Source organism: Mus musculus, chromosome 1 (assembly GCF_000001635.26).
Source record: "Mus musculus strain C57BL/6J chromosome 1, GRCm38.p6 C57BL/6J".
NCBI classification, from domain to species: domain Eukaryota; kingdom Metazoa; phylum Chordata; class Mammalia; order Rodentia; family Muridae; genus Mus; species Mus musculus.
This window is the reverse complement of record NC_000067.6, coordinates 121,293,422-121,365,046: the sequence shown is the minus strand read 5'-3', so window position 1 is coordinate 121,365,046 and position 71,625 is coordinate 121,293,422. Positions and strand designations below refer to the sequence as shown.

Here is a 71,625-nt window from a genome sequence, read left to right as displayed (position 1 = left end):
AGAGAACCTAGGTCAGACCCACACAGGCTCCCTGATCCCTAAGAGTCCACTTGACAGTTGTGATCTGTTGATTCTGGGGGTCATGTTCTTGTGGTAATCCTGATCCCTCTGGGTCCTCCAATCCTTCCTCCCCTCCCCCAAAGGACTCTGGGAGCTCTGTCTAATGTCTGGCTGTGTGTGGGGCTCAGCATTTGCTCATATCCGTTGCTGGATGAAGTCTCTGGTCTCTCTGATGACCATTATGCTTGGCTCCAGTGCCAGCAAATTCTGCAGGCATAACAAACTATAGGTTGGAGGTCTTGTGGCTATCTTGGTGTCCCACTTCTTGCACTTGAGGACTTGCCTGATTACAGAGGATGGCCAGTTCAGGCTTCATGTCCCCCATTACCAGGAAACTTTGCTAGTGTCACGCTCATAGATTTCATGGAGTTTCTGGTGCATTGGGTTTCTATGTCAGTTCAGAAATGCTCAACATCCACTTATCTTTGCCAGTATTCTCTCCCTCCATCCCGCTCCCACATGACCCCTTCTGTTCTCATCATCCACACCTGCCCTTAGTTCACCTGCAAAAACTATTTCTTCTTCCCAGTAAGGTCCTTGCGTCCATGCCCCACCCCCAAGCTGTTGTCATTTCGCTTCTCTGGGTCTGTGGATTGTAGTGTGATTATCCTTTACTCTATGGCTAATATCTACTTATAAATCAGTTTATCCCATGTTTTATTTCTGGGTCTGGAGTACCTCACTCAGGATGATTTTTTTCCCCTAGTTCCATCCATTTTGTCTGCAAATTTCCTGATGTCATTTTTTTTCAAGCAGCTGAATAATACTCTATGGTTTAAATGTACCACTTATTTTTTTCTTTATCTATTCTTTGGTTGAGAGACATCTTGGTTGTTTCCAGTTTTTGGTTATTATGAATAAAGCTACTACAAACATAGTTGAGCATGTGTCCTTGTGGTAGGATGGAGCATCCTTTGGGTATGTGCCCAGGAGTGGTATGGCTGGTTCTTGAGGTAGATTGATTCTTAATTTTCTGAGAAACCTCCTTATTGATTTCCAGAGTGGCTGCCCAAGTTTGCACTCCAATGAGCCATGGAGGTGCTTTCTCTTTGCTCCAGTCCTTGCCAGCATGAGCTGTCACGTGTGTTACTGATCTTTCTGACAGGTGGAAGGTGGAGTCTTGATTTGAACTTCCCTGATGGCTAAAGATGCTGAATGTTTCTTTGTTTCTCAACCATTTTGGGTTCCTCTGTTGAGGATTCTCTGTTTAGATCTGTACCCCACTTTTTCATTGGATTATTTAGTTTGTCATTGTCTAGTTTCTTGAGTTCTTTTTTTTTTTTTTAAAGATTTATGGCTGTCTTCAGACACTCCAGAAGAGGGCATCAGATCTCATTACAGATGGTTGTGAGCCATCATGTGGTTGCTGGGATTTGAACTCAGGACCTTTGGAAGAGCAGTCAATGCTCTTAACCACTCAACCATCTCTCTAGCCCCTCTTGAGTTCTTTATACATCTTGGATATTAGCCCTCTGTTAGATATGGAGTGAAAACCTTTTCCCATTCTGTAGGCTGCTATCTAACCAATTAAAAAAAAAGACTCTTGGTTATAAATATAAACAAATTTCTTCCATAAAACTTCAGGCACTAACAAAGGGCTGTTTATACTAGATTATTTTGGCTGTATTGAATATTACACACATAGCCTTGTGCATGCTTAGTAGAGAATCAGCTTAGTAGAGTTCCATCCCCAGTGCTCTGATCCCTCTTCCCTGCCACATTCTTCCTCCCTCCCTCCTTCCTTCCCTCCCCTCTCTCTTCCTTCCTTCCTTCCTTCCTTCCTTCCTTCCTTCCTTCCTTCCTTCCTTCCTTCCTTTCTTTGTTTCCCTTTAATTTTGAAATCATGAAGTTGGCCAGGCTGTTGAACTTCCCTTTGTAGATCAGGAAAATCTGAGCAAGTTTTCATTTTAGTTTTCTGAATGCAAATCATTTTAAATAAGAATAAATATTCCTTTAAATCTTTTACACACAAAACCTCACCTTCCCAGCAACCATGTGGCTCAGGAGAAAGACTGGCAGGACTTCTCCACCTTCCCCTACTGTGATAACTAGCTCAAAAAAAAAAAAAAAAAAAAAAAAAAAAAGAGAGAGAAAACCAATGTCAGCTAAGAAGGCAGGCAGTTGGGAGGCCAATTTCTCTCTATATGCCATTTAAAAATAAATGCTTTCAGGACTAAAGACATGGACTACTGGTTAAGAGTGCTTGCTGCTATTGTTGGGGACTAGAGCCCAGTTCCAGCACCCAGATCAGGAGCTCATAACCACTTGAAACTCCAGCTCCAGGGGTTCTGAGCCCTAGTTCTGGCCTCTGTTGGCATGTGTGCACACACCCACACCCACACTCACACACCCTTAAAGTAAATGTTTGCTTCCCACAATTACATGTTTTATGCAAAGATTTCTTTCTCTTATATATGTTTTTCCTTTTATTGAAAATAAATTTTTCTTACATAATATATTCTAATTACAGGCTCCCCTCCCCTCTCACCCTAGTTCCTACTGACCTCCCCTCCCATCTGGATCTACCACCTTTTCTGACTCTCATTAGAAACCAGCAGGCTTCCAAGGGATAATAATAAAATAAAGTAGAATAAGATAAAACAAAAACTAGCACACAGAATAGGGCAAAACAAACAAGCAAAAGGGAGAGAGCTCAAGAAATGGCACAAAAAGATTTATATAAAGGCAGAGACCCACTCATTCACACATTCAGAAATCCCATGAAAAGACTAAACTGGAAGCCATGATATTCTTTAAAAAAGTTTAGGGTATCAAGGGAAAATAAAAATTAAAAAAAATTAAGATTAAAATAAAAAAGCCTTGACATGAGATTATGACATAAGGAACCTCCAAAGATGCCACAAAATTTATTTTCTGTTGGCCATTTACTTCTGGGCATGTAGCCTACCTTAAAAGTAGTTTGTTTTCTGAGGGAGACTCCCTTGGGGAAACTAAATTTTTACTTGCAAGTGGTTATCAGTTGGAGGAGATCGATTCTAGGTTAGATATGGGGACATGTGTTTACTTCTATCAGATCTATGGACTCATCTGGTGTAGACCGGTGCAGGCCCTGTGCACGTGAGTTCATAGCCAGATATGGGGTGACTTAGAGGGCTTTGGTTTTTCTTCCTCCTCCTCCTCCTCCTCCTCCTCCTCCTCCTCCTCCTCCTCCTCCTCCTCCTCCTCCTCCTCCTCCTCCTCCTCCTCCTCCTCTTCTTCTTCTTCTTCTTCTTCTTCTTCTTCTTCTTCTTCTTCTTTTGGTTTTTCGAGACAGGGTTTCTCTGCATAGCCCTGGCTGTCCTGGAACTCATTCTGTAGACCAGACTGGCCTCAAACTCAGAAATCTGCCTCCTCTGCCTCCCGAGTGCTGGGATTAAAGGTGTGTCCCACCACGCCCAGCTTTTACTTTGGTTCCTCTAATTCTCCATCCCCTGTGGCTGTTACAGACTTTCTACCACCTCTTCTGAGGGGCTCCCTGAATACTGAGGGGAGGGATTTGATGGAGACATCCCATTTAGGGCTGAGCATTCAAAGGTCTCTTCCTCTCTGCACATTGTCTGGCTGTGACAATGTTCCCATTTGTTATATTTGTTATATTCCTTATATTTGTTATATTGACATTGTTATGTTTGTTCCCATCTGCTGCAGAAGAAAGCTTCTCTGGTGATGACTGAGTGCAATTGTGCTTTTAATCTGAGGCAAATCTGCTGGTGTTCTCAACAGAGCAGCCGTAGGCATGTTCCTGCTGGCGATTTAGATGGGATCTTTTCCCTACTTGTTGTTTTTGGACTTTGTGTTCTATCCCCAAGGGATATTTACACTACATTTGGCATAAAATTCATACTACAGCTTTATGTTTTATAGTATGAAAAAGAAAGCTTTGGAGATTATTATGATGTAGTTATTTCTTTTGAGCATCACATGGTTATAGTCCTCATAGAGACAAGATTGCTATAGGAACTACAGGGGACCTTGCTCTGCTTCCAGTCTAGACAGGGGAATAAGAAAGACAATAAACATGCAGATAGCTAGAGCATAGTCATGTGCTGAGACTAGCAACATTCACTCATGGTTCATAGGTGGAGGAGAGAGGGTTCCTAGACTTTCATCCAAGATCCTACCCACCACCCTCACCTGTCACCTGGTCTGGGAGAAGCAATAGAGTATATAGGAAGTAAAAGGGAGATGGGGAGAGGAACTCCAGAGATGCTATTGCCATGCGTCATCCCTCCTGCTCCTGTCAGCAGCCTCTGACTCACGGATTCACCAGGAGTGAGCTCATTGGCTCATCAGGCTGGGCTGATACGAAATTGTGTCTGTGGTCTGTTATTCCCCTGCCAGGGGTGAATGTCCCTCACGGAGATTCTTAGCATTAAGAACATCACTAAGAGTACAGACAGCTTTGCACACAAGTCAATAGTGTGTGCGTATGACTGTGTGTGTGTGTGAGTGTGTGAGTGTGTGCATGTGTGTGTGTGTGAGTGTGTGTGAGAGTGAGTGTGTGTGTGTGTGTATGAGTGTGTGTGTGTGCATGTGTGTGAGTCTGAGTCTTAAGGTGGAAGTTTATAAGCCAAGCCTTCCTGATGGTTTTCTCTGCCTGGGTCTTGCATGTGGATGGATACACACTCCCTCAGCTTCATTCTCTGGCTATTTACTGCCTCTACCTCCATTATGGACTCTCCCAATGGGACTGTAAGCCAAAATACGCACTTTTTTACTCCTATAAAGTTACTCTGATCATGGAATTTTATTGCAGTGACAAAAAAAAAAAAAAAAAAAAAGACTGCAGAGCCCTTTCCTGCTATGGCGCCATGCCTTGCCCTGTTGCACTTACTAGACCAGCTTGCTTATATGGTTTCCGAGATAAAGAAAGTTCACCCCAGCTGGTTTTGCAGAACTCCCAACACTCCTGTATCATGGAGGCCGAACCATGACAATGCCTGGCAGAGTCCAAAGACGATGAGTGTTGGTAGCTTCCTCGCATCTGATTTCTAAGTCTGTAAATTCACATCTGAGATAAAAGAAATGCAAGGGCCTAACTCCCGAGCTCTGGGTTTGCTTTCCTCTAGGGTGTGGCTCCAATGCCAGAAGCTGAAGGGCTGAGGAGACTGCTCATCCAGTAGAGGTGCTGGCTGCCGGGCCGGTGGACCGAGCTTGATCCTTGGGACCTAGATGGTAAGTGAGAGCACTGACTCTGACATAATGTCGTTGGACGGTCACACACAGTATGGAACCTCTGCATTCCCCTACAATGAAATCAGTAAATGTTAACTGTTCTTCAGACGTAAGAAGACGAGCCTTAGACGTGATATTTTCATCAGCACGATCTAACGCGAACGATTGAAGGCTGAGACTTGTGCTGGTCATTCTGCTCGCCTCTGCAGCCACACCCAACCAGAAGCAACTCCGAGGAGCAGTGGCAGCAGAAGGGGTGGCAGGGGCAGCAGGGGCAGCAGGGGCAGGAGGGGAAGATGGAGGGGCAGCAAGGGCGGGAGGGGCAGGAGTAGCAGGAGTGGCAGCAGGGGCAGGAGGGGCAGCAAGGGCAGGAGGATCAGGAGGTGCAGGAGGGGCAGGAGGGGCATCAGGGGCTGGAGGGGCAGCAAGGGCAGGAGGGGCAGAAGGGGCAGCAGGGGTGGGAGGGGCATCAGGGGCATCAGGGGCAACAGGGGCAGCAGGAGGGGCAACAAGGGCGGGAGGGGCAGCAGGGGCAGGAGGGGCAGGAGGGGCAGGAGGGGCAGCAGGTGCGGGAGGGACGGGAGGGACAGCAAGGGCAGCAAGGGCGGGAGGGGCAGGAGGGGCAGCAGGGGCAGCAGTTGCGGGAGGGGCAGCAGGGGCAGGAGGGGCAGGAGGGGCAGCAAGGGCAGCAAGGGCGGGAGGGGCAGGAGGGGCAGCAGGGGCAGGAGGGACAGGAGGGGCAGCTGGGGCAGGAGGGACAGGAGGGGCAGCAGGGGCAGGAGGGACAGGAGGGGCAGCTGGGGCAGCAGGGGCAGGAGGGGCAGCAAGGGCAGCAAGGGCGGGAGGGGCAGGAGGGGCAGGAGGGACAGCAGGGGCGGGAGGGGCAGCAGGGGGGCAGCAGGGGCAGGAGGGGCAACAAGGGCGGGAGGGGCAGCAGGGGCAGGAGGGGCAGGAGGGGCAGGAGGGGCAGCAGGTGCGGGAGGGACGGGAGGGACAGCAAGGGCAGCAAGGGCGGGAGGGGCAGGAGGGGCAGCAGGGGCAGCAGTTGCGGGAGGGGCAGCAGGGGCAGGAGGGGCAGGAGGGGCAGCAAGGGCAGCAAGGGCGGGAGGGGCAGGAGGGGCAGCAGGGGCAGGAGGGACAGGAGGGGCAGCTGGGGCAGCAGGGGCAGGAGGGGCAGCAAGGGCAGCAAAGGCGGGAGGGGCAGGAGGGGAAGGAGGGACAGCAGGGGCGGAAGGGGCAGCAGGAGGGGCAGCAGGAGGGGCAGCAGGGGCGGGAGGGAAAGCAAGGGCGGGAGGGGCAGGAGGGGAAGCAGGGGCAGGAGGGGCAGCAGGGGCAGGAGGTGCAACAGGGGCAGGAGGGACAGCAAGGGCGGGAGGGGCAGGAGGGGCAGCAGGGGCGGGAGGGGCAGGAGGGGCAGGATGGGCAGGATGGGCAAGAGTGTCAGCAAGGGCAGGAGGGACAGAAGGAGGGGCAGCAGGGGCAGCAGGAGGAGCTGGCCACACTGCATCTTTACTGGGTTTCTAGGAAGTGGTCCTTGGCTATAAAACCTTCAAGCCTGTGCTGGAGAGATTGCTTCATTGATACAGAACTTTTCTAGTAAGTATGAAGACCTGAATTCAAAGTTCAGATACTCAGCATTCACAGATATACACACAGACATCTGTCTCTGTCTCTGTCTCTGTCTCTCTCTCTCTCTCTCTCTCTCTCTCTCTCTCTGTGTGTGTGTGTGTGTGTGTGCCCCTGCAGAGGCATGCATCAGTAACCTCACTATGTTTCCAGGGAAAAGGTCAAGCAGAGACTGATGGATCCCTGGAGATCACTGGCCAACCACACATGCAAACAGGGTATCTTTGGTTCTAGTAAAGAACATCGTCTCAAAAACAAAATTAAAACACACGAACCTAGAAAATCACTGGGCAATAGATAATGATAGTGGAAGACACCTAGCATCTCTGCTCTCCAGAAAATGAATGCACCTGAAAGCCTGCCCTTACCGACCAACTCACTCCAGTTAACTCTAGCTTCTAAAGAGCCCAAGGCCTTTCCAAACAGGGACTCCATCAGGGGATCACATTCCAAACACAAGAGCTTACCACCAACACTTTATATTTAAACCACAAAAGACATTGATACCACAGTCATCAACCAGGCAAAGTGTACAGTCCCTTTGTCTCTGCATCTCTGCTCCCTATTATATGCGTGCTTCAAGTAATCCCTATGTGTGGTCCCTGGGAACTGAAGACCTACTACATGAAACCCAGAGCACGTCTGAGAATGTCGACCCATCTCTGGGAGAGTGATGTGACTGGATGCAGTGTGTGTGATCTGGAGAGTGTGTGGTGAGAGTGTGTGTGAGCCTGAGCCACACAGACTTGGTGTTTACTCAAATAGTGGGTCCCCTTTCTTCTTCAGCTAGGGGTCGGGGGAGGGTAGGCAGTGCAACAGAAAGTTTAGTTCACATTACACTGCCAGCTGTAGCCTCAGGACTGATGAAAAATTCTTCAGTAGAGATCCCAAGGCCTTGTGTCAAGTACAAGTACAGGGAGCACATTGCATTTCTGTCCCAGGCTACAGTAAGGATCAGGAGTGTCAGAGCCTGTAAGGTGTCATGGTGCTATCATTGGTGTGACTGACCTCTTATTTGTGACTTGGTCTTGATTGCCAACTTGGGTCTCAAGTTACTTGAGGTGGGTCTGGGGAACATTTTCAGGAAGGACTGACTGATGGGTGAAGACCTCCGACAGAGTATACAACTCCTTCTAATGGTGGCCCACTATAAATGGTTCTAAGTGGGCTGGAATATGAGTTAGCAGGGAGGAGCAGATGACCTGGTGTTGGTTCCCAGCACTGATTCCTGGCATTGCACAACCTGTAACCAGCTCCAGGGTATCCAATGCTCCCCTTTTTGGCATCTGAAGACACTACATACATGTAGATCGTATACAGACACACACATGCACACACACATGCACGCACACATGCACATGGGCATGAGCATACTATGGAAGACTCAGGGTTGCTTTTGCCTGCCTGCTTTCTTGCAGATAAATGTATCTATTCTGCTGCTGTTGCTGCTGCTAGTCTTTGCTGACATCAGACTTCGGCTTCATTGGTTTCCAATGTAGATGGAAGACCAGCAACACTACCAACATCTTCTAGACCTCCAGCTCCAGTCTGAGGCTGCTGGGGTATCCATCTCATGGGCTGAACATCCTCTCAGTTCACAGTCTCTCCAGCATGCAGACAGCCAATGCTGGACTACTCAGGCCTGTCTGGTGCAAGCCAATCTATGAACTCTCCTTTGTAGTATATATTTATTCTGTTTTCTTCCTCTGGAGAACCTCACTACAGAGTAGTGTTGGCAACATCTCCCAGAGAACAATATGTTAACATGGAGCATACAGTGCTGGGTTGCTCCTAGCAGAGAAGCCTTCAGGACAACCTCAGAAGTAGAAGACACTTTTGTGGGAGAAGAATACAGAGGAAAAGAAGGCAGCTGAATCGATTAGACTGCTCGATACCCGCACGACACTGTGCATAATTACTCAACCAGGAACGATGTGATTAACTAATTTGTAGTATTTCTTCCTTGTAAAGAAGAGAAGATATATTTTTTAAAAAAGCAATAAAGACACACATTTAAAAAACTGTTCCAAGACTCTCAGAGGATGCTGATAAACTCCTGTTAAAAATATGACTAATCTATTTCCCAAAAAGGGGGAAAAAGTCTCTCTATACAAATAGCTAGCAAAATTGCCAAGGAGATTTAGCCTTGGACTTGTGAGAAATATCAATCTGAAAAGTCTATCATCCGAAGACCTTGGACATCAATAGTGGATTTGAATTATGGAGCTGGGCTGCACCTTAATTTACCCGGTCCTTCCCCAAGTAGGCAGAGAATATCAATATCTTGCATTTATATGATGACTGTCTTCCCAGATGGCTTCATCAAATTGTATGTTTTATGAGACCCTCTTTCTTAACCGTGGTCATCTCCGAATGAGAACGACGCTCCTGGGTGACTCAAGCGAAGGAAAAATCCCCATCTTTCTACCCGTGATCGTAAAAACGTTCAGTTAGCAAGCATTTCCTGAGCATCTGCGTGGGCAGAGCCAGAGACAAGTCTGTAGATGGTGACATACGGAAGATTAAAAGGACGTGGTCCCAGAGCAACGGAGATACCTCAGTCCGTAATGTGCTTGTCTTGCTGTGCGAGTGTGAAGACCTGAGCTTGGATTCCCAGCACTCGCATAAAAAGCCAGGGGCAGGAGGCCATGTGGGCTGGACTGAGGCCCACAATTCCCAGAAGCTTTGGGAAGAACTGGGACCTGAAGGGAAGTTCCTGGGAGGACAGGCCTAAGCAGCAGGAGCCCGGGTTTAATCAGGTGACATAGGCAGGCCTAGGCAGGAGAAGCTGAGCTCCTAACTTGGTACAGGAGCTAGGTGGGGGCTAGGCTTCTGGCCCCAAATTCCTAGGAGCTGTGGGCAGGCCTGGTGCAGGCTGTGGGGCTGCTGCTGGTGTTAGTGGAATATAGGTGAAATAAAAGTAGAGAACAGGAAGACAGGGGACAGGTAGTTGGAGCAGGCAGTGGAGGGATGGGGGTTGGAGAATGCAGGGTCAGAGGAAGGCTTAACCAACATGAAGAACCTACATGATTTTTCTATCTGAATAAAAACAATTTAATGAAGGAACTGTACAACATACTCAATATGAACGAACAGGGGGAAAATACTGTGAATAAAGCTTTAGGTAGATTTGGGGACAGGATGGGTAAGAGACCATTTAACCAAAACCTAGGATATATGACAAAGCTTTATGAAGCCCCCTGCCTTGTAATCTAATTTAAAATTTAACTTTTAGAGGGAGTTTGAACTCGAGTACTCCATATTAGTGACAGTCCTGCTCCCAGGAGATACGTGTTAGTAAATGAAAATCTCAGTGTTGGGCATGGATTGCTTCCCTGTGATTTATTGGTCAAAGAGGCCCCAGAGGCATCAAACCCCGTACAGGCTATTGCCATTGCTCTTGATGCCCACTGTCACAGGATGACAGGACCCTATTGCTGAAGGCAGCACATGATTTTGTTGCAGGTCACAGAGAAATCGATCCTAAACTGATCAGTAAACTCACCCTACTGGATGCCATTCATAGTGCTAGACAACCTTATGCAAGCTGCTGCTGGGGAGAAGAGACTGCAGTGGGCTTACCCGGGGCTGAGTCTTATATCCAACAATAGCGACCTGCCAGGCAAGATGTGCCTGCGGCTGCAATCGTGGCACAACTGCTTACGGACACCCCCTTGCATGTGAGACCTGCTCCGCAGGATGAAATTCATGGCTGGTATTGTAAACACAGCTACAAACATGGCTAGGGAAGTCATGGCCCCCAGGGAAGAACCTTATGACATTGTTTTTCTAAATAGTTACGTTGTCAAACCACCTTATAAATATTTAGGTTTATAACTGTAGGTGTATTTGTGCTGCTCCCAACCTTCTTATTGCAGTGCATTGTGGGTACTGCAGAGATGCATTACTGCTTAAAATGCCGACAATAAGGAACAGTGAATGCTTAGCCATAGATAGGGCATCTGGGTCAAGCCCCCTTCCAAGGCTCAGGTAACATCTTGGAAGAGGGGATAAAAAGAATGTATGAGCTGGATAATGAGGGAGAATGCTGTGAAGTGCTGTGCCCTGTGTAGGCCTGGCTGTTCTGCTTATGGACACACAGCAGCTGTGGTTACCATGGTTACTTGCACAAGGTCTGTGCAAGATCAAGCCAATTAACAGTACCAGCATGGAAGACAGAGAGGGTCCTGATGTGACACCTGCTGCTGCAGCTGAAGAGCCCAGGGGTTGATGCCATGCCCATGCCTGTGTGATGGCACTCACTGGACTCAGTGGGCTAAAAAAAAATTTTTTTTTAAATTTAGTAACAAAGTTTGAAATAAATGTTTTAAAGGGGGTAAATAAACTTGGGAAAGAGATATAATGGGAAGTTGAGGGGAGTTGGAGGAGAGAGATCCAGATAAGTTGTATAAATGTATATCATTTTCAAAAGAATACATACAAATTATAAAAACTCCAGGTGTGTTTACGTGTGCCTGCAATCCCAGTACTGGTTGACGGAAACAGGTGGATTTCTGGGACTCTTGGGTCAGCAAGCTGGCCTGAATGGGGAGTTCTAGGCCAGCAAGAATCCTGTCTTAAGGGCATGATGGCACACACCTTTAATCCCAGCATTCTAGAGGCAGAAGCAGGCAGATCCTCATGAATATATTCCAGGCCAGTCAGGGTGAGATACTGAGACCCTGTCTCAAACAAACAAAAAGTGGAGAGTAGCAGAAGAACTCAGTTTCCGATTTCTACACAGGTATGCATCCATGTAAACCTGCATACAGCAGTTCATGAACACACACACACACTTGTGCACACACTCCTGTGATCCCCACCTTCCAGTGCCTCCCTTTGTATTATAAAGAATATTTGTTTCACAAATGGGCAAACTCCTAAGCAGGACAACTTTAGAGGTTTGTAAGAGGTCATAAGAGACGGCAGTTTTTCTTTCCAGGGGTGTGTCTGAGATACTTGGACATTGGCATCTGCTAATGTTAAAAAGTATACTTCAAATGTGTACCAAGTTTTAAAGTCAAGACATTGGTTTTACTTAATAAAGAAAGATCATCCATGTAGAAGAGGAAAAAAGGACCTATTGTGGGATTTTGTGTGTGTGTGATTTTCTTTATTTACATTTCAAATGTTTTCCCCTTTCCAGGTCTCCCCTTTGGAAACTCCCTATCCCTTCACCGCCCCCCCCCCCCCCAGTGTTTCCAAGAGTATAGACATCTGGTCATTACTATGGAGGGGATAAGGGCTCTGACCCAGATAAGATTAGGTAATCCCAAAGGAAACCACCCTGTGAAGAAAGCAAGATCTGGGGCCTGTGAGGTGGCTCAGCAGGGAAAGGGGCTTAGTGGCAGGCTTGATGGTCTAGGTGTGAACCCTGGAACCCACATGGTGAAGAGAGAGAGCTGACTCCCACAGGTTGCCTTTGGGAAACATACTGTACTCAGGCACGTGCACGCACACACACACACACACACACACACACACACACACACACACACACACACACACACACACGTGTTTAAAAAAAATAAAGGGAAGCAAAAACAGTCACTCTGTCACTTCTGTCTATAAGTTTCTCCCCATCCAATCCCATTATCTGCCGTTTGGGGAGTTTTCTTTTGAGTATGGTCGTTCTGACTGGGTAAGATAGAATCTCAAGGCACTTTTAAGTTTCATTTCTATGATGGCTAAAGACAGAGGACATTCTTCAAGTGTTTATTGGCCACTGGCTCTTTTTGTAATGCCGTGTGTATAAACTGGCTTATGTATATGTGGGTACACATCTGTATGTCTGCAGGTGGAGGCGAGAGGCCAATTTTCAGTGTCATTTCTCAGGAACATCACCCGTCTCTGTTGAGACAGGGTCTCTTGTTGGCTTGCAGTTCAGGAAGTAGACTAGGCTTGCTGCCCAGCGAGCCCCTGGGACATGGATGCTGTATCTACCTCCCCAGCCCAGTGCCCTGGATTTTCCACACTGGTTCTAGGGATTGAACTCAGGTCCTCTGCCTTGCCCAACAGGCACTTGACCAACTGAGCCATTTCTCCAGCCCCGTTTTTTTTTAATTGGATATTTTATTTATTTACATTTCAAATGTTATTCCCTTTCCTGGTTTTCCCTCTGCAACCCCCCCTATCTCATCCCCCTTACCCTGCTCCTATAGGATGCTCCCCCAGCCACCTACCTACTCCTGCCTCACCACCCCTAGCATTCCTGTACATTGGAGCCTCCCCTCCCAATGATGCCTCTTTCAGCTCCTTCAGTCCTTCCCCTAACTCCTCTATGGGGTTCCTGTGTTCAGTCCCATGGTTGGCTGTGAGCCTCCACATCTGTATTGGTCAATTCTGGCAGAGCCTCTCAGGAGACAGCTATATCAGTCATCCACAGTAGTGTCTCGGTTTGGTGTCTGCATGTGGGGCAGTCTCTGGATGGCCTTTCCTTCAGTTTCTGCTCCATTCTTTGCCCCCGTATTTCTTTTAGACAGGAGCGATTCTGGGTTAAAATTTTGGAGATGGGTGTGTAGCCCCATCCCTCAACTTGGGGACCATGCCTAACCTCTGAATATGGTCTCAACAGGTTCTCCCTCCCCTCTGTGGAGTATTTCAGCTAATGTCATCCCTGTGGGGTCCTGGGAGGCTCTTGCTTCCCTGGCATCTGGGACTTTCTGGTTGTTATTCCCGGTTTCCCATCCCCCACTGCTACACATCTCTGTTCAATTTCCCAACCATAACTGATTTTGCCCCTCTTTTTCCACTCCTCTTCTTCTCTTCCTCCCATCCTCTACTTCCCTTGATTATTTTGTTTCCCCTTCTAAGTAGGACTGAAACATCCTTGGTCTTCCTTCCTCCTGAGCTTTATGTAGTCTGTGAGTTGTACCGTGGGTATTCCACGCTTTGCCTAATATCCACTTATCAGTGAGTACATACCATGTGTGACTGAGTTACCTCACTCTGTTTGTTCTCCTGAGAAGTATCTGTCCAGTTGACCTGCCCACTTCCTGGTTGGCATATTTATCCATTTGACATTTGATATTTCGGGGTTCCTTATAAATTCTGTTTATTAATCTCCTGCCAGATGGCTAGCCAGCAATGATTCTTCACTGATTCTGTACTGCAGGCTGTCTCTTTTCTCTTTACCCTTCTGTTTGCTTTGCTGTACAGAAACTTTTTACTGCGGTATGCGCGATTCTTTCCGTGGATTCTTTGGATTATTTCCGAAACTACAGAGCTGATGGCCCACAAAAGCATTGCCTTCGTCTAAGGAAAATTTCTGTCATCTCAGGTTCTGCTCTTCAACCCAAATCAGAACCAGAGGCCGTCTGAGCAAGGGGAGGGGGTGGTGGCGCAGGTGTTTACTTAGCTTGCGGAACACAAGGGATAATATTAAAGTCAAAGGCTAATGTCCCTTTCGGGAAGTAATTCTCAGTTGTTTTCAAAGTATTAGTCATCCGATGAAAACAGGCGGGGTTCTAGGCTGTCAACTTCAAGACTTCATCCAATCTCAGTTTGTTTTCTCAACTTTATGCTTCGCTTGCCTAAACTAGGACCTGCTGTAGACATGTCTAATGTGGTGCTTCTTTCAGTAACAAAACTTAGGTTTTAGCTTAAAAAAATGAAACAGCCCAGGCTGGAGACAGCATGCCGGAAGCTATGGGTTCAAGCCAGGCTCTGCATTAGCAGGGTGTGGTAGTACAGGCCAATCATCTCAGCACCAGGGAATTGAAGACAAGAGGCTCAGAAGTCTATACTGCTCCTTGGCTGTATAGTAAGTTCAAGGCCAGCCTAGAATACACAAGACCCTAGCTCAAGAGCAAGCACGTAAACACTCTGAATGAAACTGTAACCTCTCGAACACCCTAAAGTCTAAAAACCCTTTTGACAAAACTAAATCTTAGATGATATGCCAATACTGCAGGGGCTATAGGACTTCAGAGAAGGAAGCAGATCATGGTCAAAGACAACCAAGAAAAACTTCAAGGTAGTTGATGGGATTTGCAGCAGACCTCAAGGAACTTTCAGATTGGAATAGTCACTGAAAAAGTCCTTTAGTCCTAAAAGCATCTCAACAAAAGGAGGGGTGTCCAGAAGCAGGTCAAAGGGTATTTCCATTCCAGCATGAAGTTTTCACTGAATTCTCACCACTAAGAAAAGCTAAGAACAGTATGTTGACTAACAATTTAACCCAAAGCAGAGATTGTCCTGCATTCTAAGAGTGTTAGAGGAAAAGTATCCATTTAAAGAGATAGCACGAGGCTGTGGCCAGTAAAGTGCTTCCCTTGCAAGCATGAGAACATTAGTTCCATCCCAAGACTTCAGGTGGGCAAACTAGGCATGGTGGTGCACACTTGTAATCCTAGAACTTATGAAGCAGAGATGGGTAGGTCCCTGAGGCTCTCTGGCCATCCATCTTAGCCTACTTTCCTGTAGCTTAAGAGAGAGACTATCTGAAAAAAGAGGTACAGAGGTAAAGGAAGAAGGAAAGAAAGGGAGCTTGGATGGTGCCCAAGAAAGAACTTGCCCTCTGATCTCCACACAGATACACAGAGATAAGAAGTGATACAGCAGTGAGTGCATAAGAGGTGCATTTCTTTTGTGAATTAATGATAGAACATTTGTCATTTATGTATATGGTTCTATCTCTTTACCTACCTGTCTACTATTTGTCTATCTATCTATCTATCTATCTATCTATCTATCTATCTATCTATCTACCTACCTACCTACCTATCTATCATTCTATCTATCTCTTGTGTCTTTATTTGTCTCTAAATTTACCCCTTTGAAATCTTATTAGTTAATAAATCCAAACACCTGGGACATTCCAGTTGGCTGAGCTTCCTGGTCAGTGGACTTTGCTATAGCCTTTATCAAGTAGGTTAGGAGTTCAACAACATCACTGAACTTTAGGGCTTCAGTTCTCTGTTCCTCTTCTTGGTCGTGACAGGCAGTGCTAACAACACTTAGTTCATGATGACATAGCTAAACTTCATATGTTCCAACCAAGACATGCCTTGGGTCTTCCAGAGATCTAAATCTTAGCACCCAACAGAACAACATCTGCTCTGTAGACTTTTCCTTTGCTTTAGAGACACCTGCCACGTAGGCAGCAGAATGGATGCCAGGCTCTTTACCAATGTCCTTCCTTGGCAGCGGTTAAATAGGAACAGTTTCACAATCCCACCTCCCTCTATCTGGGCAATATGATGAAGTATCTGGAATTTGACTTTAGCCCAGGCAGGGTGAGTTTCCTCTACAGAGGCCAATCTTACGTATTTAAAGTCCTAGTTTGGCTTCTTCTGGACACAGAGTGGTACTAGCCCTCACCAAACACCCTCCTCTCTCAGAACAGTGTGGCAAAGCAGCGTTATAGTACAAAATATTAAGGTTTTTCTGTCTCCAAAGTTGCCCTTCGTATCTCCTGGCTTCTTATAAATAAGTATTAAGGAAACCTTTTTGAGGAAGTAAAGGCTGGTGCTCAGTATAAGAGAGGGGACCAAGACTAAGAAAGAAAAAATATGTTCTAAAAACATCTGCCAGCTACACATCTGACAGAATGTTAGTTTCTAGACCATACCAAGAACTGAAAAAATTAAGCACCAAGACAGCGAACAACTCAATTAAAAAATTCAGTGAATAGAAAGTTCTCAAAAGAAGGAATACACGTGGCTAAGACACATTTTATGGAGTTCACCATCATCAGCCACTAGGAAAATGAGGATTAGTAGTACTTGAAACTTCATCTTCCCGTAGGGATTAAGAGAACAAAAGACAGTAAGTATTAGTGAGGATGCTTGGAAAGGGGACTCCTCAGGCACTGTTGGCTGCAGACTGGTGTGGCCACTGTGCGGATCAGTGTGGCATTCCTTAGAAAGCAAAAAGTGGACTGACCCTATGGCTCTGCTATTCCACTCCTAGGACTATACACAAAGGACTTTAAATCCTACAACAGAGACCAGTTCTCGTTCATGTTCATTGATGTTCTATTCACAATAGCAACTTGTGTGGCAAGTTATACCCATAAGTGCCAATACTGACATGATGTTATGGTAGTAACTAACCTCTTTCTGATAGGACATAAGACCCACTCCCAAAGATGAAACACATGCCAAGTACTATAAATCCACCCAAGAACCCATGGGTGAATCTACTACTACAATTTTGCTAAAGGGACATAGTTTCTATGGAAACAGATAAATGGGTATCAACTGATGAATGGGTAATGAAAGTGTACTTAAATACAATTCGATTTTATTCAGCTCTAAAGAAAAAAATATAACTATGAAATTTTCTCATAAGTGGATCCTAGCACTAAATTTTTAGATCTGTAATCTTAACTTGGAGTATATGTGGAATGCAGGCAACTAGAAAGGGGGATACTGGTGGTAAGGAAAAAAATATCTTAAGAGGATAGGTATAGTAAAATACAGGTGCTATGAAGGGGAACAGGAGAATAATGGGGAGATGAGTTTAAATTGGGAGAGGAATGGGAGGGAGGGTAGTGCAGAGGAAGTGGTGGGGAAGGAATAACTAACAGTAACAACATCTGGAAAAGCCATATAGAAGCTTTTTATAAGTTTCATAAGTGCATATACTCATATAAAAGTTGAATTGGGGTTACTCTACACAGGCTCCTAACAAATGCCATAAATTGTCAAATAAAAATTCCAGTCAGGTGTGGGATACCTCCCCTTAAATTATTGCTCAGGGATGTTCCAGACATACCTTCTCCATGACAATACAGGACATTGCCATACTTTTGGTTGTTGATTAGAATTTGATGGTAAGACCATATTGCTAAAAACCAACCAACCAACTAACTAGCTAAACAAGCAACAAGTAAAACAAAACAAAACAAACCCCACCAACTTTGATCACAGGGTTTGGAGAAATCAAGTTGGTACTAACCAAGGAGCTTCCTCCCATTGGCTAGGTTGTTTTTTTGTTTTGTTTTGTTTTTGTCTTTTTGTTTTCATATAGTATGGAAAGATGCTACATAGTTGTTGGTGGAGAAAAATCACCAGACGTTTTATCCAGATGTGAACCCTACGAGGTACAATAAAAACTGATGTGGCAAATTATGCCCACGGGCTCAACAGTGGCATGAATTTTATGGGGTTACACAATCTCCTTCTGATTGGATTTAAGCCCTGCTCCACAGGAAGGAGCAATGCTTGATACTATAAATCTGGCCAAGGACCAGTTATTGGGGAGACCATAGGCCCCAGGGTGAATCTACTACTATAAGCTTTTGTCAAACTGTCCTCTAAATTTGCATCTCTATACCCAGTGCAGCATCCAGGCTTCACTTAAAAAGTCTCTTTGTGCAGTGGACAAACAGTCCACTGAGCAAGGAGAGCAGATGGTCTGTGAGTATTTACCTACAGATGAGACATCTGTAGCATATTCTCCTAACCCAGTGCTCAGGCACCATTGTAGAAGAGGAGACAGAAAGATCATAAGAGCCAGGTAGGACCACAGTGAATCAGTGTCTTCTGGACATGATAGGACCTCTGCACTCATGCATTCACAGAAGATGAAACCTGAAATAACATCAAGCTAGGTGACATGGAGGCAGAGGGTCTCATGAACCCCCATCCCTAGTTGAGCAGCTATTGACAGTTGATGGCTTCAAGGGCAAGGGAGCATCCGTTTTTATTAAGAGTCTGATCCCTGGTAGGCTGGCCATGCTTCCCTGAATGGGCTGCACAGATTGGACTGAGTTATAAAGAAAAAAAAAAAAAAGAAACAGGACATAAAGCTGGGAGGAGGAGTTTATTGAGTAAAAAAATCTAGGCGTATTTGGGAGGAAAGTGGGGACTAATATAATTAAAATAGATTATACACACTGTGGTGGTTTGAATAGGTCATAGGGAGTGGCACTGTTAGGAGGTGTGGCCTTGTTGGAGGAGGTGTGGCTTTGGAGGAAGTGTGTCATTGTCTATGTAGGCTTTGAGGTCTCCTACGCTCAGGTTCTGTGGAGTATGAAATCAGATCTTCCTCCTGGCTGCCTTTAGAAGACAGCATCCTCCTGCCTGTCTTTGGATCAAGATGTAGAATTCTGGGCTCCTCCAGCACCAAGTCTTCCTGCATGCTGCCATGTTTCCCACCATGATAATAATGGACTGAACCTCTGAAACTGTAAGCCAGCCTCCGTTAAATGTTTTCCTTTATAAGAGTTGTCTTGGTCATGTTGTCCCTTAACAGTAATGAAGCCCTAACTAAGACATGTATCAATGATTTTTTTTAAAAAAGTAAGAATATTATATTTTTAAAATCCTATGTTCTCTCCCATGTGTGTATCCTAGCTTTGGGTGAATATTCATGTATATGTACATAAGTGGATGCTGACATAGGTTATGAAGCTGAAAGGACACCATAGAAGAGGAAAAGAAGATCCAGATGACATGGAGTAGGGAATTGCAGATGGGATGCTCAACAAAAGAGGGCAAAGGAGGAGGAAAAGGAGGCAGGGGGCAGATGTTTGAAACATCATAATGACACCTAATACTGTTATGGGGGGAAACTGGGGCTCCTTTTTGTGGTTCCTTGGTCTTCTTGATTAAATAATTTGAAAGTAGACTTAGTGAATTTATTCTTTTTTGAGATAGAGCCCAGGAGAGTAGGCAGGCTTAGTAGGGGAGATCTGTAAGCAACTTCAGGGGGACAGGCTTCGGGGAAGTACAAGAACGATGTCTCATTAAGGGGATAATTTCTCCTCCCATCTCCTTGTCATGTCTTCGGGTGGAACTAGCCTTCTTGAGGGATTGTCTCTTGGCCAGGTGATTGGATACTAATTATTTTTTTTTAAGATATTGGGCTTTCTATGTTTTATTTTGAGGCAGGATCTCATGTTGGTCAAGTTAGCCTTGTAGCTTGGGTATGTAGCTGATGGTGAGACCTTAAACTTCTGATCTTCTTGTCCCTACCTCTTAAGTACTGGGCTTATGGTATGTTTATGTGGTGTTGGAGATGGAACTCAGGTCTTCAGTCATGTTAGGCAAGCACTCCACTAACTGAGCTATGTCTCTAGACTAATTTTTATATTTAAAAAATTGTATTTATCTGGTGTTTATATTTGTGTGTGTGTGTGTGTGTGAGAGAGAGAGAGAGAGAGAGAGAGAGAGAGAGAGAGAGAGAGAGAGAGAGAGAGAGAGACCCCTCAGAGGTCAAAAGAGGGTATAAGATCCCCTGGAGCTGGGATGAGAGTTGTTTGTAAGCTGCCCACAACTGAATTCAGGTCCTTTGCAAGAACAACACATGCTCTTACCTGCTGAGCCAGCTCTTCTTTTCTACACTCTAAATGACATATTTTTATTAGCATATGGTCATCTGAGCTGATTGGGGGGAAGTTGAAAGCATAAATTGAGGTTTCATCTCATTTCAAGCTGAGGATTCAGGCATGAAGGCCCAGGTTGGGAGGTACCTGACCAAAGGTCACCTGGTGAGTCAGCTACAGAGTAAGGACATTAAACTGACCCCTCACTTTCCCTTCTGCCTCCCTCCAATACCCCACTGGAATTGAAAATAACTGCAACAGACACTGCCAGCGTACTGTCGATGGCTACTTGATAGTGGTCCTTTAAGTCTGCAAGGGACACTGCTCAGTTTTTCACTTCATCAGCACCAAGAGACAAGGACATGACTCTAAGTAATATTTCATACTTAGCTCTGGATACTTTCAGTTTTATATATCTGAACCTTCCTCTCATTTCTTGTATGGCTTTATGATATGATTTAATTTCAGCTTGTGACCAGCTTTGGTACTCAGAAGAGGGGTAATTTGTCCTTTAGGTTCTTCACCCAGGGGAGTCAATGTTGTTAGGAAATGAGGAGTGAGAGCCTGTAAGCTTTCTCCTCCCAGCAGAGGGATACACGACAATGCTGCCTCTCTTGCTTCTTCTTTCTACAATGCCTTATCTCTCATGTTCAGCCCTGGCTGCTATAATACCTCCTCTTTCCGCAGAGTGTTTTACATGAACAAATAAAGCGATTTATGGAGTATTTACACACTGACTAGTGACTAATTATACACCTGCAAGCAGTGTAAGCGTTCAAGACAAGCAGCATTCCTCTACATTAGCCTCCCTTAGGAAGGCAGCTCAGACCTCGTGGCAGAGAGAAATTGGCTGGACAGTCAAGCTTGGCTCCAACACCAGATCATTCAATGCAGGAACAGTGTGTGATCCATGCATGGCACCTCTGGGCTTGGTTACCTGGCAAAGCCTTGGAAAGCTTACAAATGGAGACAACGAATGGATGGATGGAAAGAAACCATCAGATTTCACTGCAAATGTGAACAAAGTCAGACACAACAAAACAATGGCCACAAAGAACATGCAGTATTATGAGATCACTTGTTGGATATGTTTTATGTAGATCCAGAGGACAGAAGGAGGTTGTCATGGTTTCTGATAAAAATGATTAGAGATGAAGTTATAACTGTTCTAAATGGTGAGAAAAGGTTAGTGTTAAATGCTCATGCCAACCCCAGCAAGCCTCTTGGAATACTGTGGGGGGGGGAACTGTAATATCAGGAGGACACTGTTGGGGGTGGGGGGACAGCTAGGAAGTGCTGTCCTTCGGACATGCCATGGTGGCAGCACACATGAACGCAGCTTCTGGGTTATCCGCACAAGATCAAAGCAGTTAAAACTCCAGTAATGGATGGAAGATGGGCTCATGAGGCACCTCTACACCTAAAGCGCCACTGTTGTTGATGCTTGCTGGGTGAGTCATTTTCTTTTGGGGTTCGGTAAGTTTCCCCATGTCCTAACTACAACCTCATATCCACAAGAATGTCAGCAGCAACAGTTGGGCTCAGTAGGTTATTTAAAAAAGGAGACAGGATGCAAGTGGGAGAGGGGTGTGCTAAAGGGTGTTAGTGCTGAGTGGGAGGGGAAATTCAGTGTAGATGTAAAGATACATTGTATGTGCATATGGATTTCTCAAAGAAAAAATAAAAATATTCTTAAAAGGACAGGGATGATAAAGATTACCATTTAATGGATGTCTAGTATGTGTTAATCTCGTGTGTTCATGGTCTGGTATATAGGTGCTTATGTGTATGGGGGCATGTACATGTACATACGGAGGTCAGTGAACAACCTCAGGAACATCCCTCAGGTGCCATTCACCTTGGTTTTGAGACAGGGTTTCTCACTGGTCCAGGGCTCGCCAAGTTGTCTCGGCAGGCTGGCTAGTGCTCCCTAGGGATTTGTCTAGCTTCATCTCCCCAGTACTGGAATTACAAGCATGGGCTACCACCCAGCTTTTCATATAGGTGGTTGAAAATCAGGTCCTCATGCTTAGAACCCAAGCACTTTACCAAATGAAATATCCCTCCAACCCCTAACTTCTTTATGTAGATCCGTTTATTTAGTTTGCCGTCATCATCTTTATTTAGCACACACTCAAGATTGAGGCTCAAAGAATTAAAATAACTTTCTCAAGGTACATTGATTTTTAAAGGTAACAGAAACCAAAATTTATGTCTGTCTGACCTTTATTCCATCACAATGTATCAAAGATGGCAAGTATTTACAAGCTGTAAATCAATTGCACACATATATGCACACATGTGTGTGGAGGAGGGGCTGCATGTCTGCCTCACTTTTGGGACACTGGAGCACTACTGGCAGTCCCGCTCAGGTATGCAGGATAAAAGGTTCAGTGGGGCTCTGGCCTAGCCCAAACAGCCAGTGTTATAACTCTGGGAGAAGGAAGCCTGGGTAGGGCAGGCAGGCAGACCTCTTTGCTACCCATGAGCTGCAGCCAGTGGCCATGAGCTGTAGCCAGAGCCAATAAATGAGTGGCAGGACGTGGCTACAATGGACAGGACAGTGAACAGCAGCGAGAGTGTGAGCCCTGCTTGCTGGGTGGACCCAAGGTCCAGTGAGGAATGCTTCAGGACAGAAGACTCTTTCCAAGAGTGTTACAGCACAATAAAACAGCCACCCAAAGATGATTCTTGATGAAATAACGCATGCGCTTTATTCCATGTGGATAGGGACCTTATAAACATTTTGGGAGTAAGGTGGGATCCAGGGATAGATGCTTCCCCTTGGTTCAGTCTGTGATGTTAGGGATGTTTTATTTGCACGGGGAAGGGCATCAGGTGTTGTCCCTCTATGACTGGTTGTCGTGGCCCTCTCAGTGGGGTTGTGGTTATCTGTTCCTGGACAGGTAGAGCCTGCCCAGGAGCTGGTTCCAATGCCTGCCATTCTCAATTATGATTCCCCAGGTTTATGAACCTATTTCAACCTTACCAGTTCTTCTCTCTGGTGGCATGGTCCACTTGCCGTGTGTGTGTGTGAGTGTGTGTGTGTGTGTGTGTGTGAGAAAGGCAATGTAGACTGAAGAAAGACAGTACTCCATTTATAAGGATGCTAAGGAATAAAATATGTTCAAAGTTCAACTCTGATATGTCTATATAAATTCAGAAGATGTTTTTGGATGACCTCAAACAGAAAACAGACAAGCAATCACATTTCAGGACAGAGTGGCAAGGTAAGCCTGCTAGAATATTTGCTGCTGGCGTCCAGAATGAAGTGAGCTGCATGAAAATGGTAATTTAGGCAAAGCAAAGGGCGACTAGTAACAAATGCCAGCACTTGGTGGTATCTCAGTGCTACTCAGCCTCGCTTGAAGGTTTTTTTTTCAAACATGTTTGCAAATTTTTCTGATGTGTCTCTTGTTGAAGGATGAGGTACCACGACTCTCCTCTTTAAGTCTAGGCCCTGGTGAAGATTTTGAGATAGGAAAACAGGGCAGGAAGGAACAGATGCCAGAGGCATGAAGACTGAAACAGGAGAATGACCAGTGACACCAGAAACCCCTCTGATGGTGGGCTGAATGGGACAACACAGCAAGAACAGAGAAGCAAAACAGAATAAAACAGCAATCAGGTTCCCTCCAAACACCAGGACTTCATGTTCAATGACTCTCATCACACTGGCCCTTTAAGACTCAGACCTTTCCTGGTTCTCAGGACAGCTTCCATTCTCAGTAATCTCCTTTTCTTTCTTCATAAATCGTTCATATTCTCCCTACTATTGCTGTATCTCTGGTCCAGCTCTTGGCTCCAGGATGTTGATCTTGGAATTCACTGACGGACAGGGTACAGCTGAAGGGTGGTATGTGCTACGGAGTGATTCTGATGCTGCTTGGTTAGATAGGTGCACAGCCAAACTGGATCATACAGAAAGCACTTAGGACTCAGAGTATGTAACTGAATGTAAGAGCTCGTTTGTTGAGGTGTGGTATTTACTTTTGGAAACCAAAGGGTCAGGCCAAAGCATGGGAAAAACAAAGCAAATGGGAAAGCACAAAAGAAGCCATGGAATGAGACTGGGAACAGTCTATAGAACCTGAGCGTTCAGAAGCACACATATAGGCAACACAAAGGTGTTGTGGGGCTCTGGGGGGGGGGGGGTCCCGCTTAAGAATTAATAATGAACACATGGAGACATCTATATAGAATAAAGCTGTTGGCCTGTTTGTTGTGGCAGTCAGTCAGCTAGCCTAACTTAACCAGACTTCTCCACCACTGTGTCTCTTCACATCCCCCCCCACCACAACCCCCGATCTGTCCTATTCTGCTTCTCTCTGTGTCCTCTCTGTCTGCTGGGTGGATCAGTCTGTTTGCCTGGTCAGTCATTCTGCCACAGCCTCAGCCACAAGCTCTTTATTCTACAAAATGCTACATTCCTTGTTCATCTGATCTGAGCCAATCAGCAGCAGGACAACATGTGGTCCATCTCCCTATGTTGCCTTTTGGCACTGAGGGCTATATGACCTTCACCAGGGATGCTTGCTTTTTAGCATGCAGAGAACCATCTTTTGGGCAGGTGAGGAAAGGCATGCATTTACTTATAGGAAGCAGGTAATGGGCCATAGAAATGCAATACCAAATATCCTGCCAGCACTTGGCTCTGTCAGCACAGCAATTAACAATTGAAAATGCAGGTGCACACCCACAGAACCATTTGATACAGCATATATGGGGGTAGGGGAGGGGTTAGGCTATCCCAACATGAAGGTAGCTAATCTAGGAATGTAATGACTGATCTTCTCACTGTATGGAAACGAGACAGGCCCTTTCTGACATACCAGTGAAGGGAAATCTTCACAGTGAACCAAATTTTGGACAATGAACACAGACACACATTTTGACCAGAAGAAGAAACAGCCAGATGTATAATTTATACTGATTCCTGGGCTAGATGGTCAGGGACTTGGAAAGAGCATGATTAGGAGATTGGTGAGAAAGTTATTTGGGGGAAGAAGTATATGGATAGATCACTTCAAATGGGCAAAGGATCTGAAGATACTTGGGTCCCATGTAAATGCTCCTCAGAAAGAGACTTCAGCAGAGTAGTTCAATAATCAAGTAGAGAGGGTGACCCCTCTGTGGACAGTCAGCCTTTTCCCCCAGTCATCCTTGTAGAATGAGAGATGACATTATGAAGACACAATTACAACACCTCAACACCTGTTAGGAGACAATAGCCCGCGGGGCTGTGGCAGGGGTCTCCAGAAGGTAGTATGTGCTTTAAATAAGCATCCATTATATGTTGCCATTTCTCCTCCAGCTACCACAGGACCAGGAATGAGGGTGTGGAGTGGAAAGGATTCTACTCAGCATCACCCTATTGATCCACTAGGAAAACTTTGCTTCCTGTTCCCACAACCTTATGCTTTGCTGGCCTAGAAGTTTGGGCTGATGGTAGGATCCCTTGAAGAAGACAAAACAAGTATCCTACTGAACTGAGCGCTCAGACTTCCTCCTGACCTCTGATGCCTTAAGTCAACAGGCTAAGAAAGGAATAACAGCATTAGGAGGGACCGATTTAGCCGGACTATGGGTAAAGAGGATTGCTTCTCTACATTGGAGGTAAAGAAGAGTATGTCTGGACTATAGGAGATTCTTTAGGGTGTCTCTTGGTATCAGCGTATCCTATAATTAAAATCAATGGAAAACGACAGCAATCCAATCCAGGCAGGATGACAAAGGACAGGGTCACTCCTCGAAGTAAAGAATCAAGACTTGCTGAGGTACTTGCTGAGGGTGGAGGAAATTCAAAATGGGAGGCAGAGAAAGGTAGCTATGAATATCAGCTAGTAGTAGAGGAATGTAATTATGGACATCAGCTGAGGTCATATGACCAGTTATAGAAATGGGAATTTTAACTGACAAGAGTGTTTCTGTCTTATTTGGTTGAGAACATGTTGATTAAGATATTTTCATTTTCTTTCCTCTTTTTCTTTTTTTTTTTACTCTAAAATATATTTATCCTAATGAATGAATATAGAATCATGTAATTTAACATCCACTGAGATAACAGCAGTGTTTAAGTGCTATTAATTTATATTGTCATATTTAAAAGGCTTTTCTCAGGGATTTTGCCACTTATTCTAAAATGTATCACGGACTTGCAGTTGTATGTGGAATAGTTGTAGTGGAATCCTGTGAAGGACTTTCTTGATCAGACTATTTGAAGCAGGAAGACCCACACTAAAGCTAGGTGACACCTTCTGGTGACAGCCCAGATAGAAGTACATGTAAGGAAACATTGCTTTTTGCCTGTTTGTTTTCTCTCTTGCTGGCAAATTTATCTATTCTGCTGCCGCCGCCACTGCTGCTGCTGCTATATTCCTTCCCCAATGTGAAGGAGACTGATGGTCTCAGCCACTTCAAGGTTAAATGGAAAGAGGAGTGAAGCAAAATGGCTTAGCTGACTTCATCCCCAGAGTCCTCTCCAGTTCAGCTCGCCAGATAGGGAATGAGAGCTTAACAATATCTTGTAAACATCGGGTGAATGAGCAATGTGTGAGATGGCACTGGCTGTGCAAAATGGATATATCTCATGTCCAGCTAAGTTGTATTTTCTAGACACTAAAAAGACTTTAGGTTAACATACAATTATTGCCACCAATATTTTAGGACTTTTGAGAATTAGGCAAATCTGATACGGTCCCAAAGTCTTATTTATTCTTATGATAAAGGTGGATCCTGTAAACTTTACGTAGATGAACTTGGTATCTGGAGCATTTTCTAGCCCAAATTATTGATTATTATTATTATTATTTTAGTCCTCAATAAAAGCCTTCACATGAATTGATAAAGTTGTTAGTTTGGATTTCTGCATGAACACATCAGTTTTTAATGATGCTACCTTGTATGGTAAGACCTGGTTGCATAGTTGGAATAGCTGTAAGCAAAGAGCTCTTTCTGGCACACTGCATTATATCTTACTAAAAGCAGGCCTGCAGATTCTCTTAGAGCTCTATGTGTTTGGTGCTGTCATTTCTAAATCTTTTAAGACCTGGGAGTACGTTTCCTAAGTCTTGGTAGTCTTATGGCATGCCGATGCAGCTGCGGAACACATACTGGTCAGTTTTAAGTAACTTACCCCAGTCTACAATCACCTAGAAAAATAATTTTAATTAAGAAAGTATTTGCATCAGATTGACCTGTAGACATGTTCTCAGGGGAATTGTTCTGATTGCTAAGTGACCCACATCACTGTGGGTAGTATTATTCCCAAGGTTGGACCTGGAGCTGTGTGAGAGAAGACTAGGTGAGAACTGACCAGTAGGCAGAAAGGATCTGTGAATTTATTCTCTTGCCTGTGGATGTGGTACTTTTAAGTTCCTGCCTTGACTTCTTTTCAATAACAGATTGAAACCTGGAGTTGTAAGATGAATAAACTCCTTTCTCCCCTATATTGTATTTCATCAGGTTGTTTATCCCAGCAACAGAAATGAAACTAGGACAATAAAGATGAGAAGGCCACTAGGATATTGAATGATGGACTTCATGCTACAAAGCTCTCAAAAGGTGGTGATTATGAATATGTTTCATAATGAAGAAATTCACTAAAGAAATTATAGACCCCCACTTAAGCATTCACTCTTTATCAAAAACTCTAGCCTCTATCAAAAAAAAAAAAAGAGCAGAAGTGAGAAAATGCAGTAGGAATAATTTAAGAGTTGTCTAAATTTGAGGCTGGAACAATTGATCAGGGGTTAAGAGTACCTAATATATGTGTTGAAAAAGTCTGAGGGTCTCTTTTTAAAATTCTCTCCAAAACATCTCTATTCTTTAAAATAAAAAACAAAACAAAAAAAACAACAAACAAACAAACAAAAAAACCAAACAGGTGATAGTTTTCAAATTCTGAGGGAGATCAATTCAAAATCACTTTCTGGTATTTTCTTCTTTATGCAACGGACAGATTTCTGTTTGGGGCAAGTTCAATTCCCAGAACAAATCTAAATCCAAGTCTTTATGTTGCTGTGATGTGTATGTCCATCACATTGTCTGGCTTTCGCATATATTCTTGGGAGCAGTCTAACTATTGGATCATATGTGTGCTCTGTCTTCTATCAAGTGAAAACTTTATATAGATTCATGTATAATTGGGGGAAAAAAAAAGGAAATCCTCTCCCACTTCGTCAGTCTTTTATAAAGACAGCCAGGGAGATGGCTCAATCGATAAAGTGAGTCTGTGGAGCACGGGCACCTGAGTCTGTTCCAGAGACCCCACGTGAAATGCCAGGCATAGAGACTATGACCCCAGAGGTGGAGACAGGAGGATCCCTGGGTTTTTCGGACCTGTCAATCAAGCCAGCAGGTGAGTTCCACGTTCAGTGAGACTTGCCTGAGAGAGATATTCTGCATTTACCTCTGGCATCCATACAATGTGCATGTGTATGCACACACCTACACCACCCACACACATGGATAATGTCTTAGTTTTGGCCAACTAAGAGTTTATGTTCAGTTAGAGATGAGAGGCCTGAACTTTGCAAACCCCATGGTGTGATTTCCCTTTTAATGGCTGTGTACCCAGGACCCAAACAACAGCACATTCAAACAGCAGATTAGAAATCTGTCAGAGAACACCTTGTTATGTCTTCTTGACCTCAGACTGTATGGGCTGTTTTGGTAGCCACAGCTAATGTGACCTCTGCATTTTAGGTTTCTTTCAGGGTCACAATATATAATCTCCCCGTCTCCTTCTCAGTGGCTTCTTGCTAGAGTTTGCTCGTTTATCCACAGTGACCTGGTTTCCTTTGAGGTTTGTTTACTCTTTGTTGAGCGATGATCCATCTTAGGCCTCACAAGGACCATGTGACCTTATTTATTGATTTTAGTTGCCAATGCTTCCTAAGATAATCACCTGAAAACATCTGCATTACAACACTAGAGGGCAAATGCCCTCGTTACCCTCTTCAGTTTTAGAACCTTGGTGACTCAGACCTGCCCTGATTTCTAACCCTTGCCCTCAAATACATGGCTTTCATTTCATGTGTGTGTGTATGTGAGTATGTGTATGCAGCCAGTATATCTTAGTAATATTCAGAGACTGGAAGCACAAAACCATAAGATTCAGCTGGGCTTGCCTACTTGAGACCAGATCAATTTATGAGTATGTCTGCTATTTTCATTGTATTTCCCTTCGTTTATTAGAGTGTGGTCCAGTTTGGTGTTAGCTCCTACAGACGAGGGCCAGTAACTGCAGAGACCATCTGATGACTTTATAGACTTATCAGAGACTCATTTAAGAACTCAAGCTTCTTTGTTGTAAAACCAGATCACATTTGTAACTTCTAAATCAGGAAATTTTAGTTTTTTTGGTTTTTTTTTTTTTTTTTTTTTTAATCATCAAGTTAAGAACACGTTTGTAAGGCTGTGGGTAAAGCTTTATTTACACACTGAGAATTATCTATTAGCTCCTTGGGATATGTTATACAGAAGAGAAACAAATTCCCTCATAGGGGAGGAGGAAGGTAATTTGACCCTCTCCTGAGACCTCAGCCAGGCTTCTTGCACTTCCCTGCCACCTGTATGGCATTCTGTTCTAGCTGTGCATGGTCTCTTTGTTCTAGGAAGTAGAAGTTTACAGAAGATGGGACTTAGCTGAAGGAGAGTATTCCATCTGTGCAGCTACAGAGGAATCAACAACCAAGCAAATGTGAGGCTTTGGTGATATGACTGTCTTGAAGTCACTCACATACCAGTAAGCAACCCTTCATTTATGTTCCTGTAAGTATGTCCAATAAACTCACTGGGTCACCAAATCAAACTCTGGTAGAATCATTCTTTGGTCTGACATTGGTGACCTAAGGTGATAGGCACAGATGTTTCTCAGTGTGCTGTGGTGGTCTGAATGAGAGTGGCTTCACAGGCTCACACATCTGAGCACTTATCCTCAGTTGGTGGCACTGTTTGAGATGGATAGAAGGTGTGGCCTTATTGGAGGAAGTGTTACACTGGGGGTGGGCTTTGAGGCTTCTAAAGACTCGTGTCATTCACAGTTAGCTCTTTCTGTCTCCTGCTTGTGGATCATGATGTGAGGTCTCAGTTGTTTCTGCTACCATACCTTTGCTCTGCCATCATGGCCATAAGCTTATGGCTTAGTTTGGGTTTTGTTGCTATGTAGAGACACAATGACCAAGGTAACTCTTAAAAAGAGAACATCTAATTGGGGCTGGCTTACAGTTCTAGAGGTTCAATCCATTATCATCATGGTGAGAAAAACAGCATCATGCAGGCAGGCATGGTACTGGGAGAGCCAAGAGTTCTACGTCTTCATCCAAAGGCAGCAGCAGGAGACTGGCTTCTGCAGGCAGCAAGGAGGAAGTTCTCTTTTCCACACTGAGCAGAGCTTGAGCACTAGGAGTCCTCAAAGCCCTTCTACATAGTGACACACTTCCTCCAACAAGGCCACACTTCCCACACCATGGAAAGTATCACTTCCCATGGGTCAAGCATAATAGTCAAACCACCAGAGCCCAGTTAAACACTTTTTTAAAATTGTCATGGTCCTGGTATTTTGTCATAGCAATAGCAAAGTACCTAAGATGGTAGCCTTTTGATAGGCAGAACTATATCCACAATGTTTGACAATTTCCCAAGCCAGTCGATATGATTTGCACAACATAATAGTCTTCATGCTCTGGATCATGGAGAACCAATTTGAACAAGATATTGCCACAGTGTTTTCTCTCAAATTGGTCTCTAGCCAGACCTGATGGCATTCGCCTGTACTTCCAGCACTCAGAGGGCTGAGGGAGGGAGATTGAAAGTTTCGGGCTAGCCTGGGTAACATAACAAGATATTCTTCTCAAAAGAACAAATGAACCAAATGAGCAAAAAGGTCTATAATCATCAATTTTTTTTCCTAAGGGAGTGTAAACTTCCGTGTGTTTTAAATAAAGACCAAATAATGGTTGGGTAGACTGAACAAACAAGGGTTTAATAGAGGTACCAGTAGAGATCACGCCACCACAAGGCAGTATATTAAAAACACCCTTTATTTAAAAATAATCTGGACAACACTTGGTACAACACTTATGTTGTACAGCATCATGAAAATGTCTTTTACATTAATATTAGTTTAAATATTTATATTGTGCTTGTGAGGTATAATGAAATGGTTTCTATTTGTTCATGGCCTTAAGCCTAAGAACTTTCTATCTAAATTTAAATTTAAATTTACTGTAGCTACAGTAGGCTTAAGTAATACTATGATCAAAATAAAATAGTTAAATAAAAACTATAAAATGAAGTCATGTGAAAACGCCAGAGGGCAGTGGTAGGACATTCCCACTATGCATCATGTGGCTTTCTTAAATATTTAGCCATCATTTTATCATTCACTAATACTGTGGTGTTCCCAGAGTCAGTATGGAAAGTGTTAAAACTCGTCATGGACAATCAAGTGTTGACTGTGGTCACTGCAGATGGCCAAGCTTATTGGCATATCCAATAAGGCAAGATCAGAAGTTTTTCCTTCTCTATCCCCAATATATTTTTCTTTAAAAATCATATGTAGCATGCACACTGTGCAATGTGTGTCTTCAACCACACCCTTATAGCCAGTGATTTCACAGCTCGATGTGTGTGTGTGTGTGTGTGTGTGTGTGTGTGTGTGTGTGTGTGTGTACTCGTGAGCAAGCCAGAAGATATCCTCAAATGTCACTCATTCTCAGGCGCTTTCCACATTGCTGGTTTTTAGACAGAGTCTCTGAGGTGAAGCTCTGTAATTCACCTAGGCTGACTGGCCAGAAAGCCCCAGCTCTCCACCCGTCTCCAACTTGCCAGTGTTGGGATTGTAAGCACATGCCACTACACTTAGCTTTTTACATGGCTTCTGAGGACAGAACTTGGGTCCTCATGCCTGTAAGTCAAATGCTGAACCAATGGAACCATCTTAGGCTCCTATTTTATGAATGTATTTGCTCACCTGAGTTATAGATTCGCATCTCCACTGCTCTGATAGGATTTCTCTATCTGAACATTCTAAGTCCTTTGAAGTTATTCGACCCCAACTCAACTCTCAACTCTTTAGCTAAATCAACAGTGTTCTTCCACTGCACTTCTCTGGCTCAGAACTTGGAAGCCACTTCCACTCAGAACTTTTCATCACTTTCACATCAGGGGACAGTTAGCTCTGCCAATTCTCTGACCCCTGCCATTGCCTCAATAAATGCTTGCACCATGTCCCAGCTGACACTTGCAATCCTGCTGTCCTACATCCCCTGCCATTGGTCACCTTCCACACCAATCTATATTAAAATGGGGCAGGTCTTATCTCAATGGGAGTTCTCTATTTGCTTATGTCTGTTTATGTGAGCTGGACTAGCTTGCTTTCCTGACATCTCTGCTTCCCTCAATGAATGTACTGAAGGTAAGTGCTCTGTCTCATTTATTTCTGTGTCTCAGTGAGTTTCTAACTGCTTACTGTATGCAATTGTTGACAAGGCTGTAGAGAGTGGCTAAGAACATAGGCATTGGAATTGAACAGATGTGTGTTGAGCTTCTGCCTCGTTTTCTATTTTATTGCCAAATGATGCTAGACTGTCTGTATTAGGGTTTCTTTAAGAGTGTATTAGGATTATACAAGAACTTTATTGAATGGGCCCAGGTCTGTCCTTCAGTGCAATTAAACTAGAATATGTACAGTATAGCTTAGGTCCTAGAAAGGTACCAAATATAGGACATGAATTAATGTAATTTCACAGGTGGTCCTAATCTACAGTCACGCTGAGAACTACTCAGGTGTCGAATTCAGAGGGGTTAGGATGCATGATGTAAGAGTGAATTCAAGGGCTGCAGAGATGGTTCAGTACAGTGCTGGCCACGGAAGAGTGAATGAATCAACCCTATGAAACCTGGGGATGGTAGCATGGACTTGTAATCCCAGTGCCGAGGAGGCAGAAACAGGAGGGTCCCTGAGGCTTGCTGGCCAGCCAGGAGAGCCAAGTTCACGAGCTTCAGGGTGAGTGAGAGACCTTGTCTCAAAAACTATGGTAGGGTGGGAATGAGAAAGACACCAAGTATCACTTCTTGGCACACACATGCACATACATGTACTAAACGTGTGCCTGTGTACACATGGGTGCCTCCCACCCCCCATACAAACCACAGTACCTGACACACAATACAGGGCCAATCATGATGCTAATATATAGCCTTCAGTTGTAGCTTTTTCCATCTTTGATTATTATCTTCCTCCCCTCTTCCCTCCACTCATCCTTGAGACTCAGTCTTTCTGCCAACTCTGGGAACACACTGAGTTTCCAGCTATTGTATCTTCAGAGTTATTCTTCAGCCTGCCCTCCGCAGATCCTTCACAGTTTTCAACTCTGACTTGAAATCACATTTAGTCTCCAAGTATCTCTGTTAATTCAAGGTACATCTTGTTAACACTTGTGGTTTGAATATGCAGTATCTCCCCCAGGCTCATGTGTTTGGACACTGTTTCCAGCTCCTGGTGGTAATTAGGTAGTGGAGCCCTGCTGCAGAAATGTGGTCACTGGGCTGAGCCTGGAGGCTTTGTAGTTAAGTCACATTTCCTGTCCATTCTCCAATGTGATCAGCAGACTCACGCGCCTATCCCCTTGACTTTCCCACCATGACAGACTGCAGTCTTTCTTATGACATGATCTAAAATAAACTGATTTACCCTCAAGTCATTTCTTGTCAGGTATTTAATCACAGCGATGAGAGAAATAACTAACATTGCTATTACATATCAATTTAACCATTTATTGTGGTTCTCTCACTAGACTGTAAGCGCAATTTGTCCATTTACTTTCTTCTTAAGGTCCAGTGCTTGATGTCTAGTAGCTGCTCAGGTTACAGTTGTAGAAGCGATGAATGAACTAAGAAATGATTCATCCAATAATCTTAAAGAGGCAAAATTTCCTTTTAGGCCCCTTAAGTTATGTATCTGTGTTAGTCTGTTTTGTTATGCTTGCTATAATAAACTATCTGGGACTGGGTCCTTTTTATGGAGATTTTTACTTAGCTCACAGTTTTGGAAGGTCAAAGTCTAAGACACTTGGCCAGGCTGGTTGAACCTGGGGAGGGCCTTTTACCTATGAGGCAACATGGTAGATAATATAGAGGAGACACGTGTAAGAGGGCAGGAGCTTGCCGAGAGGCAAGAGGCTTGCTCTTCTTATAACAACCTGCTCTCTAATAATGAATTCACTCATACCAGTCTTTAATCACCCCATTCATGAGTGGAGCCCAGATTGCATAATTGCTGTTTATTAGGCCCTGCCTATATCTTAAAGGTTCTACTACAGTGGTTGATATCCCCATACTAGGGCAGATTTCCATAAGCCTGGCATTAGAGAAGCTATGGCCAAACAAAAGCAGTATTTCACATTAAAACCTCCAGCTTTGGCGATACAGACACATGACCCCTGTGACCCCAGCACTTAGGAGGCAGAGGCTGAAGGATCTCTACAGGTTCAAGGCCAGCCTAGCCTGCATAGTGAATTTCAGGTCAGCCCCTGCTACACGGTGAGCTCTTGACTCAAATATGACCACAAACAAACAAACAAACACTACCATAAAAGAAAGATAAGATAGGTTTTAGAATTTGGGGTTCCAGTCATTGAATAGAAAAACCTGCCATGTTCTTTGGTTTTACTGTCTCGATGCTTTTTATTTGAGTAAGATTTCCAAGTGCCAGGTTCTCAGAACCTTAACTGAAGTATCCGCCCACATACAATAATTACCATTAAGGCTGAAGATGTCTGCTAGCTGCTCAGGTTGAAGTTGTAGAAGAGATAAATGAACTTGTAAATGATTCATTTTATAATCTCAAAGAAGCAAAAGTTCTTACTGTTTTTTTTGCTTTGTAGAAGTAAATGAAGCTTTTAGGGAAGTAAAAGCAGCCCAGTGACTTCTGTGGATGTTTGCTTATATTTAGCTGCAGTGTTTATTCTTTCTAATTTGCCCAATGGTCTCTCTCATTGAAAGAACAAACAAGAAGTATTATTGGGGCAGGGCAACAGCAGAACTATCAAATCACTGATATTTCTAGTGGTTAAAAGGACTTTAAAAATTAGCAGGTTCACTATTTTACTTCATATCTATAAAAAGAAAAACCTAGAAAAAAAGGACCAATTGGACCTGACTTCACATATGGAGTCAGTGCTGAGACACAACTGAACTTTCAAAAAGTCTTCACCAGCAGTCCAATGGCACAGAACCAACTTTAAAGTAAGCCAAAATAAATATGATCTCACCGCCCTCTTAAGTCATACCCTGACATCAGTTTGTTCTGGATTTTCATGTTGCTGTGAAAAACAAATGCTTGGCAAAAGGACTTGAGGGAGGATGGGTTTATTTTGGCTCCCATTAAGGAAGGACACAGGCCATCACCATAGCTAAGGCATGGAGGCGAGAGTGAGGTCACACTGACTGAAGAGACAGGAAAGAAACAGGAAACTGAGAGGAGTGTTGATGCTCAGTGAGCTTTCTCTTTTTTATTCAGCTCTTGACCCCATTGGGGCTGCTCACATCCATGTGCTTCTTCCTTCCTTCTTTCCTGAAATGTTTCTAGAAACATCCCTCAGACATACACCCAGAGGTATTCCCATAGCGATTCTCAATCCTGCCAAGTTGACAAAAATATCATATCATGGATAATATGGGTTATCCCATGTGTATTTTTATTTTTCCTTATAAAACTCTTCATCTGTGCAGCATAATTAGCCTAGGCTTTCAATTACTATGCATAAAAACCTGCAGGAATTAAATTTAAGATTAGCTAGACAAAAACCATTAGAAATACATGAAAAGCCATATTATTACATGCTGAGTCTTTTGGTCCAAGTTTAGTTTCTCTTATTTTTAAGAAATAAATGTGTTGATAAAATGATCAGAAACTGTTAAAGATGCATCTGATTGTTAGTTCAAAGTAAATGAAAACAAAGGCATTTAACCAAATGACATTCTCTTGCTAAATTATAGCAATTACTTTAGGCCCATAGTTCCTACAAAACTCTCCTTAAGACCAATGCAATCAGACCACAAGCATAATATATTTTTGGCTAAGCTCCCCAAAAGATGATATAGTGAACAGCCCAGAGGTGGTAATCAAGCCACTTATTAGCCTTTAAAAACACTCTGTAGAGGAATGTAGTGGTGGGCAGGAAAAATGATCAAAACGTATTGTATATGTATGAAATTTTTCTTTAAAAAAAAAAAAAAAGAGTCCTTAAGGACTTCATACAATGCATTTTTATATTTACTCCCCACTTCCCTGACACATCTCCCGGATTCGCACTCCACTTCCCCACTCGAACTTCAAGTCCTTAAAATCTTCAAGGAATAAAGAAAACAAAACTTCTCTGTACCATTTTCCATCCAAAACAACAGCTCATCTGCACCATCTCCAACGTGCACACTATCCATTCTCTTAATTATGGTTTCCAGTTCTAAAAGGAAGGTCTTAGCTGGGCGTGGTGGCGCACACTTCTGATCCTAGCACTGAGGAAGCAGAGACAAGTAGCTCTCGAGGTCTGCCTGGTCTACCTGGGTAGCTTCAGACCGGCTAAGGCTACATACACTGTGTGACCCTGTCTCAAGAAGGAAGCGCTTTAAGTCAAATTTTGACAGTAACAGAGGTGATAAGGTTTTGTGTTGCTTGGTCTTTGACCCAAGTCTCTCGAGAGCTGATGCAAAGAGCTGCCTTTAATCCGTATTCAGAAAGGATACTGAGGCACACTCCAAGGCGGGAAGAAGTTGCAGGCGACAACCGTGGAGCCTGTCACCCGGCTGGCAACTGCGGCCCACGCAGAGGGTGGAGTCTCGGGCTGCGCGTGCGTGCGCGCACGAGTCCCTCACTCCGCCCACAGAGTCCAGATGCCCATCCAGAACCTCTGACTCCCGAGGGCACCAACAACAGCTGATTTCGCAGCCTCTCCTCCTCCCAGACAGGGTCCCCACCTCCTTCCAGCCCGGAGTGCCCGGCACACCGGAAGTCCTTTTGCCCCGTCTCCGCAGAGCGGAGGCAGTGCGCGCAGAGGCAACCGGAAGCTCCTCTGCCCCTACCGTCAGCGTGAAGCCGCCGGGCGGCGCAGGCGCAGTGCGGCTCAGGCGGAGCTGTGGGAGGGGAGTAGGTCGGGGGCCGGTCCCTGAAGATGGCGGAGGCGGGGGTGAACTGGGGGTCTCCGGGCAGAGCTCAGGTGAGCTTATTTGGCCGGGGACGGCTCGAGGACGGCGGTGGCTTTTGGGAAGAGGAGCTGTTTATGTTTTAACGTCGCAGGCTGGCAACACTCCTAGCTGGTGTTGGGGGATCCAGGACCCGCAGGTGGGGCCTGCTGGGGCGAGGGGTCCCCGGCTTACCTGGAGAGAGGTCAGCGAGATCTAGGGAAAAACCAGCGGGCTCATAGAGGGACAGGCTTTGGGGGATGCCGAGGTCCCTGGACAGTGGAAGACTGTCAGAGTGGAAGAAGGCTGGAGGACAGCGGAAAGGGCGACCCTGGAGGTCTGTTTGGGGACAGAGATGGGCCAGCTGTCTAGTGTACACCTGCCCGGACTCGGTGCCTTGTAGTCTGGGAGGAAGACTCAGGCTTGTATGGGAGATGGATGGAAATTAGGTACATAACCGTAGGAAGTTTAGAATCTACCGAAATAAGAGGACTCCTGAGTTGAAGAGTAGGGATTGTGAATCGGAAGTGAATACCTTTTAGGTATGTATCAGTGGGTGCTGCCAAGCAGTTGTTGCCAGGGCCTAGAAGTCGGTTGGTGATAGTAAGTGGGGCTTTAGCGTCGTTCTTTGGGGATGAGCCGGCTGGTAAAGGAAAACAGTGCTTTGCTGAGGATGGCGTTTAGGGACACGAAAGGAGTTAAAACTTAAGTGAAAAGTTGTTCACGGGTAGTGTGAACTATGTCGTTGGGTGAAATAGATACCCCGAAGTGTTTACTGTTTTGTAGGATTGATGAGGAAATTCTTGGAGAAAGAGCAAATTGAGTTGACTGTTGGGACACTTATGTTGGCTGGTTTCAGTGACCACAGCAATGAAAGACAGTCTCCAGTTCTGGATTAAAACAAAACAAAACAAAACAAAACAAAAAAAAAAAACCAAGGCTTCCATGCGGGGCTTCCTCTCTGCCCCCCCTTCCCCCCTAGCTTTGGGGTTTGGCCCAGACAGTGAACTACTGAATGAAAATGAATAAAGGGGTGTCCCCTGTTAATTAATGACCTGCGGGGGAAAAACAATGACTGATGTTTTCTTCCTCCATCGTTTTTTCTGGATTTGTAACCGCTGATATTACTTGTTTTCATAGTATTCAGCTCGCATCTATTATGAAATGACCAATCTATGAGTCGTTTTGTATTCGGGGAAATTTGATGCTTTAAAAACGGATAATTGTGTTTTAGATAGAGATACTGAAAAGGAAAAGATAAAGGACAGTTCAGTAAAAACACTGTTTTTATTGTGTGTAGAAAATTATCACCAAGCAGTAGATAACATTTTTTAAGGACTAAGCTTTCTGTGCTTTCTGTTTAAAGCAGTGCGCTGTGTGACTGCTGCTTGCTTAATGGTTTCTGTGTTTGGGTTTTAATGTGGGGAGAGAAGAGCAACGGCACTTTTTCTTCCTAGAGCTTCTAACGCACCTTTTGAGAGTCATATCTGTATGCTTTTATTTAAGGAGGGTTAAAGCATGTCATGGAATTGCGGTTTTGTCCTGCTGATGCGTATTCTGTTTTGTGAACGCCGTTCTAATGAGCACAGCATGTGTTAAAAAAAGGGTGGTGGTGGTAGTAATTTAACATTTTTATTTGTTAATGTATCTAACCCAGTCTCAGAAGAGAGATTCATCTGAGAATGCAAACTTACCAATGTGACACTAGTTATTGAAAAATGAATAATCCTGTTTGCTTGCAACTAAATGGTTAAGTTACTTGATTTACCAGGTGTGGTGGTGCGTGATGGATATACTAGTGCTTGGGAAGTAGAGGCAGGAGAATCATATCATAAGTTCACCGTCATTCTTGATTATATATTGAGTTTGAGGTCAACGACCTAGACAAAAAACAAACAAACAAAAAACCCAAAAAACAGAAGAAGCCTAAATTCCAGCTAGGTCTTAAGTTCCTATATTTCACTTCTATACTTTCTCAAATGCTTCTTACCTGAGAGCATGATCTTGATGGTGAACATAAACTTTGATTTGCTTGTGCTCTAGAATTACTTAGGCCTCTCGTCTATCTAAAAGCAATGCTATGAATCCATTATCACTATTAAGTCACATGGGTAGTATTTTTTCAGCTTTGATAATTTGTCACTGATCTAGTAGCTAAACTATGCAAACTGTTTTTCTGTGTTCATTCATGCACTTTATGGAAACTGTAGATCAGGGCTCAAGGTAGAATACTTACTGCATGTCCTCTTGTCAAGTGTTCTCTTAAATTGTAGAAAGCATTGTTTTGGAGTTAGTAGTTCATGAGGACATTAAAAATAGTTTCCTGCAGGGCGGTGATGGTGCACGCCTTTAATCCCAGCACTTGGGAGGCAGAGACAGGCAGATTTCTGACTTCGAGGCCAGCCTGGTCTACAAAGTGAGTTCCAGGACAGTCAGGGATATACAGAGAAACCCTGACTCGAAAAAACCAAAAAAAAAAAAAAAAAAAAAAAAAAAAGTTTCCTATGTGTTACCTAAGATGCTTGTGTGGTGTTTGTGCAGAGAGGTGGAAGGAACTCTGTTTATGGAGACAAAGTGGTTAGCCCAGACATGGCTGCCTGTTAGGTTGACTGGCCATCTTGGAAAGTTAAGCCAGGTTTGGAGGCTCAAGTCTAATCCCCACACTCTGGAGAACAAGGAAGGAGAATCAAGAGATTTGAGGCCAGCCTTGACTACATAAGTGAAATCCTGTTTCAAACAGGAAAAGAAAAGGACATATTAGCCTATCTGATTTCGTACAATGGGAATTAAAAACACTGGCCTATTTATTACCATTGACTCATTAGGAGCCATTGAGGTATTAGCTTAAAAATATATATATACTTTTTATGATCTAAGTTTTTCAATAAGATTAAAAATTTTGGAGAACCTAATTTCATTTTTATATAAGAATAATACTTAAAATATAGGTATATTTGTTTCAAAAAAGTGTTAATAGCTTAAGAATCTTTAAAGTAAATTATGCTGTATTTGTTCCCAGAGCCTTTAACATACCCCACACACCTAGCTAATGCTGAGATTATAAGTGTGCTTTTAAATTTTTATTTAAAAATTTTTAATTTGCTATGACTGGTCATCAGTGGTGGTGGAGGGGGAAGGGGCTGAGGTGGGGGGCTTGCATGAGACAGCACACATGTGGAAACAAGAGGACAACTTTGAGAAGTTAAATCTTTCCATCTTGGGATTTGATTCAGGCTATCAGGCTTGTATCACAAGCTCCTTTACCCTCTGAGCCATCTCCCCAGCCCATAAAACATAGTTTTCTTTGAAAAGAAACTTCACTGTTGTCTAGGAGGTAATGAATACTTCCCTGGAACTTCCTATGTGTTTGACCAACCAGATTATTGTACGTGTTTACACGTTAAGAGGACCCAGAAATTACTTCTCCCAGCCCAGATCTAGTTTTCTGTTTTGTTTTGAGTCAGTGTCTCATATATCCTTGGCTAGCTTTGAACTTACTGTGTAGCTAAAGACAGCCTTGAATTCCAGATCTTCCTATTTCCACCTCCCACGTGCTGGGATTATATCTCTGTTCCACTGTAGTAGTTCTTTCCTGATCTTGTTAATTCATCTGCAGACTGTGTGTGTGACGCTATTAAAGTGACTGAGAGAACTGTTAGGTTGATTGGGCCGGCCTGCATCCGTCCATCCCTCTCTCCCTTTCTCCCTCTCTCCCTCCCTCCTTTCCTCCCTCCCTCCTTTCCTCCCTTCCTCCTCCTCTTCTTCTTCCTCCTCCTCTACATTTTCCTCCTCTCCTCCACATTCTCCTCCTCCTCCTCTTTGTTTTGTTTTCTGACAGGGTCTCAGTAGCCCAGGCTGGTTTGAAATGTACTCTGTAGCCCAATCTGACATAGCGGTTGGGGTGCTTCTCCTCAGCAGATTTGGGTCACCACACTTCATCTGATGATGGCTCATTGTTGACTTTGGATACTGGAGACTTTTGAGTACGTGTATGAACTCTGAAAAAAATGCACACATACACATTTTTGTTTTTCCTTTGCGTGAAGCTCAAATACAGCCCGGAATAGATGGTCTCCTGGCTCCCTTCCAGTCCTAAAATTTTAGGACATTGATGTGAAGTTTTGTAGCCTTTATTTTTGTCCCTGGTAATTATATATCATTGTGCTATGATATAACCACACTTAGTCTTTTGGTTCTGCTTCAAATAAACATGAAACAAATGCTGTGTTATTTTTAAAGTAAACTTGTGGGGGAGAAGTGGGAAACTGAAGAAGGGCTGCCAGGAAAGGTCGAATAAACAGCAGTGGGAGAAAACACAAATAAACAGCCCAAAATGTCTGCAGTAGACCAGCAGAGTGAGAAGAGAAGTCTCCAGCAGTCAGCAGCTCCATTGGAGGGCAGAACTCCCCCAGGGCATTTGGAAAGACTGTGGCTACAATTTTGGGCATCACAAGTGGGGGAGGTCTGCACTTAGTGGGCAGGAGGCAGGGAAACAATGTCATGCTCAGAAGAGTTTCCACCAGCAAGGCATCCTCTGACCTGAGTGCCAAGGCTTCTCTGACAGGTTCTCACCAGTTATGTCAGGAGGTAGGTAAGACCAGCTAGTTAAAGTTATTTATCCTTCTAAAAATACTATTGAACTAAAAGTATATCTTGCTGTTGATCCTGCTTTGGAAAAATTCACATCCAGAGCAAGTGATTTCTTGACTCTTACTCATGCTCTGTGGAGGGGTAGGGTGGCTGTGCCTATATAGAGTAAAGGAAGCAGAGTTTGCTGTTGGTCTCATGCAGTATGTAAGGGAGCCATGTGAGGTATTTTGTTTGTTTGCTTGTTGTTATTTTATACTTTAAAGCTTTTTTTTCACACTGATGTAGTATATTTATATTTTTATTCCACAGGGCTGGGAAATGGGTCAGTGAGTAAAAATCAAACCCTGGGTTTGGTTCTCAGCACTACACAAACCTGATTTGGTAGCACATATAATCTCAGCTCTAGGAGTAGGGAGTCCGTTTAGAATGGGTGGTGGAGATGGGAGGATCTAAAGTTTAAGACCAACCTTGACCAGCTTGTGAAACCCTGTCTTAAAAAAGAAAAACCTGTTGTTTAAGTGTTCATTAAGTGGTATTGAAAATTATGGGTTTTCATATTTCATAATAGCTATTTCTTTAAAAGTTTCTTACTACATCTATTTATTCTGTGTATCTGTGTGTCTATGTGTGTATTTGCACTTGTAGGCATGCACATGCCACAATATGTGTGTATAGCCCACAGGACAATGTGCAGGAGCTGATTCTTTGCATGTACCGTATGGGTCCTGGGACTCTAACTCAAGTCAGCCTTGGTGGCAAGCCCCTTTATCTACTGAGCTGTCTTGATGGGCCCATATGGCTATGGACCATATATAAGCACTGTTCTGAAATTTAGACATTGAGTTTTGTTCTAAAATTTTCACTTAAGGTAGTTTGAAAAGTACACACTTAAAAGGCATGATTAAATGACTACGTTCCAGATTTGCCTTTCTAAGGACTGCTGAGCCAGAGTTTGATCCTAGAAGAATGAACCTGGCTTAAGCTATGTGGAGCAACTACTCCTGTGGGCTAAGCAGGAAGCTTGCTTCATGGAGAGATACAATAGAGATCTAATGGTGAATAAGACAGACATAAAAAGTTTATATCCTATAAAGCAGCTCTACAGATAATTACAAGCTGGCTATTAGAGGTTCTGTCTGTGTGAGATGGCTCAGCGGGGAAAGCTAAATATGAAAACCCGAGTTTGAGCCCCCAGGACCCACAATGGTGGAAGGCGAGAACTGACTTCCATTAGTTGTTCTCTGACCACCACACGTGCACTGCGGCAAGCTGGCCCTCGCATATACATATAAAATGAACTTCATTCAAGTAAAATGTTTGAGAATTCACAAGCCATGTCCCTTAGTTACTGACTTACAGAGATGCCCAGGATGCTGTGAAGCAGCTGTGTAGATGTAGTGTTGTTGAGTAAGACAAAACTAAATGACAGAAGAGACGCCTACTTGATGTTTTCACATTTCAAACCTGTTAGTCTGCATTGGGAACAAGGACCTGGCATTTTGAGAAGCTTACCATCATGATGAGAGCAAGGGATTTGGTTCAAGCCATGCCTCTTGCTAGGTGCATAGACGTGACCTTTGCTTGTTTCACTTGTAATACACTTAGCTCTCAGGTCATTGCTGTTATTATTAGTGTCATTATTTCAGTTTTTGAGACAGTATCATTGTACAGCCCAGGCTGGTCTTGAATTCAGCACCTTCCTGCTTAGCCCTACAAAGTGCTGGGATTACAGATATGCACTGCCACACCATCCTCTTAGTGATATTTTGAGGGTTAAATGAGTTGCCCATGTCAAGTGCTTGGATTATTACATGCAAAGGCTTGTTACTTATTTTTAACACACACCAAGGATTGCCGCACTAGCTGGTTAATTTGTATTACTGCAAGGAAGTACTGAAAGCAGGCTAACTTTGTAAAGAAAACAAGTTTCCTTTATTTAGCACTCTGGAGAGTCGAGAGTGTCACTAGTCAGCATCATCAGTGCTCTGCTGAGGACCTCAGTGGATGGCATGAGTGTGCTTGAGAGGGTCAGATTGCATTACCAGATAGGGAACAAAAGGGTCTGCGATCCCACAGTCTCTTCCCTCCCAGGACATTGCCCCCAACTAGCCTAAGAAATTCTGTTGGTGTATGTGTCTGTTGCCTCCCTTTTGAAAGATGTTTTATAGCCCAGGTTGGCCTCCAGCTTTCTGTGTAGTTGAGGGTGACCTTAAATTCTTGATCATTGTTATAAGCATGTACCAAACCCCCACATAACCCCACCTTCACCTCTTCCCAATCTCATCTCCCAACAAAAGTGAGCCCTAAACTGACAACACAGCAGTCTCTTGGGGAGATCCTAGCTGGAGCCCAGCAGTCGGCTTAGTTAGAGGAGTGACTGAACCCCCAGGCTGCTCCTTAAAGGTCACTGGGTTGTGCTGCATTCTCTAGGTGCTTTTCTTCTGCTTCCCCTACTGGCACAGCAACATAGTGCATGCCAGAGGTAGACAGTGAGATCCGTCTTAGTCCTCCAATGTGGTTTTATGACAGAGCTAGACCAGCCAGAGAGCCTGAAGGATCCTCCTGTCCCTCCCTCTCCACCCCCGGCATCCCAGATGCTTGTCAGCACACCTGGATTTTTTATGTAAGGGCTTAGTTCAGATCCAGGTCCACGGACCTGTGCTGTAAGCACGTTATCACTGAGCTTTCATCGCAGACCCTATTGTTGACAACCCTCTCTTTTTAAAGATTTATTTGTGTGTGTTTTATATTTCTGATTGTTTTGCCTCCATATTTGTATGTGTATCACATGCATGCCTGGTGTCCACAGAGCCCAGAGCATGGCATCACTCCCCTAGAACTGGAGCTAGAGGCACGTGTGAGCTGTCATGTGGGGGCTGGGAACCTAGGTCCTCTGCATGACCTCTTACTGCTGAGCCACCTCTCTAGCTCTAGATGAGGTCTCTTAAGTCACTTGTATCCTAGTAGATACACGTGTAACATTGTTTTTTACAACATGCATATAAAGACTTCTTTAAAGGATTTTCTAAATTGAGTAAATAATTTAAATAAATTAGTGAACACATTTATTGTTTCATTGCTTCTGCTTAACTAGTACTGAAGTGTGAAAACGTGTGCAGTCCTGTATCAGACCCAGGCTGATTCTTATTTTTATCTCTTGTAGGATTTCTGGTAGGTCCCACGTTCAGACAAGATGTACCATTGAAACATTGGTCTGCTTCACTTCACAGTTCACCTTTTCCACTGGGAAGCCACATTTTGTTTTACGGCTTAGGCCTACTGAACTTATGAAACCATGGCGGAAGGAGAGACGGAGTCACCTCGGCCTAAAAAGTGTGGCCCATACATTTCCTCTGTCACCAGCCAGAGTGTGAACGTGGTGATCCGCGGGGTGGTACTCTTCTTCATTGGAGTGTTCCTGGCATTAGTGTTGAACTTGCTTCAGATTCAGAGAAACGTGACACTTTTTCCACCAGATGTGATCACGAGCATCTTTTCATCTGCCTGGTGGGTACCACCATGCTGCGGCACAGCCTCAGGTATGTGCAAGGCAGTTCTGTGTCGCTTACACATGAATGAGGTATTGCTTAAGTAACAGTGTGTGTGTGTGTGTGTGTGTGTGTGTGTGTATGTGTGTGTGTGCGCGCGCGCGCGCACATGCGTGACTGCACATGTGGGTGGGTGTGCATGAACATATGTATGTCTGCACATTGAGGCCAGTGTTGGTCGTCTTCCTCAATTATTCTCTAAATTGTTTTTTGAGACAATCTCTCAGTAAACCTGGGTAGACTGACTGAGTAGACTAGCTGGCTATTGAGCTCCAGGGACTGCCTGTCTTCACCTCCCCAGCACTGGGGTTACAGGTGTGTGTCACCGTAGTGACTCTATAATAGATGCTAAGGATCTGGCTTGAGGTCTTCATGCTTTTGAGGGAAGCACTTCACCCCCCTCACTGAGGATATAAAATTAAATAGAGTGCAGTGGACCTCTCTGAGTGAAGTTTGATGTTCTTGGCGTGTGCATGCAGTCACATAGCGTGCCCCGCTCCCCCACGGTGGCATTTCTGTCATACGCAGGCACTAACCTCATTCCTTTGTATCCCAGCTTCAGGCTGCAGTGGCTGTGCTTTCTGTCCCCCAGGCTTATCTCTGCCTGCTCTGTTGTCCTTGGAGTCAACCAGTAGGTACTCTCGGTGCCTGATTCCCGAACCTTTACAACTGAGCCATAAAACCAGTTCTCTTAGAGGTGAAGCATTTAACATCTCTAAGTTATTTTGATAATATTCACTGCTGTTTAACATTTTTATATAAGCAAACACAAACTTAATAAGTAGAATAATTTTATTCAAGTTGAAAATTTGATGTTGTATTTTTAGATTTTTGTGTATGCTTTTATCCTTGCTGCCTGGTTTTTAAATGTAGCAGAAGAATAGTAAATACTGGAAGACATCAATGAGGTAGACTGTCTTTGGTTAAAATCCTAATGTCTTCCTAGAATGACTTTGACCATTCTCAGGAATGGTTAAGTGAAACATGTCCTGATGTTCAAATGATGGTGAGCTTCTATAATGGACAGCTCTTTAGTTGTATCTAATGTCAAGGTCAGTGGGTCAACCGTGCTTTATATAACAAGTAATAGAAGGTAGTCATAGCCATGTGGGAGAAGATGATTGTAATTCTGACTGTGTATGCTTAGTGTACATGAGTGCTTTATGACACAACATGGGTACTTTTGTCCTACATCCTAGAGCTAGAGGTTGCAGGCATGTCTGTCCAAAGCTGAGGTTGACTTGTGGGATATCTTCAAGTAATTTTGTGAAACCTGCTGAACAATGATGTAACCCTGCCACATGGACAGATGGATATTCTTGCAGTCAGGAAGGGAAGTCATCACTGCCTGGTTTCCCCAGGGTTATCCTCCAAGAAGTGGTCCAGATAGACAATAGACCTTGTAGCTTATTCTTTGCTCTATCTGCAAAACTACCTGTATTTTCCTTTACTTAAACTCAGAAGACAATACATTCCCAGTAGCTGCTAGTTCTTTCTCCCTCTCCAAGATGTAGCTTAGTCTGTATCCCCCTGACTTAAGTTTCTTAGACCTATCAGCTATCCACACCAGGGTCTCCAGGTTCATCACTTTACTGTAAAGGAACAGGAGTCACCTGTCCCTAGGGTGGTCCTAGGAAGCCAGTGGCTTCTTGAGGCATTGCTGAGGAAGTCTCACAAGTTTCTTTGGATTATTCTCCCTTTTTCTTCTCTTCCTCCTTTTTTCTTTTTCTAGGAGAATATTTTGGGGGGGATTTCTGTATTTTTTTAATTAAAATATGTTCGGTTTTCCCCTTCTCTATCCTTGCCTTACTCTCTCAGTTTCATGACCCCTGTTTTTTTTTAGATTATTTCTCTCTCTCTCTCTCTCTCTCTCTCTCTCTCTAAATATAGAAACACAACCTGTTTTGTCCACATGTATTTGTATATGTATATATTTCAAGTAAACACAAGATTTGTATTAACTGTTTGAGAATTTCATATGAAATTAACTGAGAATTTTGTTGTTTGTTTGTTAATTGTTTGTTTGTTTGTTTTGAGATAGGGTCCCACTGTGTAACTCTGGCCTGGAACACATAATATAGACCAAGCTGGCCAAAACTCTTCAGAAATCCACCTTCCTTCACTTCCTGAGTGCTGAGATTAAAGACCTGTGCTCCCATAGCCATCACGTCTAGTACATTTTGATTATATTCACTTCTTACTCCTGCCTCATCCCCTCCCACATCCCAGCTTCATATCCTCACTCTTGACCCCTCCTTTTTAATCTCACAGAGTCCAAGTACAATTTGTACTTCCTATATACCAATCCATTGGATGGTGGCTGACCTGCTTGGGGCCATATGCTTAAAGAAAACTGATTCTCTCTCTCTCAGCTGTCAGTAGCTCTTCAACTAGGGAAACGGTTTCCTGCTCTGTGCTGGACCATTGACAGGCTTCTTCATATGCAGGCGGCGGCAGCTGCTGTGAGTTCACTAGTACAAGAGCCCTGTAATGCCTAAAAGATAGTCTCATCAGGGTCCTCCCCGACCATTGGTGCTCATAGTCTTTCCATCCTGACTTCTTTGATAGTTCCTAAGCCTTGGTGTGAGGGACTGTGACATAGATGCCCCATTTGTGGCTGAGCAGTCTACAGACACTCTCTCCTTTTTGTGTTAACTGCCATCTACTGCACAAAGAAACCTCTCCAATGAGAAGTGACAGCTCTACTAGTCTATGGCTATAGTGATGAAGGTTTACAGGGTAGCTCGATAAGATGTCCACTTAGCAAAATAATAGTAGTAGGTCAGCCCTGGGGCTTGTGAGCTCACCAGCTCTGTGTTCTGGAGAGTCCCCAAGTAGCCTTTATCAATTATATCCTCCTATTGTCTTGTTATAATTAAGAAATAAAATAATGCATGCCATGAGGCCTCCAACTCACTCTGTAGGTGAGACTGGCCTTGAACTTCTGATTGTCCTGCTTTCATTTCCTGGGTGCTGGGACTGGAGGTTTAACATTACCAGCTCTAAAGAATAAATACTTCAAAAGACAATTTCTGTATTGTGGGTAAAAGAAGTAGAGAAGTTACTTCAAAAATCACACAAATAGGTAAGCCCGAGAAGGTCATTTAAAGGATCCTGCTAGTCAAACAGTTCTCACCTCTTTCTTGGAGAGGTCTCTATTCTTCCCAGTTCCCACCGTCCAAGGTGAGCCTACAGAGTTTACACTGGTCTATTGGTGTCTTGGCCCCAATTCCCTGAGCTTAGAGAATTTTCCTACCTTGATTTTGACTGACACCACTTCCCTGTGTTCTGTTGAACTCTCTGGGATGTAAGAATGATTGTCTCTGACACAATGTGGTGGCGTGCGTGGTTTTCCTGATTCATTACCATGCTCAGGGTTAAAGCCTTCTCGTGACATTTTGTAATACTCTGACTCTTTCTGGACCCCAAGTTTCCCTTCATGTCAAACCTTAGAGTTTCCTGGTAATGCTGCTTGTTTCTGGATGTGCCTTAGTCCTTCAGGCACCTCCCTCTGCTGTGAGATTGTTTCCTTGCTTCTGCCTGCAGGGTCACTCGTATGGAAACGTTCTAGACAGCCCAACACCTTATGTCTCCTCATGTGCAGAAACAGAGTAAGAACCCCTCCGTATCCTGTCAGGACTTAACAGCATTCAGTAGTGTCTGTCACTTTGCCATGGAAACACATCCTCTTGTTTATTAGTGTGCACATGTCTATGCCCATGTGTGTCTGTGTGTTGGTGCACGCACACATGCCAGAGGACAAGTTCAACTGCTACATCTCAGATGTCATCTACCTTGGTGGTGGTGGTGGTGGTGGTGGTGGTGGTGGTGGTGGTGGTATTATTTTGTCTTTGAGACAGTCTTTCACTGGCATGGAACTCACGAAGTAGGGTAGGCTGGCTGGCCAGCAAACCCCAGGAAGCTGCTTGTCTTTGCTTCATAGTACAAGGGGATTTCAAGTGCCCACCACCGTGCCTGCTGCGTGTGTGTGTGTATGTGTGTGTGTGTGTGAGTGTGTGTGTGTGCGTGTGCGTGTGCGTGTGTGTGTGTGTGTGTGTGTGTGTGCGCGTGTGCGTGTGTGAAGTAGATCCTTAAGATCAGACTCAGATCCTTGGGCTTACACAGCAAGCACATTACAAACTCAGCCATCTCCCAAGCCCTCTTTAAATCCCCAGGAAATATCAAGAGCCAGATACATTATAGGGCTTAAGTAGTTGCTGAATGAAATCATGGCCTGCCTCTGTTGTAGTCTTCCATGGAAGTGTGTCTTGCTGAGCACTGTGGTTTTGTTCAGCCCCCCTTGTGCTAGATGCCTAATTTAACTGTTCCTTTTCCTGCCTCACTGCACTGAGCACAGTATCCTGAGAGAGTGATGGCTTACTACCAGTGCTTCACAAGCTCCCTTTGTCTTCAGTCTTGGCAGACTGTTACTGGGAATCACTTAAAGACATCAGAAGACATGTGATTTTACATCTGAGAACCATCTGATTAGGCAGGATTGTATTTGCATATGATTTTACACAGCATGATTTTAAGTCTCTTGTTTTTAAAAAAAAAGGTGCAGAGAGAAAAGAGGAAGCCCAGACATACTCCACTGAGCTCTCAGACAGTGGAGCCTCACTGTGCTGTGTATACTCCTATCAGACTCTGCCATGCCTTTATTTAACGGAAAGAAAGAAAGACATGTAATGGGAAGTGACAAGCTTTCCCAAATCCTCCCTCAGTGAGCAGCTGAGCACCGTGCATACTCAACGGATTGGGGTTTTTATTGGCAAATCCCAGGGTTGGCAGCATGGCCATTTAAATTCCTTCTTTGTGTTTTCACTTTCCCGTCTCAGTTGCCTCTCACTTGCGTAGAAACATAGTCAGTTTTAGTTATTTACACCTTCGCACATACATGTCAGCATCTCTGTGTGATCATTCTTTACCAGTGGCATCAGCTGCTGAGGAAGACTGGCTTGGAATACCTGCTCTGGTTGCATTTTTACTCAGGCACAGGCAAGCAGGAGCAGGATGGCATGGGGTTGAGGATAAATTAATTGATATATAGGTAGATAATAGATGATAATAGGTAGGTAGTAGATGGAAGGATGGTAGATGACAGGTAGGTAGGTACATCAATATCACTATTCATCTATGTATGTGTATGCGTTTATTATACAGAGAATTGGGGAATGACAAATGAGCTGTTTTGTGACAGCCCTTGAGGAAAAAATATCATTTAGACATGTTTCAATTATTAGGCACGCTTGTCATTTTAATCATGTAGAACTTTGAAATTCTGTCGTTTAAACCAATGGGATTTTTCACTAGTGTGTTTTAAACAGGACCATAATGTAGGTTTTCTTTGTGTGCGTACATGTGTCTGTTGGTGGTATGCAGAGGCCTGAGGATGCCCTGGGTTGTCCCTCCTCAGATACATCCCACCTTAGATTTTCTTGTTTCGGTTTGCACTCAGTTCTTTTGGGCTTGCAAGGCAAGTATTTCACAAACTGAGCCATCACCCAGGCCCTGAAACTTGCAATTTTTAGCAGCCATTGGATCTCTACTTTGCTGTGATTTGTCACTGGTCTCAGGATGGCCTGTGAGTCATCAATACTCACCAAAGCTGAGGTAAAAAGAACACAGCACTCCAATCTCATCTCTAGGTGGAAGGAGCCAGGTTGTCTCTTCCACATGCTGTTCCCTTGCTCTGTGTGCCTGTGCTTTCTAATACTAATTGCTTTCCAGTTTTCCTTTTCCTTTTACCGTTTTAATTTTATATTTTAAAATTTAAAAGGTTGTGTGCTTTTGTGGAGAGATGGTGCAACAGTTAAGAGTGTTTAATGTTCTTTTAGAGGGCTTGACCTGAGTTTGTTTCCCTGCACCCATACTGGGTGGCTTTCCCCACTCCTGTACTTCTGGGGATCCTATGTCTTCTAGCACCCAAATGCACATGCACATACTAGCAGGCACATGTGCATATGTAGACACAAATTTAACAAATAATCTTTACCAAATCAATAAATGTTCTTGTGGCTTGAGAGATAGGTCAGTCAGTGCAGTGCTTGCCTTGTTAGCATTTGGTTTGATCCCTCAGAACTCACATTCAACACAAAGGAAAGGGAAGCAAAGGGGGAAGGGCTGGGAGAGAAGAAAGAAAACCTCTAGATAGGGTGGTGCCTGCATGTAATCCAGTGCAGGAGAGGTGGATGCAGCTGGGGCTCTGGGGCTTACTGGGCTGCCAACCAAGCCTTCTTGGTGAGTTCCAGGTCAGTGAGAGATCCTGTTTCAGACAACAAGGTAGGTGGTGGCTGAGCAATGACACCCTAGCTTGTTCTTTGGTTTCTACATGGCTTCGTGAACACATTCAGAAACATGCACAAAATATACACATAAATTTCTTGTCTTTGTTATTAACTACTTAAGTTATGGATAGACTAAGAATGGTTTAGATCTTAGTCATGGATATCTTGCTAGTCAAGAATGTTGTTTCTCAAACCAAGAGCTGTCCACTGAGATGACATTTTCTTACCTTTTAACAGCAAACTTACATATTATCTGTAAATTTGTTTTTAAGACAGTGGTCTGACTATGTGTTAAGTAGACTAAGATGACCTTGAACTCCGTGATTCTTCTTGCTTTTTCCTCCAGTGCTAGGGATAAAGATGTGCACTGCCATGCCTAGCAAATTTGTAATTCTCACCATGTCCTTCCTCCTTTCTGTGTGTAGAAAGAGCCATACCTGAGAGGTCTGTGAGAAGATGAGGTGGACAGCAGAGTCAGGAGATTGCTGGGCACAGACAGGAAACCAGGCAGGGCTGATCTGCATCACATGATGGTCAGGACCTTGGGAGCCTAGTGCAGAGGACAAGGTTGAGTGAGCTCACAGGTCTACCCTCTAGCTTCTCTTTAGCTCCTATGTGTGTATAGCATATTTAAGTACTGTGTTGTTTGAGGAGAACATACTGTGGACTGCGTTGGGGCTTTCAGGTCTCTAAGGTACTGTTAGGAGCTACGTGAGTTAGTGTCTCTGGCTCCTTATGAGTCACTCCTCAGTGTGTGTTGCCTGTAGAGTGCTGCAGCTTCTTCACAGCTTTCTGCAGTGTGCTGCCACTCTCGGTTTCCTTGGAAGGTAAGTTTAAAGATGCAGTGGTGGCCAGTCATTTGGGTAAATTTCCCTTTTTTAAGAATCTAGAAAGCAGTAGCTGTGGTGATTTGTGTAACTTAATGGCTGCCTGTGCAGTGCCGCTGATGACTTACTTTTTTTATTCTTTCCACAGCTGTGATTGGGCTGTTGTACCCCTGCATTGACAGGCATCTAGGAGAACCTCATAAATTTAAAAGAGAGTGGTCCAGTGTCATGCGCTGCGTGGCGGTGTTCGTGGGTATAAATCACGCCAGTGCTGTATCCTTTCTGAAACATGCAGTAACAAGGCAGCCTACAACCTCCCTGCCATCAACTCTGATGGTCTCACTCAGTCTCAATGTTGGCCCAGTTGCTGAGACACCAGGGTAGCAATTGTGAGCTTAGAGTAGGGGTAGATATGTTGGTTTTCAGTCCTGTGGTAACACTCTGTCCTTAGGCCATTAAATTCCTTACATGTAATTTTGTTAATTCAAGAATTGAACTTTCCAAGCCCCACCTCCTCATTCCTTTCCTTTCTTCATTTAGGGTTTGCAGGTAAGGACCCTGGTAGTTTTAGGTACTCTTTTAAAAGTCTATTTTGAAAGAAGTTATATTGTCATGTATTGGTTATAGTCAGCACCAAGAAGTACCCTCCCCCATACACACACACTTGTTTATAATATAGGCTCTTACTGTGCTAGCTAACTCCACCTGGTCTTGACTTTAGACCCTGCTGCTCCAGCACTCTGAGTGTGTTTTGTTTGTGGTTGGTTGTTTCTTTGGGTTTTTGTTTTAACACTTCTGGTTTTTAATTTTCATTTTGAAACATGTGACCAACTCGCTAAACATCTGTCAATGCAGTCTGGATTCTTACCACTCATATTGAGCCTCTCACCTGACCTCTGATCCGCCTTTCTTTCTTTTTAATAATTTTTATTGAGTTTGTTCTTTATTGAGTTTCATACACTTTGTATACAGCACACTCTGATCACTATGGCTATCTTTTCTCCTCTCTACAGGTCCTTTTCCCACATCCTTGCCTTTTCAAACTGTTTGTTTGTTTGTTTGTTTGTTTGTTTGTAGATCCTCTGAGTTCCAGGAGCGCCTGTATGGCAGTACGCTTGAGAGTACTCATTGGAGCTTGGTAGGCTCCTCAGTGCAGACACATCTGGAAAGGACGATTGTCTCTTCCTCACAGTCTGCCAGTACCCAGAAGTGGAGGTCAGACTCCACCTGAGCCTCTCTCCATCCGTGATTGACTATCACTAGGTCCCCTGTAGGCAGACAACCTTTGAGATCCTTTCTGCATTAGCTGTGTCATGTCCAGAAGACAGTATTTATTGCCCTTCTCATCGTCAGGCTCTTTACATCCTTTCCATGTCCTCTTCCTCAATGACCTTTGAACCTTTGAGGGAGTAGTATAGATGTATGTGTAGGAACGAGCATTCAGTCATCCCTAGTTCTTGGCACTTTGAGAGCCATCTGTTCTGTATTTACCCCCCAGTTCATTTCATTGCAAAAAGAGGCTTCTGTGATTAAGGATGGGGACAGCAGATTAGTGTTTACCTATAGGTATAAATGTAAATATTTAGAAGACAGCACGGCACTGTGACAGTTAGCTAAACTAATGCCAACTCTAGGACCTAAGTCCTCCATAGCCTTGGGGTATTTTTACTGTGTTTACAGTGCCAAATATGAATTCCCTCTTTTGAACTGAGTTTGGGATCCAAGCAGACAATAGTTAGTACTCCTATTACAGTGATACCACTAGTGCAGCTGTGTACAAATCTTGCCTGGCAGGTTGGTATTGTAAATTGTAGGGCTCACTAAGTTTGGTAAGACCCTTTTCTCCCCCAGCATCTGGTATAACACCTTCAGCTTTATGAAAGTTAGCCAGCAAAGAGATGCTTCCAACTGAGTTGTAGGTTGATTTTTATTTACCTTGCAACCAAGCAAAATATATGTTCTCTTCAGCAATAAAGTCTTATTACCAATTAGTTCTAGTAGGTAACCGAAAGGAATAGCAAGAGGAATACAGCTCAGAGGGAAGTATCTTACACTGGGGTACTTATGCTGGAAAGTATCTAGCACTGGGATTTTCATTTAGCAGCCCTTGGTTCTTGCGACCAGCATTATTCAGAAATACAGGGTATCTCCCTGCTAATTTAGTCTCTCTCTAACTTTAGTTTTTAAATTGACTTATAAAGTACTAAGCTTCTGTGTGACTGTTCCCTACATTTTTCCTTCCTTGCCTCCCAGCTCTTTTGTGGGTACTCAGATCATAACCAAGTCCTCCTACTTGCTGCATGCAGTCCCATTCCCCACTGGGCTTTCTCCACAGTCTCACTGTTTGTCTTTTTAGGTAGAGGAGTTTAAATAGCCCTTTCTAGAATTTTAGATGCGGGTTTGGCTTTATTCATTTTATCCCTTATTTCTAAGAGAACTACTTAAACATTGTAATCTTAGCTGCCACATCCATCCTTTAAGGAAAACCTAAACTGTTTACAAAATGTATAGTAAACATTTTTCATATTTGCCTGATATCGCTCTCTCCTGAGAGGCTCTGCCAGTGCCTCACAAATTCAGAGGTGGATGCTCACAGCCATCCATTGGACTGAGCATAGGGTCCCCAATGAAGAAGATAGAGAAAGGACCCAAGGAGCTGAAGGGGTTTGCAGTCCTATAGGAAGAACAACAATATGAATTAGCCAGTACACCCAGAGCTCTCAGGGACTAAACCACTAACCAAAGAGCACATATGGTGGGACTCATGGCTCCAGCTGCATATGCAGCAGAGGATGGCCTAGTCGGACATCAATGGGAAGAGAGGTCCTTTGTTCTATGAAGGCTCTGTGCCCCAGTGTGAGGGAATGCCAGGGCCAGGAAACGGGAATGGGTGGGTTGGTGAGCAGGGGGCGGGGGGGGGGGGGAGGGAGATAGGAGGAGGGTATTTTTTGGAGGAGGAAACCAGGAAAGGGGATAACATTTGAAATGTAAATAAAGAAAATATCCAATTAAAAAAGGGAAAATTTAATAATAAAGATTATCAGCAGGACAGTGGTGGCACATGTCTTTAATCCCAGCAGAGGCAGGCGAAATTCTGAGTTCGAGGCCAGCCTGGCTACAAAGTGAGTTCCAGGACAGCTAGGGATACACAAAGAAACCCTGTCTCAAAAAAATAAATAAATAAATAAATAAATAAATAAAATAAAAAATAAAAATAAAGATAAAATTATCAAAGAGGAAAAAAAAGTTAGGTAGAGTTTGGGAAACTACAAGATACAGCCTCTGCAACTGATGTACTTGACTGATTTGCCCTAGAAGCCTCCTTACTGTGCTAAATTAGTGAGTTAGCAGAGAAGGACCCTGTGAGGACTGTATCCCATCATCCATTTATGTGAATGCCTCTTGTACAAAGGAATCAGTGCTCAGAACCCTGTGTTTTGGAGTTTATATATAAGGATAGCCAAAAGAAGAGAGAAACTTGCTCACATGAACTGTTAGTTTCTTGCTAAACCAGCCACTCACAAGAACTGATCTCTTTGCTTGCTTGCTTTTTGAGACAGGGTTTGTCTGTGTAGCCCTGGCTTTCCTAGAATTCACTATGCAGGCCAGGCTGGCCACAAATGCCAAAAGATCCACTTGCCTTTGCCTCAGAGTGCTAAGATCAAAGGTATGCACAACTATGCCCAGCTTTTAAAACTGATCTTAAGAGAGTAGCACACGGTGGGGCTAGGGAGATGGCTCAGGGGTTAAGAGCACTGACTGTTCTTCTGGAGGTCCTGAGTTCAAATCCCAGCAACCACATGGTGGCTCACAACCATCTGTAATGAGATTGGATGCCCTCTTCTGGTGTGTCTGAAGACAGCTACAGTGTATTCATATACATAAAATACATAAATAAAACCTTTAAAAAAATTAAAAGGAGAGAAACATACAACAGTCCCCGATGCCAAGGATTCACTAGCAGGGGGTTGTATGCTTTAGTGAGAATGTGGTAATGGTGGGGAAAGTGTGGTATCACTGGAATCAGGAAATGGCTTCATGAGCAGAGAAAGGAGAGATTGCTGAGGTACTGGCAAGGCCAGTGAGTCTGCTCAGGTCAGCCAAGGTGGAGCCTCTGGGGTATAGAAAATGTCCTATTAATGACACTCAGAATTAATTTTCTTAGTGTAATCCTCTAGCAAGAAGAAAAAAAAAATCAGAAAATTGAATTTGTAAGGCTCCATTCTGCTCAGAGATTTTTGAGCAAAAGGGGCTATACATTTGTGAATAGAGTTAAGTGGGTGCCAGAAATAAAATATCTTCAGAGCAAAGTGCCCTGCTAGAAAGTCACAGGCACCAGAAGAGCTTGGCAGGGGGGGAGATAATGTTCACTTCAAGGCTTTATCCTCAACAAATTAAAACTAGAGCAGTTGACATAATAGAAAGGGATGCTATGTCCTTGGTCCTCTTGTTCTGAACTGCATTATTATAAAATGTGTCTGTCAGTAAATCACATAGCCAATGTGGTACCCTGTTAAATAGCTGTCAGCTCTTCTATTTCCAAGTTCCTGTATGATTTTCAAGTCATTCTAAACCTTTTTGAGAAGTAGTATTGGTTTTCTTTTCTTCCATCCTTCCTTCCTTTCTTAGTTTTCTAATTTATTTCTTTCTTTCTCTTTCTTTCTTTCTTTCTTTCTTTCTTTCTTTCTTTCTTTCTTTCTTTCTTTCTTTCTTTCTTCCTTCCTTCCTTCCTTCCTTCCTTCCTTCCTTCCTTTCTTCCCCCTTTTCCCCTTTTCCCCCTTCCTTCCTTCCTTCCTTCCTTCCTTCCTTCCTTCCTTCCTTCCTTCCTTCCTTCCTTCCTTCCTTCCTTTCTTTTCCCCCAAAGGTGTGTTCTTTTCTTCAGATAGCAATACTATCTGAAGTGCACGTTCTAAAGAGTTCTCTAGACTTTATAATGAGGAATGTGTATAGCCTATTTTTTCCCATATTGGTTACAAGAAGGTAGGCTCTGTTAATTAATGCCCGCTGTATTTGGTGTTTAAACATAGTTTTATTTGTACCTAATGTTGTATGTTGTGTTAGAAGGTTGAGGACACTCCAGCAGGAACAGACTGTCTCATTTTAGAGAAGTGAATTGTTGGTGTCACTGGCTTCCTTGTTTCTGATGGCTCCTTAGCACTGGTCTCAGAAAGTAGACTTCGACAACAACTTCCAGTTTTCCCTCACACTGGCTGCACTGTCAGTAGGACTGTGGTGGACTTTTGACAGATCTAGAAGTGGTTTTGGCCTTGGTGTTGGAATTGCTTTCTTAGCAACCGTTGTCACCCAACTGTTAGTCTACAATGGTGTTTATCAGTAAGTATTGTCCTTGTCACCTGGTTATTCTGTAAATCAGCAATAACTGCATCAGAACCGAGGGTCTCAGAGGGGTTTGGCTGGTTTAATATACAGACTCACTTTCCTTCATTATGCTTGTCTTGAGTACCCTTGCCCTAGCTCTGTGGGTTATTAAAATATTTCTATTATTCTAGATACACATCTCCAGATTTTCTCTATGTCCGTTCTTGGTTGCCATGTATATTTTTTGCTGGAGGCATAACGATGGGAAACATTGGCCGTCAACTGGCAATGGTAAGCTGAGGCCATGCAGTGTGTGAGTTGCATGACAAAGTGGCCATTACTCAAGGGAAAGCATTGACAAAAGTAGTGTTCTTTGACCTGTCTTTTGTACTTTAATTGAAATAAGTCATTAGGATGAATTTAATCTGAGGAATATTAATACTTGAGAAACAACTGGAGAGAAAAGGAAAAATAGGTTATGGGTAGGATGGTAGAATTTGTTGACCATATTTGATACTTGACTTTTGTTGTTTTAATTAGCTTGCACTTTTCCGTTCTACAAACAAAGAACTTTTTTTTTTCCTTGAGACTAGGTCTCAAGTAGCCCATCTGGCCTTGAACTCACTACTTAGCCTAGGATGCCCTTGAGTTTTTGGTCTTCCTACTTCTTCCTCAAGTGCTGAGATTGTAGGCCTTGCACCACTACACCGGGTTATGTGGGACTGGGGATTGAAGCCTGGTTTTCTTCATACCCTCAGCCCCTAGGAAAAGAACAATGTTTACAATGAAAAGGGCATAATATACATCATACATTTTACTAGCTATTCTTTTAGAATATTGTTTTAATTATTATCCTTCATATTGTTACATACAGTGATTTGAAATAATGATTGAAATTCAGGTTTGTCCTAAGGTCATGGCTTACCCTTGGCTGATCTTGGAGCACAAAAGAAACACACTGTGCTTATTATATATGTTATATTATATTATACCAGCTATTGTTGCTTGCAGTGTGGAAATGGTTCTCTTTTTTGCTGTCTTCCATTGTTGTCTTCACTTTCAGAATGCCATTATATAACTCTTGGTTCTTTGAGGAATAAAGTGAACACATACTGAAACATTCATTTTTAGAGCTTTTTAATTTGTTTGAAAGTTGCAATTCACAAGAGATTAATATGTTAACTTTTTGACCTTTTAATCTTTGCAGTATGAATGCAAAGTTATTGCTGAAAAATCTCATCAAGAATGAAGAGGGCAGACGTCTTATCTGTTCTTTGGGAGCCTTGGGAAAGCACCGTGGGTATGAGAGGTTCACCAACGGAGGACCCAGTTTTCCCTTGATTGTGTATGTGTGTGGTGTGTGTGTGTGTGTGACACACATGTTTTTGCAGTCTGTGATTGCTTCTGTAAATCAGTTACCAACCTTTCGGTATTTGATTTCAATAAATGTAAGATATCTGTGCGCTACATGAAAGATATGTTTATGAGTACATGAAATTTCTAAGTTTTTTGAACACAGCATACATTGTATCACAATGTCAATGTGCCAAACGTGTTACTGACACAGAGAATAAGAATGCTTTGAACAATTTAGAAATGTAATGAAAGAGAAAAAGAAAGCTAAAAACAAAGCAAATAGAAAGCAAATTATAGCTGGCCGTTCCCTCTCACCGGCTGGTGTGCCTTTTCCCGTTTCTAATCAGCTGTGTTCGTCACAGCACCCACATGTGTTGTCTCTGTTGCTATCGTTTCAGAGTTTGAGTCTTATATGGTACTCATGAACTTCCATAGAATGGTTTTAAGTCTGCATTGTTGTAGGGACCCAAAGAATACTTTCCCGATTTCTTCAGAAGGCTGTGTGATGGGCAGAGGTGGTTATCAACATCACCCCACTTTGAGTCTACATTTGGAAAAAACAAATGACTAAAATCAGGGGCTTTGTTTAGATGAATGTGCTTGGGAATACTGTGTAGCCCTCTCTCTGCCACAGAGGCCAAAGTGATGCTAATTGTCACTGGCTACTGAAGCTCACAGCTCCAGTGCATGGATGACAGGAACACAGGCAGATCAAGGTGACAGGTCATACAGAACCTATTGGACTCTAGAAAGCAGGCCATGTGACTGAGCAGCTATAGAGGGCCTGAGTGTGTGGCCTTCATCAGTGCAGTCGGAAGATGCTGGAACCTGACTCCCTGTGTGCTAATGTCTATTACAAGGTCTGTCCTTGGAGAGCGTATGGAGAGCACACTTCACACATCCCGTTAACAACGCCTGCCATGTATTTATGGGTTAAGTCGATCAGCTGACTCTCCGCTCGCTTTGCATTTCTGAAATTGTTAATTGACTGGCACACAAGGGTAAATTCTTCTGACTACTGTGGTGTGCGTGTGCTTCTGTTTTGAGTGTGAGAGAAAATGTATTCATGTGTCTGTGTGTGCATGTGCCCATGCTTTCCTATAGTGTCAGGTAGACATTTTAATTTCTTTTAAAGCAGTGCTGTCAGACTGAAATCTTGTACACTGGAGTGTAATGTGCTTTGTGTTCTCAGGCGCAGAGTGTGAACATCCCAAGAGTACTCCATACTGAATATGTATACACAAGCCTAATGGTAGTAGTGGTGACCACACTACTCTATTTATTATTCTGTCTTTCAGATGTTATTCATTTAGAACAAATAAGGTATATTTTTAGAATCAAATTTGTAAACACTATAAAATCTTTAATAAGTTATAAGGTCTATGATATGTTTACTTTGAAAATTGCTGTTGAAAGCAAGATGTATTAAATATGTAATTATCACCATGTGTTAGTCCTTTTTATTCATGATAAATATTAGAACATTGTACTTGTCCTACTTTGGGTTTTACTGCTGTGAACAGACACCATGACCAAGGCAACTCGTATAAAGGACATTTAATTGGGACTGACTTACAGGTTCAGAGGTTCAGTCCATTATCATCAAGGCATGGCACAGATCAGGAAGGCATAGTGCAAGAGGAGCTTAGAGTTCTACATCTTGATTTGAAGGTTTCTAGGAGAAGACTGTCTTCCAGACAGCTAGGATGAGGGTCTCAAAGCCCATGGCCACAATGACACACTTCCTCCAACAAGTCCACACCTCCAAATAGTGCCACTCTGTAGGTCAAGCATATTCAAACCAACACAGTAGCATACATTAATCTTATAAAATTAATATAGGTAGTTGGATGTGCTAAGAAATGATGAAAGAGACCTCAGCAAGTCCATTGGGATAGAATGATTATCAAATAAATATTATAATTTTAAACAAGAAAAGGTTAATTCTGGCAAAAATAGTGTTTAATACTTTGAACCATAAATCTTTCTGCACATAGGAATTTAACAAACTGACGAACATTGTCAACCACATGTTTTGTTCTCATTAGTTGAACTTGTAGGAATTTGGACCTTTAAAATTGAGACTAAATTCTGAGAAAACAATGAGATTCCCTAGTTAGAGCCCTACTGATACTTCACAAAGTGGATTTTCTCCTACCTTTCCCTGGATTCTGAGGGTCCAGCTCAGGTTGTCTGGCTGTGAGTTATCTCAGCAGCCTTCTGCTCACCGTCTGCTTTAATCTGTTACTTCACACTGAGCCCTTCCACACTGAGATCAGGGGAGCTCTGAGTGATGTGGACACTTCATGTATCTTGTCTTATTAAGTCAGATATAGGTCAATCAAACGAAATATTTCTGTGCTTGTTTGCCTCATTTTCCTGCAGTATATGTTTTGCATAGGGGAGTGCACTGATGCCCCACGTGTCTGGAAAAGCCCTTACCAGGCTTTGGAATTCTGGGTCCACCTTTAACTCCTTTCTGCTTTGGTGCTTGTTTGTTTGGGAGTGTGCCAGTGTGTGCCACAGCAGATGTGTGAGTTCAGGGGACCGCTTACAGGAATTGCTTCTACCATGTGGATCCCAGAGATGAGACTCAGGTGTCAGCCTTGCTGGCAAACGAATTTACCTCACTGAGTCATGTCACTGGCCTCTCTCTGGAGTTTTTCTTTTTTTTTGGGAGGGGGGGGGGTTGAGACAGGGTTTCTCTGATTAGCCCTGGCTGTCCTGGAACTCACTTTGTAGACCAGGCTGGCCTGGAACTCAGAAATCCACCTGCCTCTACCTCCAGAGTGCTGGGATTAAAGGCATGCGCCACCACGCCCGGCATGGAGATTTTCAATGTGTTGTCTGACCAACACATCTTCAACAAAGGATGAACCTGTTGTCAGTGTATCTCTTGTTTGTGGGTAGGCATATCAACTCTGTATTTTAACATGATTTTACCCTCAAGGTCCCCCCCCCCCCCCGGTTTATTTAGTTTTAGATTCTTTAATATTTTTTTTTCCTTCTAACTTGGGATTCAGTGTGCAATTTCCTGACTGCCTTCTCTGCAGTCCTCTCTGGATTTAAGGACACATTTGTCTCTTTTCCCAGAGCTTGGATTATAAGCACACACTACCATGCTGAAATGTTTGTTACGTAGCTACTGCGGATCCAACGTACGGCAAACACTTTACCAACTGAACCACCACCCATGATCTCTTGGTAGTGCTTGTCAACGTGCAGAAGGCTGAGGCAGGAAAATGACCAGTTTTAAGTGAGCCTGAGCTATACAGCAAGAACCTGCCTCAAATAAATAAGACAAAAAGAAAATATCTCATATACACTAATACCTTTGAGAAAACCTCATGGTCTGGGTCACCGTTGGGAATGACGCTATGGGCAGGAGAACTTTTATACAGAGATGGAGATTCAGGCAAAACCTGTGAATAGACATCGGAATGGGCTAGAACAGTTGTTAGCTGATGTTCAGGCCATCAGCAAGCTAAAGGGAGAGAGGTCACAGCACTAAAGCCAGTGGGTGTGTTTGTGTCATGTGTGCAGGAGCTCAACAGCTGAGGACTTTAAACCAACCACAGGAAAGTATGTTAGTAGGTTAGTATAAGTTAATATTCATGGGTCATCTGGGCACCAGCCTGTGTGAAAGACAAATGGAGGATCCTGAGAACAGACTGAGAGCTGTGATAGGATCCAGACACACTGGGGAAGAAGGCTGGTATGAGCACATGAGGGAATAGGTGATGCCAAAGATTGCAATCTGAAGGTGATTGATAGCCCGTGTGATAGCTTGTCTTCACTGTCAAGGCGATTTGATCTGGAATCACCTAGGAGGCACAGGTGTGTCGGTGAGGGTGCTTCCAGAGAGATTTCGCTGGGAAACAAAAGTCCCACCTTGAATATGTGTGTGTCAGTGTACCATGACTAGGGCCGATGACTGAATAACAAGGAAGAAAACTAAAGCCAAGTATCAGTTTTCTTTGTCTCCAGACGTGAATGCCAAGTGACCAGCTGCCCCACACTCCTGCACTACAACTAGAGAGATCCTATCACCATGCCAATCGTGTCACGGTGGTCCACCCTCTGAGGCCAAGCCAGGATGAGTTACTTCTTGTCAGGCATTTGGTTACAATGAGAAACATAACTAATACACCTTGCTTTATAAGACAGCCTGTGGGGTTGTAGGCAGGCAGGAACTCATGGAACAATTCCAGAACTTAATGAGGTCTAGGTGATGACTGAAGCAACTGTTTACCCAGTTCACTGGGTAGGTGGAGGGAGCATCAATGGGCATGCACAAGGGTGAGGAGATGTTTATAGTGATAGAGATGTTGACTCCAGGCAGATGCAAAGACAGGTACTCATGTCTTTGTCAGTGAGTAAGGTGGTTGCCCCTGTTTGCATGGGATTCCCATCGGGGCTCTTTACATCGTTGTTTATTTATTTACTTTATAAGGTATTTGTCTTGATCCTGGTTCCCTTTCTGTTGCTCTGATGCACGCTGACCTGAAGCTTAAGAGAGGAGAGGCTTTATTTGGCTTACGCTTCCAAGTGACAGTCCATCAGTGAGAGAACTCCACAGGAGCTCAAGCAGGAACCATAGAGTTGAATGCTCCTTGCTTCCATGCTCATTCTTAGATAGCTTTCTTAGACAACCCCAGACCACCTCCTACATACGGCACTGCTACCCACAGTGGGTTGGGCCCTCCTGCATCATTAAGACCATACCCTCAGACATGTCCACAGATCAATCTGCTTTATACCATTCCTCAACCCAGACTTGCCTCTCAAGACTGTAGATTGTGCCAGGTTGATAAAGCCACAGGCACAGGACAGAGGTATTCTGAAAAGAAAAAAAATCTACTTAAGTTATCTTTTAGTCCTGTTGAGAGACTTTTTCTTTTAATTTTAGGAAAAAGTTTCCCAGTCTTTGCTCCTGAGATGCTTTATCCCACCCCCCCTTCCCTTATAAAAGGCTTTTTGCGAGGGTTGGGGATGTGACTCAGTTGCCTAACATGCACTAAGCCCCACAGATCCTTAGCACCACAGAAGTCAGACATGGTGACATATGGCTCTGATTGTAGCACTCAGGTGGAAGAGGATCAGAAGTTCACGGTTGTCTTCAACAATGTCTCAGTGTTGAGGCTAGTATGGGCTACATGAGACTGCCTCAAATAAAATTCAACAAAAATTCCTTTTTGAATTTGGGATGTCTCTTCGCTGTTCCTCCAGCTCCCAGAGCTCCTCAGCTTTATCCATCTGGTGTTTCCATTTCAATGATCAGTTTTAATTTCCAGGGTCTGTCTGTTTCTCTCTCTCTCTCTCTCTCTCTCTCTCTCTCTCTCTCTCTCTCTCTCTCTCTCTCTCTCTCAAGAGGTTCTAGCAATGTAATTCCACAACGTACTGTAGAACAGGCTGGTTTCAAAACTTACAGAGATCTACCTGCCTCTGCCTGCTAAGTCTGGGGATTGAGTGTGTGCCACCCAACAAGAATCCTTTTATTTTTTAAATTTTATTTAACTATTCATTGATTCTTTCTGAATTTTACATCATGTACCTCAATCCCACTCATCTCCCCATCCCTTCACATTCACCCTCTGTCCTTGCCTCCCCAAATCTACTTGAGTAATTTTTTAGTCCTGTTGAGAGACCTTTTAATTCTAGGAAAAATAATCCCCCAGCAGGGAAAAACACCTTGTACAATTTGTAGTGTGTCACAGTGAGTCCCACAGTTTACCCCTTTCTCCACACGTCTTTACTTGCAAATGGTCAATGCAGTGAGCCATTGGTCTGGTTCAAGGCCTCTGGCTTCTCCTACCCTACTGTTATTGGATCCTCACAGGACTCCTCTTGGATAGCCTGCTGTTGCCCTGTGTCGTGGAGACCCTGTGGCTTTGGTTCTGCAAGACTGGCACCTTCATGCAATCCAGTACTTCACAGATACGGTAGATATTGGGGTGGACCAACTGGAAACCGAGATCTGACTCTGCATGGTAGCTGAGCTGGTCAGCCTACCAGCTCTGCCTCGCCCACATCACCAGGGCAAGATTTCCAACACTGTCCCAGCCCCCAGCTAGCTCCCCCAGGGCTTTAACCAGCAAGGGGTGGGGTCAGCTCTCCTGCCTTCCATAAGCATCGAGGAGCAAAGTGGGAGGAGGGCTTCTCTTCCTTGCCCAAACCACTGAATGGCAAACAGGTTCTGGGGCCAGATAGCCCACACTCATGCCCCCGGGGCTGGCTCACCCTTGCCCTTGCCACCAGGATCAGCTCTATTGTGCTACCCAGGTGATGTGCCAGGCCACTGCAGCCGGTGACGGGCAAGGTCATGGCTGGTTCTCCCAAAAGAGTCTATTTTTAATGAAATGTGGTATACTTATCCTTAACTTCAGAAAATATAAATTCTAAAGTTTTTTAGGAGATAGGAAGCGGAGTTGTTTGTTGTTTTTGAGACAAGTCTTACTCTGTAGCCCAGGATAGCCTGGAATCTGTGTAGTTCAGGCTGACTTTGAACCGAGGTCTATCTTCCCACCTCAGGCCCCTGAGTGCTGACATTATAGGAGTGAGCTACTGTTCCTGTAGTCTAAAATTTCAGTCTTCTAAAGAGGCATGCTGAGCACGCTCTGATGACCACCAGCCACCCACAGATGTAGAGTCCCTTGTCATGCCTACAGGGACCTGCCATGCATCAGAGCTGAATGCCAGCCCCCGCCTTTCAAATAGGCAAATGCTGATTCATTTTTGCCCACCTGGGGTTAGGAAAGAGGAGACTTATGGAAGGGTTGGCTAGCCTGGCTTCTTCCTCGTGGTCAGGCAGGTTGGTTGCCATCTTCAGTTTTGGACACCAGCTACTTGTAGACTTAGAAGGTCCTTGGTTCTTTTCCTAGTCTTCCCCAGTGGGTATCTTGAGGTACTCTTTCCCTGTGTTCTGCTTTCTTCCTCTCAAGAAATGCTTACAGGTTCTGCCCAGGAAGGGTACTTCTTTGCAGTAGAGATGCAAATTCTTTAAAAGGCTTGTCTTTGTTCTTGTTTATGGGTTTGCTGTAGGAGAGGAGAAGCTGCACCTTGCCTCCTTCGCTCTACTGATTCAACCTGTGTGTGTCTATGCATGTGCGTGTGTATCTATGTTGTATGATACTAGGAATCGAACCCTCAACTTCATTTCATATAAGGCAAGTGCTAGACTACTAAACTACGTCCCTGCCTGCTCTCCTCACTTCTCTTACATAGAGTAGTGCTGTCTCTAGTCATTTCCCTTTACATTTCAAAGCCTCCGTTTAAAATGATTATTGTTGCTCTGTGTGTTATGTGTGGACCTCTAGGCCATGACGTGCAGGTAAGAAGCAAAGGACACCTGAGGAGTCACGTCTCTCCTTTTACATTTATGTGGATCCTGAAGATCAGATTCACATCACAAGGCAGTGAGTGTTCTGTCCAGTCAGCTGGCCCTCCATTTTTGTTTTGTTAAAACTGAGATATGTAGGTAAAGTCACTGATTTCTTACGGGGTCTCGAGAAAAATAGAGACAGTTATTTCCTGATTCAAAACAGAAGTAATCCTTGGAGCTCCTTGCCCGAGAGTGCCCCAGTGTCTGCTCCAGTGTGCCTTGCTTCCTTTTATCTCTGATGAGATCTGGGAAAGCTGTCATCTTCCCATGATTTACAAGATAGGCTTTCTCCCGGCACGTCAACGACTCTGAAGACAATGTTGTTAGGTGTCAGCTTTGGCAGATAGGATAGATAATGACATGCCCTGGAAAGGCTAGGCTATTGATGAGCCTGGCGTCAAAACTGATTGCCACATACAGGCCGATTTTTTCCCCCTTCACTCTTTCTCTGTTTCTTGTTTCTGTGGTGATTGTCATGAACAAGGGCAGCTCTGGCTCCAAAACAAACTTGTACCATAACAACGGTGTCCCTTTCTGCTTTCTCATGGCAGGATATAGAGTTCTGTCCATTGTTCCGTGGCCTTCTTGAAGGTGGACTTTCAAAGTGATCAGCACTTGGGAAATGCTGTCATTGGAACCTAGTGTATGTGCACACACGGAGTATTTATTACAGATGCCCATGGGGTGCACATGGGAGCCAGGGGATGACCTCAGGCATGGATGCTCAGGTGCTGTCCACTTTGGTAGCTTTGTTTGTTTGTCTTTTATTTTTTTAGTCATGGTCTCCCATTGGCCTAGAACTTGCTACGCAGAATCAGCTGGCTGACCAGCTAGCCTCAGGATGCACAGAGCTAAATTTCAAGAATGCACCACCCAACCTGGCTTTTTATATGATTTCTAGGATCAGCTGGAAATCAAGCCCTTTTCTCCTGTCTTTTTGGAGAAGCAAGGGGGTGGGGGTGAGGGAGGGGATGGTGGGTGGTATATCTGGCAGTGGTGAGAATATAGAGTTGGGGTGGATATGATCAAGATAAACATTTCAAACATATATGAAATTGCCAAACTATAAATAAGATAGTAAAAATGCTTTTTGAATACCTCTGAAAACCACACATTTTTAGTGCTACTGAGTTTCTGCGGGATTGTTTTATTCATAAGCTCACTTCTCTTGTAGAAAGACTTTTTGAGGAACCTTGGACAGACTGGCCACTGATCAATTCCTTGCGCTGAGCAGTGGGGGAGACAAAGGAAAAAAAGAGCCCGAGCGCTGAATCTGTTTAGAAATTTCTACAGTGCATTCCCTGGGAGCATCTGCCATGGAACACAGCTCATCTTGCCCCCCACTGCCTCCAGTCCACCCCTCCCCCAGTCATCACATGCCACTCACAGATCTGCTGGGGAATCCTCTGTCTGCTCAACCAAAGTATGACAGTGGTGGCTCTGCTTGGAATTGTTCTGCTTGTATAAAAGCTTTCAGTCTTACAGTGGGGTGTGGCAGGAGAACAAGGAGCCATCCCTGTGTTCTGTCACCGTAAGTCAGCTGGGTACATCTGCTGTACACAGTCTACCTTTGTGGCCTGGGAATCTGTAGACAGGCTCATTTAAAATGAGGACCAAAGGGGTTGAGAATAGTTGTTGGTAAAGTGCTTGCCTGATAAAAACCTGAGCTGGATCATGTGAATCCATGTACAAAAATCTACGTGTGTTAGGGGTTGGGGGCTGGAGAGATGGCTCAGCCATTAAGAGTGCTTGCTGCTCTACTGGAGAACCAGAGTTAAGTTCCCAACACACACATCCAGTGGCTCACAACTGCCTATAGCTCTAGCTCCAGAATATCTGCCTTCCGTAGGTACCTACACACACACACACACACACACACACACACGCATGCACACATACACATGTGCGCGCGCACACACACACACACACACACACACACACACACACACACACACACACATAGGCACCTATGGCCTGTGCTCATTCAGACACATATGCATACACATTTAAAAAAAAAAAAAAGCTGCCCAACAAGCCCTAGGGATCTGCATTTTCTGTCTTTCCAATGGTGTTACCAGTCCATTTTTTCACCTCTAAATCAATGTGTTCTAGGTAAATGGGTAAATGAGACACCCTATCTTTAAAATCAAGTTCAAGAGCACCAAAGATAGGAGAACACCCAAGGTTGTCCTTTGTCCTCCCCCCCCCCACACACACACAGAAAGAGGGAGAGGGGAAGGGAGAGAGACATAGAGAGAGAGAGACACAGAGGGAGATAGAGACACACAGAGACAGAGAGAGACAGAGAGACACAGAGAGAGAGAGACGGAGAGACAGAGACACAGAGAGAGACACAGACACACACACATACAGAGAGAGAGAGAGAGAGAGAGAGAGAGAGAGAGAGAGAGAGAGAGAGGACTTTCCAGTGTCCCTAAACCTGATGTGTGTCATTATCATGCATGTCTTAGAGAAAGCACCCCCATGTATGTTGAAGCAAATCTTTCCCAAGTATATGTAAAGTCTGTCCTAAAGCTAAGTCAGGTTGAATTGTTTTCCCCCCAGTGTTGGGGGGGGGGCGCATAGAGGCAGGGGGAATAGTGAAAAATGTTTGATGAATGTATTTGACTTTTCAAAGGGCAAGTTGTGTTCAAGACATAACTTGATCAGGATGCTCCAACAGTGTCTGGTATGAGAAGGAACAGTGCTTCAGGGGCTGTGGAGATGGCGCAGTTGGTAAGGCGCTTGCCGTGCGAACACAAGGACCTAGATTTAATATTTGGAATCTACATAAGAAGCTAGATGTGCTGATGTGAGTTTGGAATCCCAGTGCTGGAGAGGTGGAAATGGGCCAGCCCCTCAGGCTCACTGCCCATTCAACATAGTGTATTGGACAATTCAGGCCAAGGAGATACCCTTTCTCAGAAGCTCTGACTAACAGTATTTGGCCGCCCACTGGTGAACATTGCCAAGGTAGGGACCAGTGAACCTTAGGTCCATTCTCAGCTGAGCCCAGAAGCAACATGCTGCCTCTCCACACCGACTCATCCTGCAGCCTTGAGCAGCAGCAAGCAGGTGTGTGACCTTCCTCTTAGAGAGTGAACAGCCATACTCGAGTCATCACTATGAATATCCATGCCATTGGGGCAAAAAAAAAAAAATAGCATTCCATTTTCACTCTTCATAGCACATACTAAGCATAACGATAAGGAAATATTTTATAGTAAAAATTCGGCACAATGGTATAATATTTCAGACACATAAAAATAAAAACACCTAAGTGATAAGTCCTAGGATGGTAGGAAGGAAAGCTAGGGTTTGTCTTGTTTTGTTTCTTGCTGTCCTCTCAAAACAGAAGTGATGGGAAGAGAATATGTCAAGAGCCTCTTTTTATCTATGTACATTCCCAGCTCGCCTGTATGAATTAATCTCCACTGTGTGTGTGTGTGTGTGTGTGTATGTGTGTGTGCACGTACACATGTATGCACAGATGCATATACCTGATCGTGCACACATGATGTCAGGAGTCCATGTCAAGTATCTGTCTCTACCATTCCTCTCCTTTTGCTAGAGCTCACCAGTTTGGTTAAACTGTGGAGTCAGTGATCTCCAAAGGCACTCAAATTCCAAACACATCACCATGCTCTGCTTCTTAGCTGAGTGCTGGGAATCTGAACTCCGGGCCTCATGCTTGCTGGATAAGCACTTTCTGGCCAACCTACATTTCCAGCCCCACGGACACTCTTGTGGCCGTCTAGGTCCATGTTTTTTAATAGTAGAACAGAGTTTCAGATCCGAATCTGACTTCAAGGACTGGGGCATCTTCTTGTCACTGTGTTGCCAGTCCTTCGGCTGCTCTGACCAATAATGAATTGTGGAGCTGGTTTCTTATTTCCCTGCTGATAATGAATAGCTTGACACAGCTGTTGTTGTTGCCATGAAAGGAAGCAACCTAAGGTTTCCTGTAGAAAAGAGAGGGTGGGAAGGCAAGAAGGCTCAGTGGGTAAAAGTGTCTGACGACCCTGAGCTTGGTTCCTGGAACCATGGGGAATGGAGAGAATCGGCCCCTGCAAGATGTCTCTGACCTCCACATGCTCACCTTAGCATATGCACACCTGTCACCACACACACTTGCACATATACACAAATACATACACGTATACATGCACATATACATACACATGCACATACACACACACACACACACACACACACACACACACACACACACACACACACACACACACATATATATATATATATATATATATATATATATATATATATATATATATATATGCAGTGATAATAAAGGCTTTGTAGCTACATTAGGTGGACTATTGCCTAAATGTAAAGTGTCTCCCAGGCTCCTGGGTTTGAATTCTTGGTTCCCAGGTAGCAATGCTGTTTGGGAAGGGCACAGAAACTTGAGCCTAGCCAGATTACTGAATTACTGAGTGGATTACTGGAGATGGGCCTTCAGGCCAGCCCCACTTCATGTCTGCTCCCTGCTTCCTGACTGTGGATGCAGTGTGACCTCACCCTCCTGCAGCCATGTTTTCTCCGACACTGTGGGCTAGGCCCTCAAACTGTGAGCCCAAACAAACTCCTCCTCCACCAGCTGCAACAACAGCCGAGTAACCAACACAGCTGTATCCTTCCATTGTGTAACCGGGTTTCTTTGAGACTTTAGCAAAAGTGTTCCCAGAGGCCCTGTGGCTTCCTCTTCCCTGAGCTCCTTGGCTTGGTCTTCAACCCTCTTTCCATGGCAGTGGCTCCACTGAAATTTCCCCAGACCCAGTCAGTACACATGGGAATCTTACAGAATAGCAAAGAGAATTTGAACACATTTTGATTTCTGACTTTTTCCAAAAGGTCTGGTCTGAGAGAAACTTGTATGAATTATAGTCTTGGGTGGCAGAGTTTTGTATATGACCAGGATGACAAAAGTGTCAGCCCTGTGGGAGTCACATGGATAACATATAAACAATGGAAG

At 43.9% G+C, this 71,625-nt stretch overlaps 1 protein-coding gene and 1 long non-coding RNA gene across 10 annotated transcripts; both read left to right on the top strand.

Moving 5' to 3' along the window:
• Positions 1–4,975: 4,975 nt before the first annotated feature.
• On the top strand, positions 4,976–11,879 carry 2210011K15Rik. Of its 2 annotated transcripts, none has more exons than XR_003947976.1 (3): positions 4,976–5,025; positions 5,130–5,235; positions 8,280–11,879. It is a non-coding gene; the product is annotated as an RIKEN cDNA 2210011K15 gene (long non-coding RNA). The 2 variants fall into 2 exon arrangements; XR_387342.3 differs by lacking the exon at positions 8,280–11,879 and adding an exon at positions 5,343–5,516.
• Positions 11,880–32,384: 20,505 nt separating this feature from the next.
• On the top strand, positions 32,385–60,694 carry Insig2 (insulin induced gene 2). 8 transcript variants are annotated; one of them, XM_006529891.4, is made up of 6 exons: positions 32,385–32,555; positions 45,142–45,450; positions 52,722–52,846; positions 57,741–57,907; positions 58,084–58,183; positions 59,100–60,694. In XM_006529891.4, exons 2-6 carry the CDS (start codon positions 45,207–45,209, stop codon positions 59,139–59,141), a joined length of 678 nt encoding a protein of 225 aa, XP_006529954.1. In that variant the 5' UTR covers positions 32,385–32,555; positions 45,142–45,206; the 3' UTR covers positions 59,142–60,694. The 8 variants fall into 8 exon arrangements, with proteins under 8 accessions (XP_006529954.1, NP_835183.1, XP_006529955.1 ...); NM_178082.3 differs by having other exon boundaries at positions 32,458–32,555; positions 45,075–45,450; XM_006529892.2 differs by lacking the exon at positions 32,385–32,555 and adding an exon at positions 33,046–37,481.
• The last annotated feature ends 10,931 nt before the right edge of the window (positions 60,695–71,625 follow it).

What these genes read in the sequence shown, in the direction of transcription:
- Insig2 (XM_006529891.4), top strand. Translation starts at nt 45,207, where the DNA reads ATGGCGGAAGGAGAGACGGAGTCACCTCGGCCTAAAAAGTGTGGCCCA. An exon ending in GTCTACAATGGTGTTTATCA is followed by an intron (nt 57,908 to 58,083) that starts GTAAGTATTGTC and finishes CTATTATTCTAG; the next exon opens with ATACACATCTCCAGATTTTC. An exon ending in TTGGCCGTCAACTGGCAATG is followed by an intron (nt 58,184 to 59,099) that starts GTAAGCTGAGGC and finishes TAATCTTTGCAG; the next exon opens with TATGAATGCAAAGTTATTGC.